Source organism: Tasmannia lanceolata, unplaced genomic scaffold, assembly GCF_043159265.1.
Source record: "Tasmannia lanceolata isolate RefF3 unplaced genomic scaffold, GAP_Taslan_0.1 ptg000023l, whole genome shotgun sequence".
Lineage (NCBI taxonomy): Eukaryota > Viridiplantae > Streptophyta > Magnoliopsida > Canellales > Winteraceae > Tasmannia > Tasmannia lanceolata.
Window position 1 is genome coordinate 14,130,001 of NW_027518700.1, and position 50,846 is coordinate 14,180,846.

Below are 50,846 nucleotides of genomic sequence, written 5' to 3' on the forward strand. Positions count from 1 at the left end.
ACACACACACACACACACACATATATATATATATATATGGGTTATGGGTTAAGTGTCTCCGGTCGATTGACCAGATAACTTATCTTGTCCGTCGACCAGAAACAGAGTTGGCCCACATTGTTTGGGTGATCCAAACAAACCATTCATTTGATGGGCCCCGACATAGATAGGGTGTGCCCAAATTAGGATCTGCATAGGATCCTCCTAACCCTTCGATTTGTGGAGGTTTAAAATGGACACATTTTAAAACCGTCCATTTTAAACCTTCACAAATCGAAGGGTTATGATGATTGATGAACATAATTTTTTGGGCACACCGTATCTATGTCAGGGGCCATCAAATGAATGGTTTGCATCACCCAAACAACTTGGGCCCCACTTTGTTTCTGGTTGACAGACGAGATAAGTTGTCTGGTTGATCGACCAAAAACACTTTGGTGTACACACATACATATGTCACCAAAGTGCATTAATTGTTCCTTTACTTTTATATTTTTAGTGCTATTATAAATGCAATTCGTGGTGTGAATCTAATGTTAGTGCCCTTGTGACTGATTTTTGCAAGGACTTCCTTTAGTTTTAGCATTCCTTGCACACACACACAGATCTGTATCTTGTTGGTGTTTGTTTGTTGTATATTGGAGACTGAAGAGAACTAGATTAGATTGATGGTTGCATTGCAATTTTATCTGATGTTTATCATACACTTGGAGTTGCTTAATAGTTAATCCTATGATTTATTAGTTTTTTTAAAAATGAATACACATTTATCCTAGTTCAAATTGTGATTGATAATCAGTAATTTTCTATTTATGTGTCTGTACAAGTGTCTCCATTTTTTTTTTAATTTTTAAGTGTTGTCATGTTGAACACCAGATATCCGTGTCGGGACTTGACACACAAATCCGTGCACATATCATAGGTGTTTGTGCTTTTTATCCTTCTTCTAAAAGTCGGTTGCTATTTGACCCGTTCGTTCAGAGTGTGGCCAGCTTCCACAACATTCTTCGTCTCATTGACAAAGCTGAAACATTGCATGTTGCAATGGAGGAGTAAATTGATTTTGGCTTCACCCACAGACACCCAAACATTGTGAAAACAAAATTGGACAGTGGATAAATGGTTTACTAATTTTCCCACATCCAAGCACATATAAAAGATATTCTGAATACGTTGATTCTTGTTGATAAGGTGTTCAATAGTGAGGATTTTATCTTGCGCCACTATCCAATAAATGTTGACACTCTAAGTGGCACTTTGATAGACTACAGGGATACAATCTTTGCTCCTTTCCCTTCTGTAACCACCATTGCTAAGTTCATAGAACTGATTGAGTATTTTGGCATCAGTCAGACTTGAATCAGAGACCTATAGCATGTTAGACTGACATGATAACAGACTATAGCCTGATACCATTGAGCTATGTTTTGTTTTCAAAACATAGTACAAATCCTATGTCAGAGTTGTTGAGAAAGAATTGCTCCCATCTCCCATGATTTTTTCTTTGTTACAGTATAATTTGACTGATGTTTCATTAATATTTTTGTTCATTAGTTTCTGTTAAAGTATAAAAGATTAAATATCGCTTTCTCCAACAGCTTAAGCTTAAGTATATTTGGCAATTGGTTGTTTGACATGGTATTAGATCCAATGCCTGGCTTCAAACCTCCTTTATGTTAAAGTTCACATGTAATGGCCAACCCAAAAGAGGGGCCACATGTGCCACGTGTTCGCCAACCCTAAAAAAGGGGTCACACATGAGGGGGAGTGTTAAAGTATAAAAGCTTAAATAACGCCTCAAATATGGTGTAGCACCGGGGCATTGGATATCAGAAGACAAGTTTAGAGATCCTAGACTAATGATTTGGAGAGATATCATGAGGTGTAACTTTCAATTTGCTCTTGGTATCAGGCATAGACTTTCCCCAACTAGTTTGGGACAAAGGCTTTGTTGAGTTGAGTTATCAGGCATAGAGTCCGGTTTATTCTGGGCATAGAGTCCGGTTTATTCTGGGGATAGAATCCGATTTTGGCAAGATAAGTGGGTTGTTGATAGTTCTCTACAAGATATGTTTCAGGACTTGTATGCCATTTCACAAATTAAGGACATATTTGTTGAGGATAATATGGGGAAAGGTCCTGACGGCGCGGTGTGGAAACCTCAGTTTCGCAGGAATTTCTTTCAAAAGGGAGCTTGAATCCATTGCAAGTTTGTTGGAGATTCTAACAGAGACATATATAAAGTAGGATGGGGAAGATAAGAGGGTATGGATCTGGGATACATCTGGTGAATTCTCCGTCAAATATTTCTACCATAATCTAGTGGCTAGGCCGGTCGATTTCGAAGTAGCTAGAGAGTGGTCATTTCTGGCTCCTCCTTGACTAAGTGTGTTCATTTGGGCGGCCTTGCAAGAAAGAATCCAGTAGATTTCTTGCGAGAGAGAAAGATTGTAATTGTGGACCATTGTGCCTTGTGTATAGAAGATGGAGAAACAGTGAACCATATTTTCTTACATTGCAAAGTAGCTAGGGAGGTGTGGGGTAAAGTATTAAGTAGATTTGGCATGGAGTGGGTTTTCCGTGCTAATCTCATGGATCTTTTTTTCTTGGATGGTCCCTTTTTACTTGGAAGAGGAAAGGAAAAATCCTATGGAATTTTACATTATTAGCTACAATTTGAGTGATTTGGAAGGGAAGGAAAGAAACACAAGAATCTTCATGGAGTTCCCAAAAGAGCCTCTTTTATATTCATTAAAGCAATTGTTCTGACGATCTTGTGGGCAAAGTCACTCCCGTGTTTTAGATTTGTTTCAGGTTATGATTTGTGGGAAAGATGGAAGGAAGTTTGCACCAATGCTGAGGTCAAACAAAAAGTTATTCAAGGTCGGGACCCTCCCCCATTGGGTTTCCTAAAACTAAACTTTGACGGATCCAGTTTGGGGAACCTTGGCCCTGTTGGAGTTGGAGGTGTTTTAAGGAATGATTCTGGAGAGGTAATTTGCGCACTTGCAAGACCAATTGGGATTGTAGATGCATCAGAAGCAAAAGTTCGAGCGATTCATCAAAGTCTTAAACTTGCAGATTGTAGCCATCTATCCAATTTAGTGGTTGAAGGAGACTCTTTAAATGTCATCCGATGGCTCAAAGGATCACATAATCATCCGTGGAGGTTTGATAAATTCTTTGATGAGATTGTAGGAAGACCGAGAAATACCTTCTTGACAAGGATCAACCACGATGTGCAACAAAACACCAAAAGAACGATGCAAAGAAACACAATCACTCAAGAAACAAAAGGTTTGCATGGTTCGGCGCTGCCTACTTCCATGGGGGAAGATTTTCCACTATTTCAGTCTAGGTTTACAAACGCTCTTCTTCTTGGCCAAGAAAACACAAAAGAAAAACACAATTCCGTAACCCTAACATGTGGCTTATATATCAACGCCACTACTTGGAGAAATTTACTCGAACCGCATGTGCGTCGCGCACACTAGTCCGTCAAGGTCCTGTATAATGTCAGAATACATGACATCTACACAACAGAGATGAAGGATAAAATCGGCACCTCTAATATTGAGTTCCATCATGTTCGCCGATCCTAAACTGAGTACACCGCCGCTGCTGTGGCCTTAGTCTCCACACCGATCTACTAACTCGGTGGCGGATAAGCTAGCTAGAGAAGGAGTCTCTAAAGAATCCTTAGCTTTGTTCGATGCTGTGCCACCTTGATTGTGGTTTCTTTTGTGATCGTTGATATTTGTTATTTCTGTATTTCTCTTTGTATCTGACCATCTCCGTCTTTTTTAATAAAATCTTCGGCTATCATTCACAAAAAAAAAAGATTAAATAATGCCTTCTTCAACAGCTTGAGCTTTTGGAGTAATTGGTAGTTTCACAGTTTCTACTTGAAACCTGTAGAAAACAAGGGTTGTTTGTTGTATGAAAATTAGATTGTATTTGCAGGTATTTATGTCTTTTCCTTTCCATTCATGTAAGGTTTTATCATTAATATATAGAAATAACCCAAATTAATAACTATTTTATTCATTCCATCTCTTATCTCCTCTCTCTCTACCACTCTAACCAAAAACAACTCCAACTTGCTATCAGAGCAAGGGATTTTTCATATTTTTTCTAAGAGAATTGGCGACCTCAACTATCCGACGTATTCTTGACATCATCAGGCCATACAGCCGACGTCAACGATCGTACGACCATGGAGTAAACCTACATGACTTGGACGCACATCTCATTCCTGTTATTATGTTGATATTTTTGAAAATATTTTCCCAGTTATTTGATTTTTTTTCTGATTTTTTCTGATTTTTATAGAATGAAATTCAGAAATCCTATTTTTTGGGTTGATGGGAGTTTTCTCTCATCTCGGGACTTGTTTGTAAAGGGGTTTGCTTCCTTTTGAGCCGTGTTTTGTATAGGAACACAGTGATGGTGTCATTTTTCCGATCGGAGCTTGGAAATTTAAAACATATTTAAGGTACAATTTTTTTAGTTCTTTCTTGGTCGTAAGTGTTGCCAAGGAAGATTAAAAATCTACTTTTAACCTAACGTTAAATCTTAGGTTGGTTTTGAACTTCTCAATAAATTTCTCTTCAAATATAAATCGGAAAACCTATATAGTACTTGGCTTTTTTGGCCTTTCCAACCACATTTCTTACACTGAAGATTGAAATATGCCTTTGACCTAATGACAAATCTTAGGATTGTGTTTGCATTCAAAGTTGTTGGTGAGATGAAATGTAAACCTAACTTTTTTGCTTTATTCTCTAAAAATAAATTGAAAATCCTTCCTATCTTACGTCCTTGATTATGTTATTCAGCCACATAGCTTATGTTTATAGAGATTGATATCTTTTTTCCACCAAATATTGAATCTTAGATTGGGTATTACTTTCAAATTTGGCAATTGCATCGAAGTCTAAAATATGACCACATATATAACATGGAATTTCCTGCCTCCTCTAGAGCTAGATGGTGAATTTTCAGCGAAGTCCGTCTTCGCTGCAATTAATAAAGGCCGAGGCTCCTCAATAAGCAAAATTTGGAACTCCCTGCCTCCTCCAAGGGTGGTGGCCTTCGCATGGACGGTAGCCCACCGGAGAATCATTACCTGCGACCGACTTCAAAGCTCTAGGTGGTTAGTAGATGTGTCCTGTGTTTGGGGGCAGAAGAGACCTTGAACCACTTAATGTTGCACTACCCCCTTTTCCTACCACTTGTGGACCAAGGCGATGAGAGCCTTTGGAATTTCATGGGTCTGCCCGAGATCTATCAGGAGTGTATTACTACACTGGAGCAATGGTTCTTTTGTGGAGTTTGGCAGGTTGTTATGGAAAACAATCCCCTATGGCATCATTTGGAATATTGAGAAAGAACGAAACATACGCATTTTCGAGGAGAAAAATAGAAGCGCAAGTCGGGGGGGATCGGACATCAGAGTGGAAATCATCTCCTGGGCAAAGTCAGAAAAGAGAATTCCATTCGACATAGGCGACATTATGCAGAGTTGGTAGGCAATTATATGGGACAAAACCATCAGGAGTAAACCCCAGCCCAAGTGGAAACCGCCGCCAGTGGATTGGGTAAACTTGAATTTCGATGGGAGTTCGATAGGCAATCCAGGTAAGGCTGGTATTGGGGGACTAATCAGGGATGATAAAGGGAACACCAATCATGTCTTTCTCAGGACCGCCAGGAGAATGCGACGCGAATGAGGCCGAAGTTAAAGCGCTGCTCTTTGGTCTTCGATGGGCCCATGAGCACGATTTGAACTAGATGATAGTGGAAGGTGACTCTACAAATGTAGTAAGTTGGGCATCAAACAGATCTAAAGGTCCCTGGAGGTTTCGAGGACTAATTGCTAAAATCTTAGATTTGATGACTCTATTGGAGCCCAAGATTGAGCACCGGAGGAGGTCTTCAAATGAGGCGGCAGACACTTTAGCTAAGGAGGGGATCCTTCAGGAATCTATTCTAGTTGTGTCGCTCTCTAACCCCCCTCTATAAAAGCTTCTTGTAATCGGTCTTCGGACCATCCTGTTGTTCTTGTAAGCTGTGGGACATCTTGTCCCTGGCTGACTATTGATTTTAATGAATTGTCATTTTTCAAAATAAAAATAAAAATAACAATAACATGGAATTTCCTACATGGGAGTTGATATGAGGTGATATATGCAGTGTGTTGTTGGATTAGAGGCAAATTAGGTCTCATGAATGATCCTAGTACTTATCATGTTATGGTATATAGTTCTGTTTGATGATAATCACATGTTAATTTTTAAGATATTACCATTTGGATTATGGAATTGGGAAAATTTGTAGATTTTTTTTAATTTAATCTAGTATCTACTTCTGTTTAATTTCTTTATTGAAATAGTGTTTTTTTTCCAATCATCTATTAGTTGGTTTTATTGGAGATTGCTGTGTCATTGTGGTTATCAGATCGAGTTTTTCTATTTAATTTTCATTAAATTTTTTTTTTTTTTTACTATATTAATCTCTTTTTTCTCATTTATATGTTATCGCAGGTAAATTCAGATATACATGTCATAATCTGATGATCTGCGGCTGAGTTGTATTATTACTACACTATCGTTAATGGTAATTGTATTCTTGTGATTCTTTGATTTTTAAGTGCATATGTGATCTTAATCAAACATCTCAACTCACTATTTACCATCAAGGTGTTAGTTGGAGGCTTGGACCTCTTTTTATATGTCTGTACTAAATGTAATTTAGCCTTTACTTATGTAAATTCACATGGATTTTAATGACATCACACCATTTTTTGGCATACTAAAAATTGAAACATGAGTGATGACTATCAAACAAAATCAGATATCGAGAATGCTATGTTTGATCAGATGCAAAGCTGAAAAATCGGTCGATGATGGGGGAAGAGAACGAAGATTGTGGGGAAACTCAACACTACTATCGGGTCTCAATTGATTTTTTTTTTTGAAACGGTAACGATATATATTGCAGAGAAGAGAAATACAAAGGGACAAGACATCCCAAGGGAGACAACAGTCAGTACAGGAGCCCAGGTCCAGGTGGACCTAAAAATGGAAATAAGATATAAGAAAGAAAATTACGGATCAGGAATTTCAATCATAACAGCATCACGATCCACCCCTAGATTGGCTAACTCATCGGCAACGCCAGTGTGTCAGCACCGGATGGATTATGGAGACTAAATCCCAGACCTCATCAATCTTAGGCGCAAGCCGCCATGGGCCAGAACTCTTAGCCGCCGCCCAACCCACGGTGTTGGAGGAGTTCCCTTCCACAATAAGAGGCCCGAAGCCATGATCTACATACCACCGTAGCCCAAAAAGGAGGGCTGACATCTAGGCCTCATTTGCATCACAGATGCCCAAAGGCCCTGAAAAAGACATGCGAATAGCTCCATTGTGGTCCTGAATGGCGCCGCCAATACCCGCCCTACCCGGGTTGCCCCTTGAACTACCATCAAAATTGAATTTGAACCAACCCTCCGGTTGGTGGCGTCCAAATGGGAGATGGCTGGGTAATGTACCTTTTTTCTGCAACCACAACGAGCCAATTCCGGAGGAGATCCCCAGATGGCCTGGCTAATACGGAATACTACCTTTGGTCATATACCACTTGATGATTGATAACTTGACATCTAAGATGATGCTGAACCAGCTCCTCTCCTTTCCCCTGAAAATCTGAGAATTTCGTTCATAATACCATATGTGCTTACGATCGCATACAGAATTGCAGACCACATGGATTCGCCGAGACACCCAGAATAAGCTCCACGCCAATTGATAATAGTGGTATGAATGGTCCTGTATAACACCCAGGAATAACCAAAAAGCCTAATAATTCCCATCCAAATAGAATAGGAAAATGGGCAGTGAAGGAATTTGTGATCCGGGTTCTCCTCATTCTTACAGAGTACACACCAGTTCGCCACATAAAAACCACGCGACTTTAACCTGTCACAGGTATTACCGCCCTTCAAAAGCAATGACCAGAGGAATGCAGAAATGTGAGGTGGGGCAATACTGTTCCAAATTTTCGTGATTGAGGATGGTGGATCACAGTCATCATTAAGCTTCTTGAAGAAAGATTTAACCGAAAAGAGGCCCTGAGAATCAGGGATCCAAACCCATCGGTCATCAAGGGATGGGGATAAATATACATCAGATAGCATCTTCAATAGAGAAGAAAAGTTAGCAATCTCAGATTCTTTAAGATGCCTTCTAAGCCTGATATCCCATACAAGGCTTCTGCCACCCAATGTTCTGACGACATTTTGGGAGATAGTAGACGATGGATTCGCAGCCAATCTAAATATGTCCGGGTAGGCCTCAGCCAAACTGCGATTACCACTCCACACATCCATCCAGAAGCACATTGAGTTACCCTTTCCAGGATTAAATCGAACCAGAGGTAGGAACATGGAAGCAGGATTCTTCCCTGGGAGCCTTCGATTCCTGCTTTCGATTCCCGCTCTGGCAACCTTGAGTAGGATTTTTTCCTGGGAGCCTTCGACTTCCGCTTTCGATTCCCGTTTTGATTCCCGCTTTCGATTCCCAATCTGGCAACCTTGGGTAGGAACGCCTCCCTAGACGATGAGATGGATTTCCATACACCAGAGCCACTTCGATTTCAGGCGCCATTACAAATCAATTCACCCCATCCGTTGCCATATTTTCCGCCAATAACATCATGCCACAACGCCTCCTTCTCCGTGCCAAACCTCCCGAACCACTTGCCTAGAAGTGCCTTATTTCGAAGCTTGAGATTACCAATTCCCAATCCATCATTCCTTTTGGAACGACCCACCTTTTTCCAACCAATCAGATGTTTCAGCCTCTTCCCACTATCCCTCCTTTCCCAAAGAAAATCTCTGTACAGTTTTTCAATTCGCGAGGCTACAGATGTAGGGATCTTGAACACAGACATGAAAAGTACCGGCATATTCGCCAAAACAGCTTTGATGAGAGTAATACATCCCCCAAACGATAAGTAGTTCTTCTTCCATGTTGAAAACTTCCGCCCAATATGTTCAATAACTGGGACCCATTGCGCAGCCTTTGGAATACCGAAGCCCAGCTGTAAGCCAAGGTATTTAAAGGGTAATGTAACCACCGGACAACCAAGGACACAAGCATAACTATCCACAGTTTCAGGCAGCAGATTCACTCCGGCCACGGCGCTCTTTGAAAAGTTAATTTAAGGCCAGAGAAGATTTCAAACCATCGGAATAAACGCTTCACATTACACACTTGCTCAACGTTGTCTTCAAAAATAGGATGGTATCATCGGCGAACTGAAGATGCGAAGTGGCAGTTGCGGCTGGAGGGCAAGGTGAGATACCACGAATGTACCCACAGGATTCACCTTTGACCATGAGTGAATCTAGTGATTCCGCGACAATGATGAAGAGGTATGGGGCCAGAGGATCTCCTTGTCGCAAGCCTCGAGCGCAGCCAAAGTATCCTTCCGGGGAGCCATTGATCAAAATTGAGAACATAGCAGACTTTAAACATGCTGATATCCAGGTCCGCCATTTAGCACCAAACCACATACGTGACATAATATAGTCCAACACCCTCCAATCCACATGGTCATATGCTTTCTCGAAGTCAACACGTATCAATACACCACAAACCTTCTTCGACTTCATTGAATCAAGAATTTCATTAGCGATGAGAATACCGTCCAGAATCTGTAACTTGCTGACAAAAGCCCCTTGATACTTCGAAATTACATCCTTCATAACCATTGAGAGCCGCCTAGCCAGAACTTTTGATAATAGTTTATACGCACCGTGGAGCAGGCTAATCGGTCGATAATCCTGAATTGTAACAGCCCCCTCTTTCTTCGGAATGAGTGTAATGAATGTGGAGTTCATCTCCTTGCTGATGATGCCACGCTCATGAAATTCCTGCATGAAATAAAAAAAATCAGATTTCATAATATCCCAATATTTCTGATAGAAGCCCGACGGAAATCCATTAGGGCCGGGGCCTTATCTTTTTTCAGGGCTTCCAGTGCTAGCTCAATCTCTTCCATTGAGAAAGGTCGTTCCAGCCACACAACCCTGTCAAGAGAAATGCGATTAAAGTCCAATCCATCAAACTTTGGCCACCAATGGTGTTTTTGAGAATATAAGCCACGATAGAATTCCACCACCGTATTTCTGATAGACGCCATGGTGTTTTTATGGCTCTCAATTGATTTTTCTTTCCTTTAGCTACTCATCTGTTTCAGTCTGCAGTTTGGTAAGTTTGAAAAGTCCAGGGAGCTCTTGGATATGGTTTCCAAATCGAAGATCCATTGATCAAAGAGTATCTTGCTATGACCTTTTGCTTATGATAGTATCATTCCTTCACAATACCTAGGCATCCATCCAATTAGGGGTGCAACTCAGGCTAGGGTGGGTCGGGTTGTAGCCCAATCCGAGATAGCATTCCCTCAACCCTAAACCCAACCCAACCTAACTCTCAGATCGAAGATGGTCAACCCTAACTGATACAGTTCATAAACCTGAAATTACCTTGTGGTGTAGCAACGGCCACCCTAGCAACCCCAAAGTTTTCAGAGAACTCAAGAGTCTGAAGGCCAAGTTTCATTCAATAATACAAAGAAGTCCGATACAATGCTTTGATAACAGGGATTTGCTAGTGTCCATTGCAAAAGGCATTTCGCAGATGCTCCGTTGCATCTTAGACAGAGCATATGCGAAATGCCTTTTGCTATGGACACTAGCAAATCCCTTGAAAACATATATTTGTAAGAAAAGAAAATCTAAAAGTTAACTTAAGACCTAAGCAACTAATCTCAGCCCTCTATCTAAAGTTACTTAAATAAAAGGTAAAAACTTGACTAAAATAATCCTAAAATAGAAATCCCATTATAGACGTCTATCATATCCGTAAAATGCCCACAACTCCTCAAATCACATCCAAATAGCGTGATCTTGGGCTCATTAGATGAGTAATCGAAAAACCTTTGTAATGATATCGAAATCAAGTGAGATAGACAAGATTTGACGTCTAAAACGTTAGCTAAGATGGCGAAAATAGAAGTTGAAGAATAATGGACTTTGTTTCATGCTGCAAGTTCTTGATCGTTTTCGCCTGCATCACTAACCCGACCCGTTTCTAAATCTCTTAATCCTATCTGCACCCATCTAACCAATTTTCTCCAATTCTGATCTGGTCCAAACAGCCCCTCAGGGTGTGTTTGGATTGCTGGAATTGGGAATCAGAATTGATGTCTGATTCTGTGTTCAGTTGTCACCTTCTCTCGTCTCCCATTCAGGATTTTGAGGAAATCCAAGATCCTAAAATCCATGTATACAAATGGCCCCTCAAGGTGTGTTTGGATTGTCGGAATTGGGAATCAGAATTGATGTCTGATTCTAGCATTTGGATCGACTCGTAGTCCGCATAATGGGAGATGCCAGGTGGAAAAGAAGCTGAAATTTCGGGCGGATTTTAATACAGCTTGAAGAAGCGGCATTCTTATTCTCTCTCTCTCTCTCTCTCTCTCTCTATATATATATATATATATATATATATATATATATATATATATATATATGAGCTTAGTGTTTCTAGTCGGTAGAGCAGATAGCGTTATCTACTCCACCCTTCTTAAGGGCCGTCGGATTATAAGAAGGGTGATCCCAACCGTTGAAGAATAAATATACAAAACCTCCCTCTCTCTACGCACGGTGGGTTTTCCGACAAAACAAGGTTTCTGTTCTCCCTCTCTCTATGCACGGTGGGAGTTCCAACGCCTCCCTCTTCTCTCCCTCGCTGGGTTTTCCGACGGCTACCTCTTCAACACCTTGCTGGAGATTACGCATGCTCTTCTCTCCCTCGAGGTATGCTTTGGATCACTACTTTTCTTCTCCGTTGGGTTTTTATTTTATTTTTAACCCAACAGAAACCCATTTCTGTTGGGTTTTTTTTTCTAATTTTTAAACATCTTTGGGAGGCAGAAACCCATTTCAAGTGTTGGTGAGCAATATATATTCTGTTGGGTTAAAAAGTTTCCATTTTTTTAAAAAATGAAACCCATTTCAAGTTTCTGTTGGGTTTCTGTTGAAATAGGTTTCTATTGGGTTAAAAATAGAAACCCATTTAAAAAAAAATCGGTTTTTTTTTTTAAATGGGTTCTACCGACTAAAAACTTTCCAATTTTTTTTAAATGAAACCCATTTCAAGTTTCTGTTGGGTTTCTGTTGAAATGGGTTTCTATTGGGTTAAAAATAGAAACCCATTAAAAAAAAAATCGGTTTTTTTTTCAAATGGGTTTTTTTTATATACCCAAAAAAATAGAAACCCATTTCAAAAAAAAAATGGGTTTTTTTTTTTTTAAATGGGTTTTTTTGATATACCCAAAAAAAATGGGTTTTTTTTATATACCCAGAAACCCATTTTTGTTAACCCAACAGAAACCCATTTCAACTTTCTATTGGGTTAAAAATAGAAAACCATTTTTTTTAAACAGAAACCCATTTCAAGGTTTTTTTTTAACCCAACAGAAACCCATTTCTGTTGGGGTTTTTTTTTTTTTTTTTTTTTTAAAAAATTTATCATCACCCAACAGAAATGGGTTTTTTTTTTTAATTTATCTTCACACAACAGAAATGGGTTTTTTTTTTTTTTTTCATTTATCATCGGCCAACAGAGCTGTGGGGTTGTTCATTTTTCATTTATCTGAAAGTATATTGTTTGTATGAGTCTTAAATCATTGTTGTATTTGTTATTAAAAGGTGCTGAAGTTGTATGTATGTGATGGATAGTAATGTGTCGCAAATTTGTGGGCATTTGATTGATGAAGTCGACTGTAATGGGTTAGTTGTGGTTGATGACAATGAAGTTGATGGCAATTGAAATCCAAGTAGTGACTTGGTTTGGCAACCTAGAGTGGGGGTGAATAGGATGTTTATAAAATCTTTACCTTTTAAAAACTTTTCCTAAGATTTCACCCAAGACTTATCCCTTGTTTAATTAAGTTTGAAATAGTTGAACTTAAACAATATTACAAATTAATATAAGTTCAAAACCCCTGTTGATCAGCAAACTTAATTAGGTAATTTTAATAGCCTAGATAGCTAGGTTAAGATATTTAGGTTGATTATCAATGCTAACTACTCACTCAATTCTAAGCACAAATAATCAAATAAGAGAGTGAGAGGGAGTGAGAGAAATACCAATCACACAAGTGACACAAAGATTTATAGTGGTTCGGCAAACGGCCTACTCCACTCTTCTCAAGGTCGCACTTGAGGATTTCCACTATTGAGACCTCCACGACGCCCGGCTCCAAGGCTTTTACACTCCAAAGGAATTAAATAAGGATGCCCTTCCACCTTTACAATGACTCTCCTTCTCCGCCAAGTTCTAAGCGGTTCACCCAAGGGAATTAAAAACAACGGATGTCCTTGCCACCGATCGAATAAAGAAGAAGATAAAAGCTTTGCTTTTATGTAGGCTACAATGCAAGTTGAAGCTCCAAGGATGCTCTCAAGAATAAACAAGTTTAAGCCTAAACCAATCTCAAAAGATTTTCTCAAATCAAGGCACAAGAGGTTGGTGAGAGTAATTACCCAAAAATAGTTCACAAATGATTTTATAGGGGTTTCTTGAAGTTGGACAATGTTCCTCTAGTGTTTTGGACCCTTGAATGGGTATATATAAAGTCCCAACTCCATGTGACCGTTTGAGGGGTAAAACAGTCAAAACTAGGTCAAAAAATCAACTAGCCGTTGCACCCCAACGGCTATATTTTTTTGAAGAAAAACATTTCTCGGAGTTCCGAGCAGAATTCTCGGAGTTCCGAGAATTCAAACAGAGCTTTTAATTTTGGAACCTGGTGCATTTCTCGGAGCTCCGAGAATGTTCTCGGAGTTCCGAGCTCGGAGCTCCGAGAATAATTCTCGGAGTTCCGAGACTGGTTTCCAGCAAACAGTGTCGAACTTGTAAAATTCATATCTCCCTCATTTCTCGTCGGATTTTGACGTTCCTATACTCTACGGATATGAGAAAAATGAGAGCTATCTGTTAAAAATATTTTCAAATAAAATATTTGAAAATGTTTTAAATAAGTTTTGATAGGATTTAGTTGCTGGTCCAGGTTGTTGCTTCGGAACTCTGTTTTGTTCATTCTTGTGTTGAATGCCATATGGGTCCCAACATGTTGGTACACCACCATGGCCATTCACTTATCCATTTAAGTTCTTAAAGGGTGTGTTAGTCTCTTTGAAAAACATATTTTTAGGGGTTTAAACAATGTGCCTTGACAAGAGAATATGCAAGAGAGATAGGAATACATTCTACCATTTCTATCACTCTCTTGAACTCTTCTTTTGAGCTGTGATCTTCTATGGTTGAGCTTCCATGCTTGACATCTTCAAGTTGTGGTACAAGCTCCTTGGTCCTTTGCATTAGGTTCTTGATCCTCCACCTTTGGCCTTCATGAACTTCCTTTGTTTGTTCAATGCTTTGAGATGGTTGATGATGAGCTTCTCCTTGGTACTTCTAAGGTGTGATTGGTCCAAGTATGTTCCAAGCTCATTTGCCATTGTGTTTGGTTCATCTTCAAGCATAGGCCAACAAGGTGCGTGCTAGTACGATTTGACTTGTGTAGGACCTGTCTAAAGCACAACACTCAAGACAAATGATCAGTCCATAAACAACTAATCAATTTGCGTTTGTTAATCATCAAAACAAGATGATTGAATGTACCCATGTGGAACCCTTGGGCTTACAACAATCAATTAGATATGTTGAATGAGGGGGAAATTCCGAATGAGGGTGTTGTAGGTTATGTTGATAACGAGGAGGGGTGTAGTGGTGCCGTTACTACGCCTAATTAGGATGATGGAGGGACAAGTGTAGCTAATGAATCCTTTCTTAATCAGCAGTTTGAAACCCCAGAAGCTGCGTACGAGTTCTATAATGTTTATGGTTTGGCTGCAGGGTTTGGTGTACGGAAAGCCAAGACCAATAAGTCAAAGAAAAATTTAAAAGTGATAACGAGGAGATTTGTATGTGAGAGAGAGGGTTTCAAAAATACTAAAGATAAGAGACAGATAGGAAAAGAAGTGAAGTTACGCCGCTCTGTAAGAGAGGGCTGTGAGGCACAGATGGAGATTAAAAAGAGAAAAGAGAAGTGGGTTGTGACTAGTTTTGAACCCAAACATTGTCATGATCTGACCTCTCCTACCAGAAGAGGAATGCATCGCTCACATAATAAATTCATGAAGAATATGGTTTGTAAGAATTTGATGGAGAAGCTCAGTGACCATGGGGTTAAGCCTTGTAACATTGCTAGGGTGTGTACTTCGGCATCTGGTGGTGGCAGTGGCGTCACAGCAAATCAGGTGGTGTCCCATTTGAGCGTACGTAGGCGTAACAATATGGGGCAAGTAGCATTCCTAATAGCTCGACAGTTCCATGAGAAACAAGCTGAAGATCCAAAATTTTATTTTGCGATGGAGATGGATGACATTGGGAACTTGAGATCTATGTTTTGGGCAGATTCAAGGGCGAGGAATGCTTACCGCACCTTCGCTGACGTAATTGTATTCGATGTCACATACAAGACGAATAGGTTTCTGATGCCATTCGCACCATTCACTGGAGTTAACCACCACAGGCAGTCTACTCTATTCGGATGTGCGTTGCTAGCAGATGAGAAAGAGGACACATTTACATGGTTATTTCAACAATGGTTGAAATGTATGTTTGGGGTAGCTCCGAGTTGTATAACTACAGATATGGATGTGGCGATGAGAAATGCTATTAGAAATGTTTTTTCGAAAACTCGTCATAGGTTTTGCTCGTGGCACAGTCATAGGCATCTGATTGAGCATTGTGCAGGCATGCGAGATTTTGAATCCGACTTCTGTAAGGATTATAATAAGTGGTTTTATAAGAGACAAATACCCGATTGTGAGAAAGAATGGGAAAATTTTGTGGATAAATATGGGATTTCTGAAAACAATTGGCTAGCGAAAATGTGGGAGCTACGAAGTCATTGGGTGCCAGCGTATTTTAGAGAGACTTTCACTGCTGGCATGACTTCTAGTTCATGTAGCGAAAGCATAAATTCATTCTTTGATGGATATATTAATCAGAGCACTACTCTACCAGAATTTGTGAAATAATATGCTAAGGCGTTTGTTGATCGTCGTAAAAAAGAATCTGAAGAAGATTTCAGGACTAAATCTTCAAATTCTGTATTGATTTCAAGGAACAAACTGGAAGCACAAGGTGAGAAATGTTATACGAGGACAATGTTTAACATTTTCCAATCGGAGTTTAAGGATAGCAACGACTGTTGGTATGACTTATTGGGTGAGAATGGCAATGTCACAGAATACAGTGTTGGCCGATGATAAATGAAAAAAAAAAAACCCAACAGAAATGGGTTTCTGTTGGGTTAAAAATAAATGAGGAAAGTGTTTATGTTGGGTTAAAAAAATGGGTTTCTATTGGGTTAAAAAAAAACTTGAAATGGGTTTCTGTTTATGCATAAACTTGAAAGTTGAAATGGGTTTCTGTTTAAAAAAAATGGGTTTCTATTTTTAACCCAATAGAAAGTTGAAATGGGTTTCTGTTGGGTTAAAAAAAACCCATTTTTTTTGGGTATATCAAAAAAACCCATTTAAAAAAAAAAAACCCATTTTTTTTTTGAAATGGGTTTCTATTTTTTTGGGTATATAAAAAAAATCGGGTTTCTATTTTTAACCCAATAGAAACCCAATAGAAACCCATTTGAACAGAAACCCAACAGAAACTTGAAATGGGTTTCATTTTTAAAAAAAATGGAAAATTTTTAGTCGGTAGAACCTATTTAAAAAAAAAACCGATTTTTTTTTAAATGTGTTTCTATTTTTAACCCAATAGAAACCTATTTCAACAGAAACCCAACAGAAACTTGAAATGGGTTTCATTTTTAAAAAAATGGAAAGTTTTTAACCCAACAGAATATATATAGCTCACCAACACTTGAAATGGGTTTCTGCCTCTCAAAGATGTTTAAAAATAAAAAAAAACCCAACAGAAATGGGTTTCTGTTGGGTTAAAAATAAAAAAAACCCAACGGAGAAGAAAAGTGGTGATCCAAAGCATACCTTGAGGGAGAGAAGAGCGTGCGTGATCTCCAGCAAGGTGTTGAAGAGGTAGCCGTCGGAAAGCCCAGCGAGGGAGAGAAGAGGGAGGCGTCGGAACTCCCACCGTGTGTAGAGAGAGGGAGAACAGAAACCTTGTTTTGTCGGAAAACCCACCGTGCGTAGAGAGAGGGAGGATTTGTATATTTATTCTTCAACGGTTGGGATCACCCTTCTTATAATCCGACGGCCCTTAAGAAGGGTGGAGTAGATAACGCCATCTGCTCTACCGACTAGAAACACTAAGCTATATATATATATATATATATATATATATATATATATATATATATATATATATATATATATATATATATATATATGGAAAAAAGGTTTCCGAGGTATCGCTCACCGTGAGCAGCCCTCCAGATACCCCATTTCCCATAGTTGGTTGACTCATCCAACCCATTGGTTATGTAGGTTATTAGGTAGGATTAGGGTTAGGGTTATGGGTTATGGTTATGGTTATGATTAGTGGAGGTTTCCAAATGGATGGCTGCAAATTAAACTCTGATAAATCGAATGGTTAGGATTATGGTATGGAGGTGGTTTCTTAGGGACACCCTATCTATGTGAGGCCCTATAGAATGAATGGGTAGGATGAGTCAAACAACATGCAGGTGGTGTTTTATAGAGGGCTGCTCACGGTGAGGTATCGCGCAGAAAACGTTAACCCTATATATATATATATATATATATATATATATATATATATATATATATATATATATATATATATATATATATATTGAATCAGAGCTTCCTTCATTTTTAACTCTCTGCGTCGATTGAAGCAGAACTTCCTTTTTTCCCTCTACGCGGTCCTCCTCTCTCTCTCTCTCTCCAATCAAAGCTTTCTTTTCTCCCCTTACAGCGGCGAACTTCCATCTATTTTCTCTCTTTGCATTGATTTGGTGACAAAAGGAAAAAAAGACTTCCTCTTTCTTTAAATTTTCTCAATCAAATCGGAGCTTCCTCCCAGAAACCTGCTTCCGGATCTTGATGCGCCATCGACAACCCCGCCCCGCCCGCTCACTCTCTTGTCCATGGCCCCAACCTTGCCTCTAACTTCGGCAGCACCAGTGGCGACAACCTTTACTGGTGGCTCTACGACACCGTGTTCTCCGCGATTTCAATTCCTAATGCCTACCCAAACATTAGAATTGGAATTGAGATTCCGTTTTACAGGATAATAGGAACAGGAATGGAATGTGATGTCCATTCCGATTCCTAATTCCGCAATCCAAATGCACCCTTAGAGTTATGGGAGACAGTTTTACGACTGAATAGTAAACCAAGCAAATCAGTACTAGGATTTAATAGAGATAGAGATACATGGTAAAAGATATACTTTGAAGTTAAGCTTAGATTAGGATTTAATAGAATTGATGGGCTATATTGGTCAAAATTTTCATTTGCCTATAGCAGGCTTGGGCTAAGCCTTGTCCTCAAACATATTGGCGTGCCATCTCCTCACTATTCATAGTTCCCACTAATGAGAATGGTTCTCAAACATATTGGCAAAACAAAGACCGACATTTAATGGAGGATTTAGGATAGAACCTTTATCCATGACTAACCCCTTGTGCATTTTTGTTTGCCCAAAGGGATTTGCTAGCAATCATTGCAGAAGGCATTTCTGGGACCGGCTGTTGCATGAGAGATTAGCCACCACACTTGAATTAAATAAATAAGACAAAATCGGTTGAAAAGTGAGTCTATGCAAGGTTCTGAAAATCGAAAGAATTTTTTTTCAGATGTACGAATAAAAATAAGAATAAAATATTAACAAATATAAAAAAGTAGATGAGAATAAAATGAGTAATTATTTATTTTTATTCAAAACTATTACATTAAATATAAAATTTAATTATTAGTAATCCAAACATGTGGCTAATATTCGTAGAAGTAGGAAGGATGAGAAGGAAAGAACAGGAGACAACGAAAGAAAGAGGAAAAAAAATAGAGTTAGAGTTTTCTTTACTTGTTTCTAGGTTATAAGTTGATGGTGGGAGTTTTATACGATTTATTTCTAATCGTAAAGGGCCCACCACCAAAAAATATGCAAACAAAAAAGAATCGTAAAAAATCTAAAAAATCGCACGATTCATAATCGAATTGTACTTGAATCGTACGATTTTTACGAAAAATGATTCTTCCTTCCTATTTGAATCGTTCAACCTCTCTGATTGTAAATCGTACGATTTTAACAAGATGGACTCTACGTGATTGCTCTCTCATGCAATGGCCAGTTTGTGAAATGCCTTCTGTGATTATCCCTAACAAATCCCGGATGGTTTGGGTCAGTCAAATGTGGGGCCTACTATGTAATAGTGGGCATGCCTCCTTTATAGACTTCTCTGCAAATAAGGTCATTCAATAGCCATTCTCCGCGGTGCTTTTGGACCTATTTTCTGTGGGGAGAATACAGAAACAAAAGGTGACAAAGAACTTGCTCGGCGAACTTTGACCGACAACACCCATTTGTCAAAATCATGCCTCTGTAGTTTCAGGCTATTCGCATGCTCATGTTTCAGGCAATTCTCATGCTCATGTTTCTGCCCTTTTTGTCCACACGAGAATGTGAACCCTTGCCCAACAAACCCTAACTCATTGAAAAGAAATGATTATGAGTCTACGAAACGTAAAAGCCCTCCAAATGAACAAATTCCATGGTGAAAACTGAAGACAAAGGAGCAGAATCTACGAATAATTATTATTGTAGTTATGAAGAGATCCAAAAACAAGAGAGAATCGTCTTGTATGTTGACCACGAAGTGGCTGTATACATAAACTAGCAGCGAATTGAGCCGTGGTCCACCAGGTAGTGCAGCCTCAGAGCTATTGCTTCACGGCAGATCCTGTTCAAAACCCAATAACTCCCTAATAACTCCTTGATATTAAAAATCCACGTGTATGGCCGACCCAAAAGAGTAGCCACATGTGAGCTCCCAGTGTTGAAGTATAAGTGATTAAATAACACCAACTCTAACAGCTTAAGCTTTTGGAGCAGCAGCAAAATACTTGACTCTCTTCTTGTGATTCTCCACCCTCTTGGATGGTTTTTCTGATTGCTTTATTTTGGAAACAAACGCCAATTTATGATCTCCTTTCAGTTATTTTCCACTTCTTTCAATTTCTCATCTGGGGCCGTTCTTTCCGTTTCTTCGATTTCCTCTTTGGGTTCAGCATCAGAGGCCACTCGTATCTTCAGCTCCTCCTCCACGTTTCTCATCCCAAGATCTGCATCGTCATTACAGCTCATAAAAACCTCCGCAACATCAGCTGGAGTAATCTTCACCAAAGGCAAGAACTCCTCCACCTCCTTCTCAAGTTGGTGTTCTTCTATGTAGAGATAGTTCTTCATCAGTATCTTAAACGCCTTGAACTCACAATAAGAAAGATTGATGTGCTTGTCCATCCGTCCAGGTCTAAGCAATGCCGGGTTGAGCTTCTCTATATGATTGGTTGTGAAGATGATCACCCTCTCTCCCCCACAAGAAGACCACAACCCATCCACGAAATTAAGCACCCCTGAAAGACTAACAGTGCTAAACGGCGAAGAAGCCGCACTTTTGCTCTTCTTGTTTTCATTCCCCTTGTTCTCTTCTCCTTCCTTTTCTTCCTCCTCCTCCTCCTCCTCCTTTAGTCTCTTCTTTCTGTCAGAGAGATCCAGCGTGCAGTCCACATCCTCTACCTGTAAAAATTTAAATAATTAAATAACGCCAACTTTAACAGCTTAAGCTTTTGGAGTAATTGGCTGTCTCACATGGTATCACACCCAGCAGATTCTAGGTTCAAGACCCAACAACTATTTGATATTTTCAAAAAATCCACGTGTACGGCCAATCCAAAATTAGAGGAAGCACGCGCCGGGGAGGGGTGTTAAAGTATAAATGATTATATAACACTAGCTCTAACAGATTAGGCTTTTGGAGTAATTGGTTTTTTCACATGATGTCAGAGCTCCCACGGCAGGTCCTGAGTTAAAACCCAACAACTAGTCAATGTTTTTTTAAAAAAAAATTCCACTACAGGCAATTGAAAAATGAGGGGCAACATGTGGGAGTGACTGCTAAAGCATAAATGATCAAATAACACTAACTCTAACAGCTTAAGCTTACCACAATCACCGACTTGCTCGAAGTCGCGATCAGAAGCTTCCTCAGTTGCCAATTGCTCGTCACTGCTGTTAATTCCAGGTCATAGATGTTGAATCCGGGGAAATTCGCGATGGCTGCAATCAAGCTAGTCTTCCCTGTACCTGGCGGGCCATAAAGAAGATAACCCCTTTTCCAAGACTTCCCTACTCTGCTATAAAACTCCTTCCGATTCACGAATTTCACCAAATCTGCTTTAATCTCTTCTTTCAGTTCAGGATCAATTGCCACCGTATCGAAAGTCGAGGGGTGCGAAAAGAGTACCGAAGACCAGAGGCCACCGCCCCCGTCTTCGGCGGAGCGGTTCGTGTAGAGCTTCCTCTGTTTGTTCTTTAATTTAATCATGGCCCCTTGTTGTATGACTTGAGGGAGATAGAGGGAATGGACCTGTTGAGGTATAAATGTTTAAATAACACCAACTCTGATAGGTTAGGCCTTGTTCATTTAAGATGACAAGCATGGTTTAAAATTTCGGTTTCGGTAACCATTTCGGACATTAGGAAAACCGAAATTTCGGTCGAAATTTGGTACTCCCGTTCGGAATTCTGGACAGAAATTTTGAATTTTCGGACCGAAATTCAAAAAATTCGGACCAAAATTCCAAAATTTTGTAACGTTTATTTTTTTTAAAATAAAAAATTCATTTTCTCAAAATTTCGGACCTAAATTACCGAAATTTCGGCTAAATGGCGAAATATTTAATTTCACCAAATACCGGTTTCGGTCCCCACCGAAAATCGAAATTTCGGATTTCGGTTGAAATTTTAAACCATGATTACAACAACCGATTGTGAGTGCCAAATCGATTATTGGACTCAATTACAGAGTCCAATAATCGGTTTGGCACTCACAATTGGTTGTCATAATCTTAAATGAACAAGACCTTAAGCTTCTGGAGCAATTGATTGTTTTCACATGGTATCAGAGATATTGCCTCACGGCATTCTCTGGGTTCAAAACCCAACAACTCCTTGATATTAAAAATAAATTCACGTGTACTACAAACCCAAAAAAAGGGGTCACGCGTGAGGGAAGTGTTGAAGTATAAATGATTAAATAACACCGACTCTAATAGTTTAAGCTTTTGGAGTAATTGGTTTTTTCACAGACCTTGTCCTTGTATTTCTTGTGGAAGGTGAGCTCGAAATAAAGGGATTCCTCAGATCGGTTGTAACCAGTTTTTTTCTGAACGGAGTGGAGATACCACTTGACTTTGAAGCCATGAAAGGTGTCTACGACCTTTTGGTTGGTGTCCATGGTGAAGGTGAGCTTCTTTGTGTTCTTGGGTTTGGAGAGTCTGAGGATTTTGGCGGAAGAAAAGCATTGGGAGCTTAAATAGGTCTTGACAGTTTCGAAGAGTTCGTTGTCGTAATTAGAATCGAATTCTTTGATGATGATGGAGATGTTAGATTGGAGTGAGGCCAAGAGTTTCGAAAAGAAGCTTTTTAGTGTGTTTAATACTTCTGGTGGGAGGAAGTCTTGAATTGCAGTTCGGAGGAACATGAAGGTTGCTAGCAGAGAGCCTATGGATTTCCAATCCAAGAAATCCATATTTTTCTCTGTTGTTCCCTTTCTCAGAGAGAGAGAGAGAGAGATGTTAGAAATTTTTAAAACAATAAAAGAGTTGAAAAGTCAAAGATACCTTTTCTTTTAGTTTAAAAAATTTGGAGGGAAGATTCAAATTAATGTTTCCCTCTCTTGTTTTAAAGTAATTTTTTTTTGTTTGAATGGGGATTTGAACCCAAGACCTTGGTGTGTGTGTTTGAAAAGGGAGCTCTCATTTACAAGTAAAAAACAAATAGTCCCACATTGCTTTGGAACAAAATTCTTCTCATCCATATAAGATGGAGAGTTGGAGAAAGGCTTGGGCCTTTAAGGGGCTTTAGAATTTGTTGGATCCTAGGCTTTTAGAAGAGAACAAATCCATATTCAAAACACACGCACGCGCGCGCCTCGCCTCGCCGGGCCGTGGTTCGAGGTCCGATAAAGTATCTTTTTAGTGCCCAAAACATTTTTTATTTTCCCATTAAAATCAAATCAATTTTTAATCTCCCCACGTTTTTGTTATTAACACTCCTATTAAGTGTGTGAACTGTTTCATATCCAACAGTCATAATTGTGACTGTTGGGAGAGAAACGGTAGTCACTAATAATGGTGATTAATCATCCTCCAACAGTCATTTTCTCATCTATAAAAAGGAGAAAACAACACCATTGGAGGACACAGCTTTTACAAAGAATTGCTTTTGTTTTCTGCCATCTTCTCCCTCTGTATCTGAGTACTATTCCAAGGTGGTTCTGGGTGGACCAGTCAACGAGTGCAGGTGGACTGGAGCCTTTCTGGCTATTTTATCTTGGAGCGTCGGTTCGCGGATCCCGTTGTACCGTAGGGGGCGAATACGATTCTTAAGGAGAGTGACCATGTGGCACGACTCAGCCTTTCTTCCTCAAATCTGATTTTACCAACGTTTTCAACAAAACAGATAAGTACAAATTCATTTTTATTTCTTTAGAAATCTAAAACAGTGCTAATTTAGAGACAGAATAACCATTATCTTTTCTGGATTCAATCAAGCCATAAATCAGACCTTGCTGGACAAATCTGTTTTTACAACAATCTTAAGAATCGTATTCTAAGATCTGATCCTATGGCTTCTGATAATCCAAACCCAAGTTCTGTTGATCCCATCTCTGTTGAGAATTCCAATCCAACTTTAGTTGTTCGCACCCCTGTTGTGAACAGAATTCTCAACACCGTTCTAGATTTTTTCAAGATCGAACGTCTTACTAGATTGAACTATAAAAGATGGAAACAACAGATCTTATTTGCTCTGCAACAAATTGGTGCTGCTTTTGTTCTTACCCAATCAAAACCATCTGAAGATTCTGCTGAATTTGAAAACTGGAATAATGCCGATTATAATTGCTAGAACCATCTCTTGAATGGTTTGTCAAATGACCTTTATAACATATACTATTCATATGAACATGCTACTGATCTTTGGAATGCATTAGTAACTAAATATGATTTAGAGGATGCTGGAAATAGGAAATATGTGATAGGGAATTTTTTAGATTTTGCTATGGAAGATGGGAAACATATTTCTGCTCAAATAGATGAGTATCAGTTCCTAATTGGAGAATTGGCTAAGGAAGGTATGAAGTTACCTGACACATTCATGGCTAGTTCTCTTATTGAGAAACTGCCTTTGTCTTGGAAAGATTTTAAGATCGGAATGAAGCACAAGACAAAGGAATGGAGCTTAGACCAAGTAGTTGTTCGGATTAAAATCGAAGAGAAAAACAGACTAAAAGATAAGCAACAAAATGCCAAAGAGTATACCTCTAAGGCAAACATTGTTGAAACCAAGAATGATGGGTCTAAGAATCTGAAACCGAAGAAGGAAAAGAACTTCAAGAAATCTGGACCCAAGAAGAAATGAGCCTGTTTTGAATGTGAAAAATCTGGACACTACAAGAAGGACTGCCGATACCGAAAGACTAGTTCATCCTGAGCCAAGGTTAATTTAACCGAGGCGGATGTAATTGCAGCGGTTGTGACAGAGGTAAATTAGGTGGAAAATCCAAAGGAGTGGGTTCTGGATACTGGTGCTACCAAGCACATTTGTGGAGACCGAAGCTTCTTCTACAACTACACCATAGTTAAGGAAGGGGATCAAGTTTTCATGGGGAACTCACAAACCTCAAAAGTCGTTGGAAAGGGCAAAGTATTGCTGAAGTTAATTTCAGGGAAAGTACTTGCACTTCAGGAGGTGTTGCATGTGCCGGATATACGGCGTAACTTGGTATCAGGAGCACTTCTCAACAAGAACAGACTGAAGCTCACCTTTGAAGCAGATAAGGCAATCATTAGCAAAAATAATGTGTTTGTAGGAAAGGGCTACAATGCCAATGGTTTATTTATTCTTAATGTACTTGAAATCCTGAACGAAAAAGCATCATCTTCTTCTGGTTACATTGTTGAGTCCTTTGATATTTGGCATAGTAGACTAGGCTATAGAAGTGCACCTTATATTAAAAGACTTTGCAACTTAGGTTTAATAAATGAAAAAATTGAATCTAGTGAAAACAAATGTGAAATATGTGTTGAAGCAAAATTCACAAAGAAACTTCACTTTAGTGTTGAAAGGAAATCAGATTTACTAGAACTAATTCATAGTGATTTAGGTGATTTCAGATCACTTGAATCTAGAGGAGGAAAGAGATATTACATAACCTTTATAGATGACTTTTTCAGATACACTAAAGTATACTTATTAAGAACCAAAGATGAGGCTGAACAAGCCTTTGTAAAGTATAAAAATGAAGTGGAAAATCAATTAGGCAAAAAGATAAAAAGACTTAGAACAGATAGAGGTACAGAATACTCTATAACTAAGTTCTGTGATGATAATGGTATTATCCATGAAACCACAGCCCCTTATCAACCTGAATCAAATTGTATAGCAGAACGGATGAACAGAACCTTAAAGGATATGTTTAATGTTATGTTGATAAGTTCTGATTTACCCTTAAACTTGTGGGGGGAAGCACTTCTTTCGCCTTGTTATATATATAACAGGATACCCCCAAAGAAGAAGGGTCATATACCATATGAATTGTGGCATAACAAGATGCCTAGTTTATCTCATTTGAGAGTTTGGGGTTGCTTGGCTAAGGTTGGAATACCTGAACCTAAGAAAAGAAAACTATGACCTAAGACTTGTGACTGTGTATTCATAGGATATGCTCAAAACAATAAAGCGTATAGATTTCTAGTTTTGAAATCAGTTGAAAATATCCTAGAATATAACACTATAATTGAATCTAGAGATGTTGAGTTCTTTGAACATCACTTCCCTATGAAGAAAGAAATTCCTAAAGAACCTAATAATGTTTCAAGAAATCAAACTGAAACTGAAAAGGAATTGGACCCTGAGTTTCAAGAACTCAGAAGAAGTAAAAGACAAAGGAAAGAAACAAATCTAGGAGATGGGATGTTCACTTATCTAATAGTTCCTGTAACTTATACTGAAGCTGTAACTTCTCTAGATGCTGTATTCTGGAAAGAAGCTATAAAAAGTGAACTAGACTCCATAATAGAAAATCACATTTGGGAACTAGTGGACCTTCCTCCTGGAACTAAAGCACTAGATAGCAAATGGATATTTAAAAAGAAGTTAAGACCTGATGGGACAATTGATAAGTTTAAAGCAAGATTAGTGGCTAAAGGCTTTAGACAGAAAAAAGAGATAGACTACTTTGATACATACTCTCCTGTTGCTAGGTTGTCCACCATTATGATACTATTAGCTATAGCCTCTATTCATAAACTGGTAATACATCAAATGGATGTAAAAACAGCATTCTTAAATGGAGATTTAGAAGAAGAAATTTACATTAAACAACCTGAAGGATTCATTGTGTTTGGACATGAAAACAAAGTTTGTAAACTAATTAAATCACTATATGGCTTGAAACAAGCACCTAAACAATGGAATGACAAATTTGATAGTGTATTAGTTACAAATGGCTATAAGATTAATGAATCTAACAAGTGTGTTTATAGTAAGTTTAATGGTGATAAAGGTGTAATTTTGTGTGTATATGTAGATGATATACTAATAATGGGTACTAGTTTAGACATAGTTAAATCTACTAAGAGATTTTTAATGTCAAACTTTGAAACCAAAGATATGGGTGAAGCTGATGTAATCTTAGGGATGAAGATTATCAGAAAAGAAAGTGAAATAATATTGTCCCAGTCTCACTATGTAGAGAACATTCTAAGAAAATTTGGACAATATGATAATTTACCTGTGAAAACACCTTTAGATTGTCAGGTACACCTTAAGAAAAACAAAGGTGAGATGGTATCTCAAAAGGAATACTCAAGTATTATAGGTTCAGTGTCATATTTAATAAACTGTACTAGACCGGACATTGCACTAGCAGTTGGAAAACTTAGTCAACACACACATAGGCCAGGACATGAACACTGGCAAGCTTTGACTAGGTTGTTGAGGTACTTAAAAGGTTCAATGAACCTTGGACTGCATTTAAAGGGGTTTCCTGCTGTCTTGGAAGGTTATAGTGATGCGAATTGGATCTTTGATTCAAGAGATTCAGTGTCTACCAGTGGATATGTATTCACCCTTGGTGGTAGTGCGATTTCTTGGAAATCGGTTAAACAAACTTGTAGTACAAGTTCCACTATGGAAGTAGAATTTATAGCCTTAGCCTTAGCAGGAACTGAAGCCGAATGGCTCAGGAATTTCTTGGCAGATGTGACTTTATGGCCAAGGCCAGTTCCCTTAGTGTCTTTACACTGTGACTGCCAAGCTGCTTTAGCCAAGGTCAAAAGTAAGACCTATAATGACAAAAGAAGGCATATTCGCCTGAGGCATAATTTGGTAAAGCAATATTTGAGTGAGGGAACAATTGCACTTGACTTTGTAAGGTCGGAGAGAAATTTGGCAGATCCTCTGACATAACCATAAATAAATAAGGTGGTTTATGAGACATCGGTAGAAATGGGGTTAAAGCCCGCGGCTTAAACCATTAGTGATGGACACCCAACCTATGTGAAAGGAGATCTCTGGAATTAGGTTCAATTGGTACTAACAAGTCACTGAATGGTTTGTTAACACTATTACCCCTATTCTTAGATGCAAAATGATTGAAGATAGTGTTCACTGCAAATAAGGTAGGGTGAGTTGAAGACTCTTAATCGGTTCATGTGGGACCCGATCCCGCGAGAGGGGTGGTGGCGCGAGCCGCCACGCACTATCTCTTGGTCTCTCGTACCCACGCGATTGGCGTGTGCCTTTTATTATTAATTTTAATTCATCTTTTATGTGAACTTGGGATCACTAAGGCAATCCGAATTCCACACAAAAGAGACTGACAGAGTCGCCACCTAGATGTGGGATCTAGGACCCATAATTAACCAGAAATCTAGACTCGCTACCTGGTTACAAGAATGGAAGGTATGGGGATTTATCCACCACATGCACCATTCCTGCCCGATAATCGGTCTTCAATTCCAAAAGTTAACTCTTTTAAATTCATTTTTAATGGCTCATTCAACTCTCTGTTAATGTGCTATCTATGTGACATGCATCCTATGATCTAATTTCAATGTGAATCCTAAATGTGTATCTTGATTTCTTAATTGGTTTGGATTCAATCTAAGTGAAAGTTCTCCTAAAATTCTAATTTCATGGAAAATCCTAAGTGATTTGATTGTTTCAACAGTTTTAAAAGTGATTAGCCCGAGTCCTCAGATGATCTGGTATTCATCCAAAGAAGCCTACGTATCCCCGCCTCCACGAGAATCAAGGCAACGTAGTTCTTCGCGCCTATTCTAAGCTAGGATGCCTAAGACACCTAGACTTCTATCCTAGACTCGATCTAAAAGACCGAACCGGTTATTAAAGTTTCTTGTACGATTATTTAAATTTCAGTGAATTGTGGATTTTATGACACCCTATATGCCCTAACTAAATGCAGATTAGCCCTAAGCTAATGCAGGTGGTTCTTACAACCTATGTGTGACTAGGCTGTATTTCCTACGGAAAACCAAGGGTGGACTAGCGTATCCTACTCTAGTCATCACTCGGCGATATGGATCGCCGACTGACCGGACGGAGGCGCTCCTATAACTCTAGGACAGACCTCTAACTCTAAAACAAGCACACAGCAAACAATCAATCAAACAACCTATCAAAAGAAAAACCCTAACTCTAAAATTCTCTATCGAGGAGAAACTCCTAACTCTAGAGGAAGGTCTTTTGAAAACTATATTTTAAAGGTTTTTGAAGAAGGTTTAAAACGTTTATTTACAAAAAAAGTTTGGCTGGACTTGGGATGTAAATCCCAAGCTGCACTACGTACCTCGGAAGAGGATCAAGCCAACGTAGTTCGAAACGAACTCTCAAACTACGCTTCTAAAAGAAACACTCACACTTCAGATTTTTTAAGGTTTTTTTATATTTTCAAATGTTTTTGATATTTTTAAAGTTTTCAAATGTTTTTGAGTTTTAAATTTCTAATGTTTTTGGATTTTAAAGCTTTTCCAATGCTCAGGACCTTTAGATGAATTCACTCTTACAGAGAACAAACAAGCATAACCATAAACTAGGGCAAAGCCCTAAAGCAAAAAGGGGAAACCCCAAACAAGCAACTAACGCCTCAAAGAGACGAACCACAACAAGAAAGATAGCGTCCCAAGAAGAGAGAAAACGATCCAAGATCCCAAGCAAGCAACGCTTTAATAAGACTGAGTTAGCCTCTAATCAAAGCGAAGTAATCAACAACTCTAAAGGAGAAACTCCGAACTAACAACACTAAAGAGGGGAACAAATGAGTCAGAGACTCTCTAATACTACAACTTAGAGGAGGAATGAGTCAAAGACTCCCAAAAAACGCCAACAGAAGAACCAATGAGTCAAAGACTCCCTAGTAATACCACAAAAGAACGAATGAGTCAAAGACTCTCTAATAATACCTACTAAGAAAACGAAGTGAATCAAAGACTCTCTAAAAGAAAAGAAAACACGAGTCAGAGACTCCACTAACACCCACTAAAGGATAGATGAGTCAAAGACTCTCTAAAAGAAATGGAAACATGAGTCAAAGACTCCACTAACACCAACTAAAGATAAATGAGTCAAAGACTCTCTAAGAGAAAAGGAAAAACGAATTTGAACATTTGGCAGAGGTAAAACACCCAGCCGGGCCGGACAGCTACCTAGCCCTAGGGTGCAACAAATGTGCAACCCAATACCCATAAGGGTAGGGGTATGAAGCCAAGCCGAGTAGGGTGTTCTCTCAAAACCAAACGGCGCACAAAGAGGACTAACGAGAGAATGAGACCGGGCGGGTCTCCCAAACAAACACAAAGATGGGCTCCAAGTAACCTTATCATTGCCCTTGCAAGGGGGAAGCAAGGCTAAGACAACTAATTGACCAAATTGGTCTCTAATTAACAGAGGCACAAATTGAGGTGCAACCTCAGAGAGGATTCTACAAATGAGGCAAAGCAGACCTTCTTAAGGAATTAAGATGTGACAGAATTTAAGGTCCTTTAAAGATTTTAAGATGATTTTCAATTAATTTCGGATTTTCAATGAATTTTATCAATTTTAATCATATGAGTGATTTTACAAGTGAAGTTGTTGCAAACGAACTCGAAATGAGTTGAAACTTCTCCAGAAACAAGATATGATGAGATGTAACTTACTGGAATATTTTTACAGATTATTACATTAAACTCATATTTAATTTGGATTTAAAAATTAATTGACCAGATTGCAAAAATAACACAGAAACTACTAGATATAGAAATCTAAATTCCATGAAATTTCTACAGTAGTAAGATATAAGTGAAAATAGCATTCTGTGAGATTTCCATGAATTTAGAAAACTATTTACTATCATTTTTGGATTTTTCAAATTTCAAACCAGATTATGAATTAACACCACAGCTCATATGAAATAAGATCAAAATCACTTGAAAATTTTACAGAAGCAAGAAGTATAGAATTTAAGACTACTGTAAAAATTTGGAGAATTGTATCTGTGATTTGACATCAGTAACAATTCTCCCAAAATCTGATAATTTTCAAAGAATGCATAAAATAATATACCAAACAAAATCCAAAAATTCTCACAAATTCATGGTAGAATGTATCATTATCATATTATTTTCCCACAAAATTTCATTATTTTTGGAATCTGTTTAGTATATCTTTTAGTTTTCTTCGTTAAAAATCATGCAAAAATCCGAAAATATACCAAATAATTCTAAAAAATTCTGAAAACAGTGTACCTACCTGTGATGAGTTCCTCGCCGAATCCAAAAGCCGAAAAAAGACTCAAAAATCCCGCTATGTGCGATCGCTTCCGCTTTCTTCCTTGTTTTTTTCTTTTTTCCTCTCTCTCTCTCTTATTTTCACTCCCTCTCTTATTTTCTTTCTCCCCTTCTCTTTTTTTTTTCTCCTTCTCTCCTCCTTATTTTCTTTCTCCCCTTCTCTCCTTTTTTTTCTCCTCTCCCTTTTTTTCTTCTCATCACCTCTCTTTATATAGTGAAAAACTTAGTGGAGAGGTGGAAATAAATAATGAGAATGGTGGGTGTGGTGGAGAATAATGGAATATATAATGGTAATGGTGGGAATGGTGGTGGGAATAATGGAATATATAATGGTAATGGTGGGAATGGTAGTGGGGATAATGGAATATATAATGGTAATGGTGGGAATGGTGGTGGGGATAATGGAATATATAATGGTAATGGTGGGAATGGTGGTGGGGATAATGGAATATATAATGGTAATGGTGGGAATGGTGGTGGGAATAATGGAATATATAATGGTAATGGAGATAATGGTGTTATTTTAAAGGGAAAAATGAAGTTAGTGGAAATGGTAGAGAAAGTTAAGTCATGCTAGTGGTGAGTCCCACTTTGTGGGTTCCGCACAAGCGGGTCCCACATCAGCGGGTCCCACACAAGCGGGTCCCACATCAGCGGGTCCCACACAAACGGGTCCCACACCAGCGGGTCCCATATCAGCGGGTCCCTGTAGACACCCCATTTTGATCGGACCCAAATTCGCTATGCTTGGGCAAAACCCCATCCAATCATCTCCGCCATGTTTCGCATTTTTTCCCGTTAAGTGTTGAGAGAGATTATTCATAAGAATCCGAGCAAAAGAGAATTTGGATCCGTTTGGTGGGCCCGCCTTGAGCATTTGTTTAGATTTGGATCAAACAGGGGGGCCCGCATATTGTTTTAGTGAAAAATGAGTTTTGAACTACTTCGATCCAACGCCTAAAGATGACCATCAAGAGAACGGTCAAAATCTCAGAGAAGTCGTTTTAACAACCAATTTTGTTACGATCATCAAGTTGAGTTATTCAGATAAGCCTACAGAAATGATTTAGAGGGGCGCAGCCAATCTACATTATGTTGCATCAAATGAACCAGTTCAGACCATTCTATCGAAATAATTTGGGTCCACATCTATTCCATGTTGAGGCCCACCAAACGATCCGAACCATTCTTGAAAATGATTTTTGAAGTTGTGGATCGTCAAATTGATGGTTGAAATTATTCTAATTAGAATTAATTTTGTGGCACAACTAATTTGCAATATGGATCATCCAAATGGATGGTTTAGATCATCCAATGGGAGAGACTCAGGGGGCCCACATTATGAGTGATCCAAGCCTATCACTTGATAGCCAATTATTTGAATGCTTCAGATCATCCCATAGAAGAGATTTTCGAGGGTGCAACCAACTTACATTTCAGCCCATCAATTGTACAGATCAGATCAGCCCATTGAAATAATTTAGGAGGACACAACCTGCCTAGGTTGGGACCCATCAATTGGATGGTCTGGATCGTCATAGAGGAATGATTTAAGGGGGCGCAATCCATATAGGCAATGGCATATTGCTTGGACGGTCTAGATCATATGGCAAATGATTTAAGAGAAGAAAAGGGTTGCTTGTACAAACACTTCATGGAGGGGTATTTTATTAATTAAAGCTAAATATAAAAAAAAAAAAATTGAAAGAGGGCACACGGTTTTGAACATGGGAATGGGTGTGGTGTTGTTTAAAATAGCAATTTAAAAAAAAAAAGGAAAAAAGAAAGAAAAGGGAAGCATGTTGTGATTGAAAAGGTAGCATTTTTTCTTTTCCCTTGCATGGAGCCACATGGTTTTGAACATGGGAATGGGTGTGGTGTTGTTTAAAATAGCAATTTAAAAAAAAGAAAAGAAAGAAAAGAGAAGCATGGTGATTGGAAAGGTAGTATTTTTCTTCTTCCCTTGCATGGAGCCATACGGTTTTCAATTTGAGAAATAGTATAATGATGAGTGCATGCTTAAAATATCAATTTTAAAATGATTGCATCACATTTGCTAAAATAAAAAATTGCTTTGCAAAATGTGGATGGCATCTTCTATACACTATTTAGGGAACAACTAATATTTTATGGAAAGAGGCTTTGATTCTTAATTGAACCTACCCTTAATTGAAGGATGGAGGAGAGGGATAGAACACAAAAGAGAGAACTCATTCTCGTAGGGAGAAAACAGAGGAAAGGAGATAAAAACAAACAAAGGAATTCCCACTCCCTCCTACCTTAGAAAAATTTGATCCCCTTCCCACTTGCATATGGCCTAACTGGGCTCCCTTCCATTCCTTAGCATAGCCCGAAACCCACTATCTCAACCGATATCCATTAAACCCTCTACCACCATCTCTTCCACCTTCATCTCTAACACCAAAACCCTCTTCTTCTACTTTATTCCATAACAGCCACCTGAGCTACCCTCTAATTTGGAAATCTGCCCCAACCCATAACCGTGCCTCTTCTTCTTCTACTTCCGACTCCTACCTCCGGTCCTCCACCATTTTGTCATCACTAGGGGGCTGATTGAATCCGGCAAAAAATTCACAACCCGATCTAACTCCGGCGAGACTCCGTGCATCTGGTAATCTCTATTCACAGCGACTACTTCATCGTTTAGTCTGCTGCACATATTGGGGTATGTAGGGTACTTGTGCATGAGTTATTCTCATATGTATGGACTGTTTATAACAGATTTCTGCTGCATGTACTGGTTTGTAGGGTACTTGTGCATTATTTGTTCTCATACGTGTGAACTGTGTATAGCAGATCTATAGGGAGGACTAGTTGTTTGCACATCATTTCAGCTCCTATTTCTGTGTATAAAAATCAGTTTATTCACTTCATTTCAGCCCCATTGTTTTAGCACAATTCTGTCCATGGTTCCCCTCCCGAATCAGTCCCAGTTCTTTCACAACCCGGTCCATGTTGCTGCCCCAGGTTTGCACCCTATTGCTACCTCCGTTTCAGCACAGATTCACCTCTATTTCAGCCCCATTGCTGCCCTTGTTTTAGCATAAATGCTGTCCATACTGCTGCTCCCTGTTTCAGCACAGTTTTCACCCATGATTCACCCCATTTTTAAGCGCATCTCTGCCCCAATTTGAGGCACGATTCTGCCCACAGTTCGGTCCATGCTGCTGTCCCAGTTTTGGCACAAATCTGTCCCTATATTCAGCCATGTTTAGCACAAAAATCTGTTCACAACTCACCCTTGTTTTAGCACAAATTATGTCCCCACTTCAGTCCATGTTGCTGCCCTTGTTTTGGGATAAATTCATTCCATGTTGCTGTCCCAGTTTTGGCACAAATCTGTCCCATAGTTCAGCCTCGGTTTTATGCACATTCCTAAACACATTTCAACCCCTGTCTTAAGCACTATTTAGCCCATCAACCAAACTCATCTCATTTTATTCCACCAATTCAGTTTTATGTCCAAGGGGTGAATAAGTCACTGGTAATGCATTCGTTTACATATTTAGTTTACTACACTGGTGTAAGGGCTGTTTGTTAACCTACTGGAAGTTCGTTTTTATTGTGTTTGAAAGGAAAACTGTTATCGTTCATCTTCATTATCTTAAACTGACAAGTACTGTATCTCCTTTCCATTGTGCTTGAACTGAAAATCAAAATCAAGGTCGGTCCATCTAGAAACTTATATTGTGCCTGTCCTTGAGTGATTCACTTTGTGATTTCCACGGTGTTGTCAAATGAGTTTTGGTCCTATGCTTTGCCTTTAATTGAGAATTGTGGAATGGTTTTGCATGCATTTAGGAATTCGTTTTTCTCAGTGGCTAATGTATGTATGTCTGTGTGTGTGAGTGTGTGTTGTGTATATATGTGAACATATGTCTATAAATAGATGTATGTGTTTGAATGTGTGTGTGTTCTCATAGGTATAGTGATCTTTAGTTTTGAATTTTCATTTTTCGATCTCAAATGCTCAAAACTTTTAAAAACAAACATCATCAATCTTGTAGATCTCGTCAAGCCGGCCAGTTCGACATATGGCGGCCCAAATTTGGCCAAAAGACGTGAGTTATGCTCGTTTAAAGTTTAGTCCATAATGATATTTTTGTTCTAAGTGTTTTAGAAATTATCGTGTCGAGTAATTTTTGGGCTGCTTCTGATCGGAATTGTTCAAAACTGTCAACTGGAAAAGTGTTTGTTATAATGTTTCCTAAAACTGTCTTATTGAGTAAATGTTTCCATAAATGCTTTTTAATATGTCAAAAACGACTTGCAAGCTTCAGTTTTTCTGAAAACAATGTCATTTCTGCAACAGCAGCTTGCTGGCCATTTTTAGGCTATTCCAGATCTGTTTCGTCCGAAGCCATACAAAGAAAAAATGTTCTTCACAAGATTTTCTAATACTTTATCCTTGAGTGAATTTTTCCAGAAGCGATCTTTTAAGTGTCAAAACTGAGCCCGAACTTTCAGTTAAAACACTAATATGTCTTTTAATGGCGATGGATCGGAAGAGGCCATTTTCCGGCCACTTCTGGCCAGATCCGAACGAACTGATCAACTGAGAGAATGTCATTCATGCTGAGATCTACAATTTTGATTGGTAGAGTTTTTGATGGTTCTGATGTTTGAGGGGTCCAAAAATCGGTGCAAAGTTGCATTTTTCACACTATATGTCATAATTGTGCTATTTCTTGAAAATCATGGACAACATGAGCTCTATTTAATTTTAATGAGTGTTCGGGATGTTTTGAGTTTGCTAGCAAGTCACAAATCGTATATTGAATCATTCCCATGATTTGTTTGGCATTTTTGACCATTTTTGGTGAAAATTACATGTTAGGTGGAAATTTTACCTTTTCTATTTTTTTTTAGATTGTTTTGAGCCTATATTGATTCTAATGCTTGTATCAGGGCGATGAAGGCGCTAGCCCAAGCCCATCCTTAGGGGACTTGCTCAGTCCAAGTAGCATACCCCTCCTTTGTATATAGGAGACTTGCCCAGTCTCATTCTCTTGCTTAACCTCCTCTTTGTGCGCCGGTTGGTTTTGGGAGAACATCATACTCGGCTTGGCTTCATACCCCTACCCTTATGGGTATTGGGTCGCACATTTGTTGCACCCTAGGGCTAGGTAGCTGTCCGGCCCGGTTGGGTGTTTTACCTTTGCCAAATATGCACAGGGTCTCTTATTCCTTTTTACGTCATTTGTGTCTCGGAGACAAGCCTTGTCTCCTATAGAGAGTTTCCCCTTTAGGAGGCTTACCTAGCCTCATGTTAGAATAACCCTTCCTCCTGGCGAGTCTTTGACTCATTTTTACCCCTTTCTTGGTAGTGTTTTTAGTGAGTCTCTGACTCATTTGTGCTCCTTTTTTTAGTGTGTTAGTTAGTAGTTCGCCTTTAGATTTGTTGTCATTCATTCTTGTTTGAGACTAACTCAGTCTTATTAGAGCTTTGCTTGCTTGGGATCTTGGATCGTTTTCTCTCTTCTTGGGACGCTATCTTTCTTGTTGTGGTTTGTCTCTTTGAGACGCTAGTTGCTTATTCAAAGTTTCTCCTTTTGCTTTAGGGCTTTGCCCTAGTTTGTGGTTGTTCTTGCGTGTTCCCTTTAAGAGTGAATTCATCTAAAGGTCCCGAGCATTGGAAAAGCTTTAAAATCCAAAAACATGTGAAAACTTTAAAAATATCAAAAACATTTGAAAATATAAAAAACCTTAAAAAATCTGAAGTGTGAGTGTTTCTTTTAGAAGCGTAGTTTGAGAGTTCGTTTCGAACTACGTTGGCTTGATCCTCTTCCGAGGTACGTAGTGCAGCTTGGGATTTACATCCCAAGTCCAGCCAAACTTTTTTGTAAATAAATGTTTTAAACCTTCTTCAAAAACCTTTAAAATCTTGTTTTCAAAAGATCTTCCTCTAGAGTTAGGAGTTTCTCCTAGATAGAGAGTTTTAGAGTTAGGGTTTTTCTTTTGATAGGTTGTTTGATTGTTTGTTTGCTGTGTGCTTGTTTTAGAGTTAGGGGTCTGTCCTAGAGTTATAGGAGCGCCTCCGTCCGGTCAGTTGGCGATTCACATCGCCGACTGATGACTAGGTCTTGGATACGTTAGCGATCCCTTGGTTTTCCTTAGGACACACAGCCTAGCTACACATAGGTTGTAGGAACCACCTGCATTAGCTTAGGGCTAACCTGCATTTAGCTAGGACATATAGGGTGTCCTAAAATCTACAATTCACTGGAATTTAAATAATCGTTCAAGAAGCTTTAATAATTAGTCCGGTCTTTTAGATCGAGTCTAGGATAGAGGTCTAGGTGTCTTAGGCATCCTAGCTTAGAATAGGTACGAAGAACTACGTTGCCTTGATTCTCGTGGAGGCGGGGATACGTAGGCTTCTTTGGATGAATACCAGACCATCCGAGGACTCGGGCTAATAATTTAGAGTCTTAGGATTTGTTGTATTGTTATTGTGTGTTTTGATGTGTTTTTCTTATTTTCTAGTACTGATCCTATACCTTTTAGCTATAGCTTGCATGTGTTTGCACATCAGAACTTAGACACCCATTAGGCATGTCACTCATAACCTAGCTATGCTTAGGTGCCACATCTTTCATTTTATTTTATGTGTGCTTATTATTTTATCCTCAGGAAATGCATGCTTAGGTAGACGAATCCTGAGGATTGTTCCCATTTCACATGATTTTTACCCAAACTTCTTTGGAGTTAATAATAAATGGCATAAGAGACCAGGTGCTTGCACTTGGGCGAATTGGGGGCGCCTAACCCCTTCCCCATTCGTCATCAGGTACGGACCTTTTGTATCTCTGGTTATCCATTGCAAACAGAGCATTTGTTTTGGTTCCATGGCATGTCCATGGATGGCGACTCTGAGTTATTTTTCAGATATATCTTGGTTTCGAGCCCTGGCTCCGGATCAGGATGTATCTCTTTCTTTTTATATCGCCACTCATGCTATGCTGTGAGGGTGGCATCCGTTTCGAGAGTTCCTTGGCAGAGCTCTCCTTCACGTTGTGGAGATCTTAGAGGATTGCAGGAGGGATCTCGCGTCCCTCGGCACCGTCCTCAGGATCGGGGTCCACAGATTGGCGACTCTGCTGGGGAGTTGTTGAAACATTGCCTAACTCTATAAAAATGCCATTTTTACTAACTTCGGAGAAATTTGAGCTAAAATCATTTTAAATGGGAATTCTATCGTTAGAATCCAGGGGCACCAGATAGGTGCGTAATTAAAACAAGGGATTCACACACTGCACATCATATGTTATCATATTGTTTATTCTTTACTTATTTCATTGTTTTTCATTATTATTGGCTCCACGGGATAGATTGAATGCGTGCCCGACTGGGATGTCATTACACCCTGATGGTACTGTTGAATCTATTTCCAAGCTATGCGCCGGTGCTGCAGCCGTAAACACTGGGCGTACTTGTGTTTACAGCAGCCGATGAGCAATGAAGCATACTATGTATAACATTGGGCGTACTTTTGTTATACATATTAAGTATGTTTCATACGCATAGTACCCATTAGATTGAGTCCGGAGCCCTATTTTGTTTGATATATTATGTATATACTTACTGACTTAGTGAAACCTAACTAGGAAGTACCCGTGTTTATATAAGTATATTACATTCATATAGGGTCGAACATGTGTTGCTCACACATGTGGAGCCTAGAGTTAGGAGCTTTGTCCCATTTGTAGACTAGGGTAGCTCATTTTACATGGCTACAACACGGTCCTAGTTCACTCATCAGTCTGTCTTGAGTCGAGACTTCCTTGACTCCGCTAGATTAGAATTAGGGCTGGTGCCCCTGGTTAGGATTTGTGTGTATGTATATATGCCTATATATACTGATTATGTATATTAGGGTTCTCCTCTTAAGTTAGAGTTCCTTATTCATTTCAATTGGTTATATCCATTCGTTATTCGGATTTAGATCTAGTCAATGGCTTTTGCTTGCCATATCCTTGACCTGGTTTTGTCATATATGCTCTCACCTTTGGTCGGTCCTTCATTTGGTCACCTTTCTCTGGTAACCATATTCCGAATTTATCCTACCACCGTTGTTCATATATTGAGTTGTGGGAATCCTTTGTCTAGCCGTTATGCTGCCGGATTTTATCCAGAATATTTTGAGCATGATCGCTATCTCTTTGAGTTAGGAAATCCATGAGTTTACCCTACCTTACTTCCTTGTTTAGCGTCGTTATGCTGCCGGATTTGGTCCAGAACATTTTGAGCATAACCGCTATTTCTTAGAATTAGGAAAACCATGAGTTTGCCTTACCTTGACTTCCTTGTATAGCCGTTGTGCTGCCGAATTTTTCGCAACACATGTTGAGCATGATTGCTATCCTTTGGAGTCAGTCTACTTTGTCTTGATTCCCATATATACATTGCTCAGTAGGATTAGATCCTTACCTGTTTTGTCTTGAGATCTGGCCGATAGCTCGTTCGCTGTCCTTATGACCATGGTCTAGCATGATTGATCCTCTTGATCGTACAGTTAATGGTATTCATCACCAGATTTAGATCCGGTTTATGACCTACTTCTGTCATCTTATGGCCGTGGTTTATTTTTCTGATCTATTGGCTACCTCTCATCTTTGATGAAAAATTCATTATCACAGAGTTCATCTTTTTAATGAAATTGATTTTCAGATTACCCTGGTCATTTGTCTATGCAAAGTTATCCCCATTCTCTCCTGATCTTTGTCCTATCTGAATTTTAGGTCTGATCATGGCGAATAATTTGTTAGACAAGTGGATAGCTGAGACTGTTAAATCTTTTCCGTTGAGATGTGAAGAAAGGAGTGTGGCCGAGCGTTTCATCAGTTCTTTTACCCATCTGAATAGTCGTGGTATAAATTGGAAGTTTCTTCAAGCAGCTGCTGGATTTTGGGACCCTGTCTTCCATGTCTTTCGATTTGGATCTTTTGAACTTTGTCCTGTATTTGAAGATTGGTGTGCCTTGCTAGAGCTTCCTCCTGAGGGACTTTGGATCCGACCTTCGAGCATAGACTCTCCTCATGATCTCTTTCGCAGATTATTCGAAAATAAGGTTGTGAAAACTCTGCATTGCTTAACAGAGAGAAATGTGCAATTTCAGACCCTCATTGAGTTGTTTTCCAAAAACGTCGATCCTACTGACTCCCGTTTTCAGGAGTGTCGACGTAATGTGTTAGTCTTTGTTGTCTTTGCACGCCATGTCCTTCGCAGAGACTCTAGTGCCGCCCCTTTCACTTTGTTGGCGATAGTAGATCAGATAAATGAGGGGAGAAATCCTGTCCCTACAATGCTAGCCGAAACCTTTTATGGCTTAGACCTCATTGCTAGTAAAAAGGTGCAGGATAATTTTTTCGGATGTGCTAAGCTGTTATATGTGTGGCTATGTGAGAAACTCACTATCCTTCAGCCACAAAACAGCATTGAGTACACTCTTAAGAGTTTTCATTCTTGGAAGACAAAGGTTAAGCAATCTCAGCTTAATGAATGGCGCCATTGGCTGCAGAATGTAAGGGAAAACCAATTTCATTGGGTGAGTCAATCATGTCCACAAATTATCACCAGCACCTACCCATACTCATTTGTTTATCTTATGGGTTTAGAGAAATCATCTTTCTATGCACCTTTGTGCTTCCCTTGTCAGATTACCGCACACTCTTGTACTCCTAAGGTTATCACACCACCTAGCTGTGAAAACCTTACTCCTGATCTCATTGCATCCATAGTAGCTGCTTGGAGAGACAAAATCGCGGAGAGGAGATCTGCTTTCGCATCTAAACTTCGGAAGGGAGAAATACTGGAGGAGCCTGCAAACAAGAGAGCTCGGATCGAAGAGCTTTGAAGATTCCTTTTCATGAAATTGTCATTTTAATTTCTTCAAATTTCATTGTAAATGGTTACTTTCATCCAATTGTTAACAAAGACTAATGTTTTGATTGTAACTACATTTTGACTATTGATCAATGGAATAGCATTTATGTCTTTCTCTTATCTTATTTGGTACAGAATACTTTATCTCAATGCTTATCGTTTTAATTTAGTATGTTAATTTCCAATACAGGATTCTAAAATCGAGCAAACATCGCTCCCTCAGGTGTCAGTCAACCTGCATGGTCTAGACAGTCAACCACGTCTAGACTCATTCGTCAATTTGAACCGTTAACCTTACCTGAACAATCTGCATCCTCTTTATCTGAATCATCTGAATCCCTAGAGTCTGTCCAAATGGCTGAACCCAATGATGCGCTAACTAAAATTCAAGAGATGATGGTGAATCTTACCCGGGATATGGCCTTTATGAAAGAGGAGATGGCCCAAATGAAAGCCCAGTCTAATGAAAAGGTCTCTACTTCTAGAGCACCTACGGTTCAACCCCCTCCCGCTATACCGGCAAATCCGAGCCCTGCAAATTTGAACCACCCTTTCATTTCACCAGTAGACGTCGACCTAGAGGAAGGGCAGTATGCTGAAGAATATTGCATTCCAGATGTGGCCCGATATAATAAAGAAAAACAGGTAGCTGATCAATTGGAGAAGCTGACAAAAGAAATGGAAAGCTTGAAGCATCAAGGCCCAAAGCAGTTCGATATATCTGAGCTGATAATGTCTCCGGGAGTCACCTTGCCCCCTAAATTCAAAACCCCCGATTACGACAAATATGATGGGACTGGATGTCCCCGGAATCATATGAGGTGGTTTATTGAGATGTCGCAGCAGTGTGGGCTATCTCCTGAGCAAATGGCCAGGGTCTTTCCAATGTCTCTTACTGGGGTGGCGAAGAAGTGGTTTCTACGTCGAAAGCCCGAAGAGGTGAAGACCTTACAAAGCATCTCCAACAAATTTGTAGAGCAGTTTTCTATGGAAGAGGGGATAGAGGTTACCAAAAGGGATCTCAAGCAGTTAAAGCAAGGTCCTCTGGAGACCTTTACCTTTTTCATCCGTCGTTGGCGTCGAAAGTCTGCCCAGCTAAGCGAGAGGCTATCAGAAGAAGATCAGATCAAGCTGGTGATCAAGGGTTTGTCGCCGCAGTATTTCCATTTTTTGTCCCCTCAGCATTACACCGATTTTGACCATCTAATTAAGACTGGGACGAGGACTGAGGATGCAATAGCTAAGGGTCTGAGGGCCAGGCTCCCATCAGAGATCAGGGAAGGAAAGAGACCCGTGGTCGCACAGAAAGAAGTTGACCACGTAAACTATGTTCGCCCGGAGGCCAGGACTGTAACAGAGGTGGCGAGACCAGCCCCAGCCCCAGTAGAACAAAAACCTCTGAGGCACTTTGATCCGCTCCCATACCCTTTACCTCTGATTCTGAAAAAGTTGATAAGGGATAAGAAAATCAGGCTACCTGAAATTAGGCCAGTACCTAACCCGTTACCCCCATATTGGAGAGCAGACCAGTATTGTGAATACCACAGAAATTCGGGTCACCTCACTGAAAGATGTCTGGCCTTAAAGCATGCGCTCCAGACTATGTTAGAGAACGGAAAGCTTGAGGTGGAAAGGCCCAATGTAACTCGGAATCCCCTTCCCAATCATCGTGCAATTCCTCCTCCTGCGACGAATGCCATTTTTGTCGAGGAGCCAGTTCTTGATCCATCCATTCTCATTTGTGCAATCACTCCTGATGAACCTTATATTCTAAGATTTGATCCTGAAGAGATCGAGGAGATGGAAAGAGAAAGGTCTTATGCCCTCTGGAGGGGGAGCACCAGCTTGGCAGAGGCGTCCTCTCCATATGTCCTTCGATGTGAAGATGTCGAGGCAGAAAAGGAAACGCCTTATGTTCTAAGGATGGGTGATTTTGAAGAAGAGGAGGTAATTGAAACTCCGTATGTTCTGAGAATGGATGCAGATGATTTGCTTCTGTTAGAAGATCAGTGTGACGAGCTTCGTCATGTTACCAGGGGTGGCCGTGTGTTCAAGCCCGCGGAATTGAGAGCAGAAAACCCTGTAGAAGCAGTAAGAGCAGCTGAGAATCAGGGGCAGAGTAGGCCGAGTGCAGATGAGGAAGAAGATAATCTGTTGAAGCAGCTGAAGAAGACCCAAGCAAACGTTTCCATTTGGGGCCTACTTATGTCTTCGTCTAAGCACAGGAAGGTTGTACTCAAGGAGTTGAATGCTGCTCAGGTGTCAACTGAGATCACTCCCGATGAGTTAGTAAGCCTAGTCGCGGTAACTAGGACTTCCAAGGTAATATCTTTCACGGACGATGATTTACCTCCTGAAGGGAGTGACCATGCCCGTTCACTCAAAATTACTGTGATCTGCAACAAGAAAAGGGTACCCGAAGTGCTAGTCGACAATGGGTCCGCTCTGAATATTTGTCCTCTAAGTACTGCAGCAACTTTGGGCTTCGGGCCCGGGGATTTCATTCCTTCTGAGCAGGGTATATTAGCGTATGATGGCACCCGGCGAGATGTCATCGGAACCCTGGCCACTGAAATCCAGATTGGAGGAGAAGACTTCGACATCGAATTTCAAGTATTGGACATTAAGGCTTCTTTCTTGCTGTTATTGGGTCGACCTTGGCTGCATAAGGTCGGAGTTATCCCTTCTACCCTTCATCAAAAGTTGAAGTTTGTTCATAACGGCAGGGTAGTGACTGTAAAGGGTGACCCGGACTTAGAGATTGGGCAGATTTCACAAGAGCTAGTAGTTGGGAAGGAAGCCGATGTCAGCTTGACAGGTTTTTCACTGGAGGTGTCGGTCATATCCATGAAAGAAGCCATGGGCGAGGAAGTTTTCTTCTTGACTAGCACCAACTCGAATGTAGTCAGGATGATCCGTAAACAAGGTTATATTCCGGGCGCAGGGCTGGGCAAATATCATCAAGGCCCTACTGAGTGGCCTGTGATCAGAACTTTCAATGGTCTCTTTGGCCTGGGATATGAGCCGACCGAGCAGGAGGTCAAGGAAATGAAAAGATACATGCTGAAATGGGCCGAGTGCCGCCGCCGGGGACTAGAATTGCCTATGGGATCAATCAGTCTGGTCAGAAATGGCATTTTCAGAAAAGAGGGGGCAGATTTTCCATTTTGCGGGTTTGCTGAGCCATGGACCGATGATGTGACAGGGCAGAGGTTTCCGGGTTTCGAAATATTCTTTAACCTGGAGTTATCAGAAGCGCCAATGAGTGTTCGGATTACTGAGGAAGCATCGGAAACTGATTGGGCCGATGTTTCAGAGCCGAGCTGTCTGAATGTCATGTTTCAGATTGAATATCCAGTGGTTGGCGGTGAGACCGAAGCGTCAGAGGTGGCAGTTGTAGGCAGAGATGCATTCATTCTGAACCCCGCAGAGTTAATCACCCCAGCCGAGGGACCCTTGACCAACTGGACCTCCCAGGTTTTACCTCGAGTAGTCTTTCAGTATAGTCCCGTTTCCTCAAAAGAGTCAGTAGTCTCTAAGTATACGTCTACTTCCCAGTCTGATATTGAGTTTGTTTATTCTAACGATTCTTTTGATGCAGGTACCGTAGAAGTTGGATCTGGTTCCGGAGTCGGTGACAAGTCTCTTTCTAATAAGGTCGAGTCCAAGAGTACTTTAGATGATGAGTTTATTTCTTCAACTGCACATATGCCAGCGTTGGTTGAGTTCAATGTTGAGTTGTCTGTTGAGTCTTTGAATACATCGTTAAAGTCCAATGCAATGCCTGCTGTGGGCTATTCCATTCTTGATGTAACCAATTCTATGAATGAAATGAAAGACTCTTTTACATACATTCCTGTTTCTGTTTCTCCTGTTTCCATTTCAAGTACTGAATCTGCTCTTAAAACTGATAATATTAATAATGATAATCAAGATTCCTTCTCTGATGAGGATGCCGACGAAACTCCCCTTGAAATCAAACATATGATTCAACAAGAGGAGAGTCGCCGAGCAAGACCGCTCGAAGAGGAAATTGAAACTGTAAATATTGGTGACGAAACCTTAATTCGGGAAATACGAATTGGCAAAACTTTATCTCCCGAAGAGCGTGAGGAATTAATCACTTTACTTAAGGAGTTCAAGGAGGTTTTTGCTTGGTCTTATGATGACATGCCGGGATTGAGCGAAGACATTGTCCAGCATCGATTGCCTCTAATCCCTGGCGCAAAGCCAAAGAAGCAAAAACTTCGAAAACTTAAAACAGAATGGGAGTTAAAAGTTCATGATGAAGTTAAAAAGCTATTGGAAGTAAAATTCATTCAAGTTGTTGAATATCCAGAATGGCTAGCGAATATAGTGCCGGTGCCCAAAAAGGACGGAAAGGTCAGGATGTGTGTGGACTTCAGGGACCTCAACAAAGCAAGCCCGAAGGACGATTTTCCGCTTCCGAACATTGATCTTCTGGTGGACAATACCGCTGGTCATGCTCTGTTATCTTTTATGGATGGGTTTTCAGGATATAATCAGATTAAGATGGCTCCAGAAGATATGATCAAGACAGCGTTTACTACTCAGTGGGGAACTTACTGTTACAGAGTAATGCCTTTTGGGTTGAAGAATGCAGGTGCTACTTATCAGAGAGCTGCAACTACTCTTCTTCATGATATGATCCACAAAGAAGTCGAGGTCTATGTAGATGATATGATCGTCAAGGGAAAGACTCGACCAGAGCATACTGTCGCTTTAAGAAAATTCTTTGAAAGAATCAGAAAGTATCAGCTTCGTCTAAACCCCAGCAAGTGTGTATTCGGGGTTACTTCAGGAAAGCTACTTGGATTCATGGTGAGTGAAAGGGGAATCGAAGTAGATCCTCAGAAAATCAAAGCGATTCAGGAGATGGAACCGCCGAGGACCGAAAAGCAGATCCGAGGTTTTCTCGGGAAAGTTCAGTATCTGAGACGGTTTATAGCTCACCTGACCATGACCTGTGAGCCTATTTTCAAGCTTCTGAAGAAGAATTCATCGAAGAAATGGACCGAAGAGTGCCAGGTGGCTTTTGAAAAGATTAAGCAGTGTTTATCCTTATCTCCTGTTTTATCCCCAGTCATCCTGGGTCAGCCATTATTGTTGTATTTGTCCATCACAGATACGGCGATGGGTTGTATGCTTGCTCAGCAAGATTCAGGGTCAAAGAAGGAAAGGCCAGTATACTACATCAGCAAGAAGATGCTAGAATACGAAGTGAAATATACAATCTTGGAGAAGACCTGTCTAGCATTAGTTTGGGCAACTCAGAGGCTCCGGCATTACTTGTTATCAAGTAAAGTACTTCTGCTTTCACGAATGGATCCGTTGAAGTATCTGTTTGAGAAGCCTGCTCTTACTGGAAGAACCGCAAGGTGGCTGTTATTGTTATCTGAGTTCGACATTACTTATGTCACTCAGAAGTCTGTTAAAGGGCGGGTCATTGCAGAACAGTTAGCTGATTCCCCTGTGGAAGAGAATGCATTCCTAAAGGTTGAATTTCCCGATGAAGAGATTATGGATGTTGAAGAAGATACTCCAAATACCAGATGGACAATGTATTTTGATGGTGCAGTCAATAACCAAGGTCAGGGAATAGGAGCAGTACTCGTATCACCTCAGAAGGAGTATATTCCTATATCTATCAAGTTGCAGTTTGAGTGCACCAACAACATGGCCGAGTATGAAGCTTGTATTGCCGGACTGGAGGCAGCCTTAGCTTTGCAGATTCAAGACATTGATGTGTTTGGAGATTCCATTTTGATCATTTGCCAGACTAATGGAAAATGGAAGACTCGGGAAGATAAATTGATCCCGTATAACGCATATCTCGAATCTTTGGTCCAGAAGTTCAGGAGCATTACGTTCACTCACTTGTACAGAACAAAGAATCATTTTGCTGATGCTTTGGCTACACTGGCTTCTATGTTAGACATTTCAGCAACAATGGGGGTCCAGCCACTTACAGTGCGACTGCAATGGGAGCCAGCACATGTGAACGTTATCGAAATAGCAGCCAGGTGCCCAGATGGAAAGCCCTGGTATACAGACATCGGGAATCTCATATCTGGTGAAGGGCATCCACCTGAGGCTTCTGGAAAAGAGCGAAGAACCCTTCAGAAATTAGCTGCCAATTTTGTTATTTGTGGTGATCAGTTATATCGCAGATCCTTTGACGGAATCCAGCTTTTGTGTGTTGATGAAGACAAAGCAGTTGAGCTTATCGAGCAGACCCATGAGGGAGTTTGTGGACCTCATATGAATGGGAAAATGTTGTCAAGAAAGATTTTGAGACTTGGATTCTATTGGCCCACAATGGAAGCAGACTGCTTCGCATTTGTGAAGAAATGCCATAAGTGTCAAGTCTATGCAAATCTTATTCATGTACCTCCTTCGGAGTTGCACTCTATGACTTCTCCATGGCCGTTTTCAGTATGGGGAATTGACATAATTGGGAAGGTTCATCCGAAGTCTTCGAGCGGGCATGAATACATTCTGGTCGCAATTGATTACTTTACGAAATGGATTGAAGCCGCTTCATATGCTTCTATTACTTCGAATACAGTTGCAAAGTTCATCCGTGCCAACATTATTTGCAGATATGGAGTACCTCATGAGTTAATCTCAGATAATGGTTCTCACTTCAAGAAGAAAGTAGCGCACTTGTGTGAAGAGTTTAAAATAAAGCATCACAAGTCGTCTCCTTATAGGCCGCAGACGAATGGAGCCGTTGAAGCAGCAAATAAGAACATCAAGGTAATCATCAGCAAGATGACAGAAACTTATAAAGACTGGTCAAACAAGCTTCCTTATGCTTTGTGGGCTTACAGGACGTCGATCAGATCTTCTACAGGTGTCACTCCATATTCTTTAGTGTATGGAATGGAAGCAGTTTTGCCTGTTGAACTCAGAATCTCATCTCTAAGAGTGATGATAGAGGCAAGCTTGCCAGAATCTGAATGGGCGAAGGCCAGACATCAAGAACTGCAGATGATAGATGAGAAGAGGTTACGAGCTCTGTACCATATCCAGGGGTATCAAAGGCGGATTGAAAGAGCGTTCAATAAGAAGGTTCGTGTCCGAGATTTGAAGCCAGGGGATCTTGTCTTGAAGTCCTATAGGGCACCGGTATTTGATCCAAGAGGGAAGTTTCGTCCAAATTGGTCTGGTCCTTATATTGTCGATGAAGTCCTGCCAGGAAAAGCCGTAAGACTCCTCAATGAAAATGGAGAAAAATTAACAGAACCTACAAACCTGGATCAGTTAAAGAAATATTACGCCTAAAACACTGGAAGGCCATCTTTGGACGACTTGAGCCTGTTAAGCCAATAGCCCAGATTTCAAAAATGAAAACCCCTTTTTGCTAAACTCCTTTGAGCCAAAAGCAAAATCTCTTTATCAAACTTAAACCAGGGGCATCTTTTATGACTCTCGTCATAAAAGATATTAACCTCGAACTACGCGGGACCTGATTCCCATTTTCTTTGGGGATACGTAGGCAGTCTGGAGGATCCAGATTCGGTCTAATTGCTCACAACTTACCAAATGTTATCCTGTTTGAACCCGAGCCTACCTAAAAGTCCTTCTGGTGTTATTGGCCCAGGTTTGTAAAAAAAAAGAGAAAAGAAAAATGATGGAGTCTTGGACCCGCTAGACTGAAAACCCGCAAGGGCGTTCTAGGCAAAAGTTAGGGTCATTCACCCGCTAAGTTGAAAACCCGAAAGGGCGGCTTAGGCAAAAATCAGGGTGCTAAGCCTGCTGGATGGAAAAAGCTGCAAGGGCAGACAGTCCAGACAAAAATTAAGGCGTGCGGTCCGCTGAATCGAAACCCTAGAAGGGGCAATTCGGTATGGCAGTGATTTCACAGAGGATGGCTTTTGAAAGCCGATTGTGCTTCCGTTTTGGGCATTACATCAGAGTCTGAGTAAGCGCCAGCATAATTTCTTTCGATACTTCTTCAAGTTAAAGTGGTTAAAGCTAAGTAATCCAAAGGAGGTAATAACCGTGACTGAAATACCGAAAAGAGGAATGAAACACTTTTAGATGCGGTATTCAAAAGATCCTAAGAGCGGTAGACTGTTACCACCTTAAACATTTATCAAATTAAGAAGCAGATTCAGTCTCTTTTAGAGTCTATGTAGTGCATTTGTCAAAGTTTTCGTCTGTCATTTGTCAAAGTCTCGTTTATCGTGTGTCAAAATCTTTCATTGTCAGGTCAAAGTCAGGTCTTTAAGGTCAACTTTAGCCTTTACTTCTCTTGAGGCTGGGGTGATAAGCTTTAAAAGTAAGAAGTTGCATCTCCTGCGGACAGAGCCGAACAGAGCAGAGTTCAGAAGGGGCAACTTTTCAAGTTTATTCGGAATGTTATCACGAAGTGCAGGAGGAAGAATGCTTTGAGCAGAACCCATTTTCCTATATTTGTAAAAGCTTTGTAACCTCAAGCATTTCTTTGAAATGAAAGCCTTTCAGTTGAACCCTTGCGTTTGGCTCTCTTATGAATCTTGTAATGGAAATAAAATCATACTAGGGGCATCTTTTATGCCTTGGTTTCCCAAGTCATAAAAGACGTCGAACAAAACTTTAGAGTTGAGATGGCTATTCTTGTCAAATAAAGATAAGAGAAGCTCAAACATCCCTTTTCGAGCTAGGCTCCTTGATCAGTTTCTTCAGAAAAATCCAATCCTCGTTGGAATTTAAAATTGAGTTTTGCATTTTTCAAAATATAGGCTGAGTTTTGGTTTATTTGTTTAAAGGGGCCAATGCCCGCGAGATTTCGTCAAATACCTTTGAGTTATACCTGTGGTAAAGGTTATGATTTCCAGATCTATTCCAGCTATGCTATGTTTTAGCTATCTTTCCTCCCCTCTGATCTCTGGGAGGTTATGATAGGAGCGACCTGACCATCATTTTTTAGAATAAAAAGCTTGAGATAGCATCCTCTCCGGTCTTGAAAATTTGAGTCTTCTCAAATATTCTCTACCCGTCCTGTAATCCGGTATTGAAAGTTTGAGTGTTCTCAAACATTCTTTACCCGTTTTGAAATCCGGTATTGAAAATTTGAGTCTTCTCAAATATTCTCTACCCGTCTTGTAATCCGGTATCGAAAATTTGAGTCTTCTCAAATATTCTCTACCCGTCTTGTAATCCGGTATTGAAAGTTTGAGTCTTCTCAAACATTCTTTACCCGTTTGAAATCCGGTATTGAAAATTTGAGTCTTCTCAAATATTCTCTACCCGTCTTGTAATCCGGTATTGAAAGTTTGAGTCTTCTCAAACATTCTTTATCCGTTTTGAAATCCGGTATCGAAAATTTGAGTCTTCTCAAATATTCTCTACCCGTCTTGTAATCCGGTATTGAAAGTTTGAGTCTTCTCAAACATTCTTTACCCGTTTGAAATCCGGTATTGAAAATTTGAGTCTTCTCAAATATTCTCTACCCGTCTTGTAATCCGGTATTGAAAGTTTGAGTCTTCTCAAACATTCTTTACCCGTTTTGAAATCCGGTATTGAAAATTTGAGTCTTCTCAAATATTCTCTACCCGTCTTGTAATCCGGTATTGAAAGTTTGAGTCTTCTCAAACATTCTTTACCCGTTTTGAAATCCGGTATTGAAAATTTGAGTCTTCTCAAATATTCTCTACCCGTCTTGTAATCCGGTATTGAAAGTTTGAGTCTTCTCAAACATTCTTTACCCGTT

The 50,846-nt window shown here is 39.9% G+C and overlaps 4 protein-coding genes across 4 annotated transcripts in view; 3 read left to right on the forward strand and 1 right to left on the reverse strand.

Annotated features, from left to right (window-relative positions):
- LOC143856370 (pentatricopeptide repeat-containing protein At5g57250, mitochondrial-like) overlaps positions 1-6,731 on the forward strand; it is a 12,523-nt gene extending 5,792 nt beyond the window's left edge. The window contains exon 2 of the mRNA XM_077366564.1: positions 6,546-6,731. The gene's annotated coding sequence lies outside the window, so the exon portion shown is untranslated. The remainder of the gene's footprint in view (positions 1-6,545) is intronic.
- An 8,426-nt stretch (positions 6,732-15,157) lies between these two features.
- On the forward strand, positions 15,158-16,180 carry LOC143855847 (protein FAR1-RELATED SEQUENCE 5-like). Its single transcript, XM_077365899.1, has one exon. It carries the CDS (start codon positions 15,158-15,160, stop codon positions 16,178-16,180), a length of 1,023 nt encoding a protein of 340 aa, XP_077222014.1.
- A 4,017-nt stretch (positions 16,181-20,197) lies between these two features.
- Positions 20,198-22,911, reverse strand: LOC143856810 (AAA-ATPase At3g28510-like). The gene is made up of 3 exons (XM_077367094.1): positions 22,456-22,911; positions 21,310-21,732; positions 20,198-20,882 (listed from the first exon to the last, which is right to left on the reverse strand). The coding sequence occupies exons 1-3, from the start codon at positions 22,894-22,896 to the stop codon at positions 20,298-20,300; spliced, it is 1,449 nt and encodes a 482-aa protein (XP_077223209.1). The 5' UTR covers positions 22,897-22,911; the 3' UTR covers positions 20,198-20,297.
- Positions 22,912-32,039: 9,128 nt separating this feature from the next.
- Positions 32,040-44,735, forward strand: LOC143855848 (uncharacterized). The gene is made up of 3 exons (XM_077365900.1): positions 32,040-33,905; positions 41,316-44,602; positions 44,727-44,735. Exons 2-3 carry the CDS (start codon positions 41,480-41,482, stop codon positions 44,733-44,735), a joined length of 3,132 nt encoding a protein of 1,043 aa, XP_077222015.1. The 5' UTR covers positions 32,040-33,905; positions 41,316-41,479.
- Positions 44,736-50,846: the final 6,111 nt, after the last annotated feature.

Coding starts and splice junctions, on each gene's coding strand:
- LOC143855847 (XM_077365899.1), top strand. CDS start 15,158: ATGGAGATTAAAAAGAGAAAAGAGAAGTGGGTTGTGACTAGTTTTGAA.
- LOC143856810 (XM_077367094.1), bottom strand. CDS start 22,896: ATGGATTTCTTGGATTGGAAATCCATAGGCTCTCTGCTAGCAACCTTC. Junction 21,733..22,455: donor ACAAGAAATACAAGGACAAG/GTCTGTGAAAAA, acceptor ATACCTCAACAG/GTCCATTCCCTCTATCTCCC. Junction 20,883..21,309: donor CGAGCAAGTCGGTGATTGTG/GTAAGCTTAAGC, acceptor AAATTTTTACAG/GTAGAGGATGTGGACTGCAC.
- LOC143855848 (XM_077365900.1), top strand. CDS start 41,480: ATGGCTGAACCCAATGATGCGCTAACTAAAATTCAAGAGATGATGGTG.